Source organism: Hibiscus syriacus, unplaced genomic scaffold, assembly GCF_006381635.1.
Source record: "Hibiscus syriacus cultivar Baekdansim isolate YM2019G1 unplaced genomic scaffold, ASM638163v2 tig00110085_pilon, whole genome shotgun sequence".
Taxonomy (NCBI): Eukaryota; Viridiplantae; Streptophyta; class Magnoliopsida; order Malvales; family Malvaceae; genus Hibiscus; species Hibiscus syriacus.
The window spans coordinates 149,255-213,162 of NW_024062590.1; the positions used below are offsets into that span (position 1 = coordinate 149,255).

The 63,908-nt window shown below is 35.2% G+C and overlaps 2 protein-coding genes and 1 pseudogene across 2 annotated transcripts; 2 read left to right on the plus strand and 1 right to left on the minus strand.

The window, feature by feature from the left end:
* Positions 1-13,622: 13,622 nt before the first annotated feature.
* LOC120214664 (alpha-galactosidase 2-like) lies at positions 13,623-15,078 on the plus strand. Its single transcript, XM_039212500.1, has 8 exons — positions 13,623-13,705; positions 13,774-13,839; positions 13,920-14,003; positions 14,099-14,163; positions 14,274-14,356; positions 14,420-14,560; positions 14,622-14,762; positions 14,872-15,078. The coding sequence occupies exons 5-8, from the start codon at positions 14,282-14,284 to the stop codon at positions 14,956-14,958; spliced, it is 444 nt and encodes a 147-aa protein (XP_039068431.1). The 5' UTR covers positions 13,623-13,705; positions 13,774-13,839; positions 13,920-14,003; positions 14,099-14,163; positions 14,274-14,281; the 3' UTR covers positions 14,959-15,078.
* A 214-nt stretch (positions 15,079-15,292) lies between these two features.
* Positions 15,293-18,139, minus strand: LOC120214665 (serine carboxypeptidase-like 31). The gene is made up of 10 exons (XM_039212501.1): positions 17,857-18,139; positions 17,459-17,566; positions 17,236-17,331; positions 17,053-17,145; positions 16,799-16,881; positions 16,414-16,707; positions 16,187-16,317; positions 15,910-16,005; positions 15,715-15,820; positions 15,293-15,528 (listed from the first exon to the last, which is right to left on the minus strand). The coding sequence occupies exons 1-10, from the start codon at positions 18,137-18,139 to the stop codon at positions 15,382-15,384; spliced, it is 1,437 nt and encodes a 478-aa protein (XP_039068432.1). The 3' UTR covers positions 15,293-15,381.
* A 12,872-nt stretch (positions 18,140-31,011) lies between these two features.
* Positions 31,012-42,057, plus strand: LOC120214683 (annotated as a pseudogene).
* Positions 42,058-63,908: the final 21,851 nt, after the last annotated feature.

The following is a 63,908-nucleotide window of genomic DNA, read 5'->3' on the forward strand; positions in this document are numbered from 1 at the left end:
TCCTCTCCCTCATAGGAGGCTTCTTACTGGCTTCCCCATCCTTAATCTTGCCTTGCTTTATGCCGACTCAATCATTTCTCCGGCCAAACCAAGTCTGAAAAGCTTCCTGATGTGATCGCCACCAGATGCCCGAAGTATGGAGCCTTTAGAGTCTGCACGAAAAGTTTCCGGGTTTCCTTTTCATCTAACGGTGGATGAACTTGCACAGCCAAGTCCCTCCTTTTTGCGTACTGCCTGAAACTCTCGTTATGCTTCTTTTTCAGTTTTGTAGCATAACTCGACCTGGGCCTTATGTCATGTTATGCTTGTATTGTTCCAGAAATGACTTGGCCAGGTCCTTCAAGGTCTTGATATTTGATCGGCTTAGCTGGTTGTACCACCGAAGGTGAGCCCGACAGACTATCCTGAAAGCAGTGGATCAGGAGTTGGTCGTTTCCTCCATATCCTGTCATTCGGCAGAACATGGTGATGTGAGCGGATGGGCAACTATTCCCGTCAAACTTCTCGAACTCCGGGGACTTAAATTCGGGGGAAGAACCAAGTCTGGGACTAGACTAAGTTCCGTTGCATCGATTTCATGGTAGTCATGGTCTCTTGACTATATTTATTGGTCCTCCAATTGTTTGATTTTTTCCTCCATCTTCCTCGCTTTTCCTCTTCGTCCAAATCCGGTACATGGTAATAACCCGGATTGTTCTTAGGGTTAAATACAGAGGACGAGGCTTTGCTTTTGCACAGATGAGTCCCCTCGAAGTTTCTGGTAGGATTTCAGGTGAGATAACCACTTGCGGGGTAGGTTGTATAGTTACCCTTCGGTGAACCTGCCCCGGGCGCACTGGTCTGTTGTAGGCCAACTAACTTGGCAACGATCTGATCAACCAAGGACTTGGTTCTTTGTGATTGTTTCCAGAGTATTTCGACTGTTCTGGTTATCTTGTCTTCTAGTCCTTCTGTAGTTTTAAACATATTCTCCTCGATTTGTAATTCTGGCTTCCATCTCTTCTTCTTCAAACGAGTGTTATGTGGATGGGGTGTTTCCAATGCTTGAGGCGGTGTATCCAGTATGTGTTCCCCTTGATGAGACATGTTTATTAGTTAATGTGAATGCAAAGAAAATAACAAAATGCAAAGAAAATAAGAAATGCAAAAGTCTAAAATATGATGCATGAAATGTCCGAGCATTGATCCAAAAAATGTGCTTGTTATTCTGAATAACCCTTATTGGTGACAAAAGTGTTACGTCTGAAGAGACAAAAAACTCTTTTTGATGGTACAAATCCTGTACAGCTTCTGACAAGTTGATTCGTCTTTTCACTAGTTGAATATCCTGTCGAACCATTCCGGCTCCTTTGGCTAAATGTGCAAATAATGAGATGCTTGCCCCAAAAAAAGATCTCGAATGACTGCATCTCCGACTTTCACTTTCTACGAGCTTGTTTCTAACGAAAGTGTCATTGGAGCCCCCATCGAGAGAAACTATCCGAAGCTTGCTTCTTGAATTCGTCAGTAATGGCATCCAGCTCAGCTAGAGTTTCACCATCTTGTTCTTGTTGTTTTCGAAAGGAGCGACCGGGTCAGTGACATTTTCCTCGTATTGCCCCTACAACTTGCCTTTGAGTATTCTTTGACCACGGTTGGACTTCTGAGTTTTTTTTTTATCTCTTTGTATTATAACCCATTTGTCCATTAATGCAGATTATTCATGTTTAACAAACACATTTTTGGTGGATCAACACATCGTTTTAAATTATGCAAACGATGAACACAAAAAAGAGAACAAAAAATAAAAGGGTTAGTGAGGTAAATCAAAACAATAATAAAAATGAAAAATGCTACCCACATGATATCTACCCACATGCTTATTATTCCTACCGGACATGATCTCTATCCCGCATGCTAATTTCAAACAAACCTAACCACATGTTTGTCTAGTTCGCATGCTTTGAACAGAAAATAAGCAGGAAATAAAACAGCCTAGGGTTGGAATGAGGTTTCGGGGTGGGCTCTAATTCCCTGTACTCTCCCGGTTTAGGTTCTAAAAAATGTACTCGAGTTCCCCTCGTCGGTGCCCCTTGGGCTTGCCAGACCCTTAGTCCTAAGCCCATTACAAGCTTGTGGGACTAAGTTAAACTCGAGAGGAAACATTCCCTTATGCCCGTACGGTGAATAAATCCACACGAGACATAAGGTATATGAATCCGAAGGCTACTTGCTAGGCCCGCACGGTGAATAAATTCACACGAAGGCGTCGCTTTCACCCCACTAAAATAGGGTTTGGAGCTCGGGTATAGAGCTTGAGATGAAAACTTTGAAATCCGAAATCATTAAAAAATGTTAGTACAACTATTTATTTGAAAAAATAATCAAAGGTAAATAATGGAATCGAATAAAATTTAAATTTAAATTTACCATTTTCGCATAAAAAGACAACCGAAAATTAATTTCGGCCTGACTCGCTTACCTGTCCCCAGCGGAGTCGCTAAGCTGTCAGAACGTCTTTCGGTTGGGCCCCGGAATTGGGTTTCGACTTGAGTGATTGGGTTGGGAGTCGCCACCGCCATTTTAAAATGAATTTAGGTGGGTCGGACACCATCTTACCTGATCTGCGTTGTACCAGAAACGTGTCGGGTTCGGGAGTCGATTACGGTCAAGGAAGGGTTAGCACCCTTGAACCGCCCTTTCGGTACCAATTAATTTGTCGGTTGTCTTAGTTGCGAAAATTTAAAATTAAATTTAAATTTAAAAACTCGAGCAAATCACTACCTTTGATCAATTGGAATTTCTGAAACAAATGAGCGAAGAGTTAGAAAAAAAAAACAAATAAGTAATTAATTAGGAAGAATAAAATAAATAAATAATGAATATGAATCAAATGGCAAGAATTTTTAAAAATACTAAAGTCAAAAAATGAAAGAATAAAAAAGATAAAAGGTGAAGAAACGAGATAGGAAAAACAAAAATAAAAAAGAATATAAAAAAATAATTAGAACGAATATTAAAAACGTTACTTTTAAAAGTAAATAAAATAAGAGGAAAAGTGAAAAGTGTAATATGGGAAAGAAAATAATAATAAAAAAATGGGTTAAAGTTGAAATTAGAAAATGTTAGAAAACAAATAAGGTAAATAAATAAAAAGGATCAGAATGAATTAAATTAGACTTTGTGCACTGAAATTGATACTAAACCAAACTGTAAAAAACAAAATTAGAGGGTTAATTCACAAAATATAAAAAGTGTAGAAGGTGACCAATTTGAATGAATGAGAATCCAGAGACGAAATTACAAGTGATGGCCAGATGAAATGCGATTTAAACTACCAGGGACTGCGGAGAGAATTAAAGAATCTTCTATTTGCATAATGGTCCCTGCTATATATTATATACATAACCAAGCTTATTTTCGTTCATTTCTCACTCTCAACAATCTCATCTCTCTCAAACGAGAGAGCTCCCGGTTCCCTCCCCAGTCGAATGCTGGCCACCACAGCCGTCGCCGGAAATCGCTTCGGCGCCCCTAACGGCGGCCGGACAAACTGAAACTTACACAAAACGCTCCTCTCAACGCCCCTAAACCAAAACCGAGCCCTATATCCCCTAGAAGCGCCTCCTCCGACGTAGATCTAGGAAACTAACTCCGGGTTCTTACCTTTTTTGCGAGACGTTCGTTCCCGACGACCGTTCACCTCCCCGATTTGCTCTTTTGTAGGGTTGGCTTTGTTTTTGGCACTGCTTGTTCTTTGTGGCTCGTTGTTTATGTGGGTTTTGTGTTGGTATGGTCGTGTGGTTTGTTTTTTTGGTTCAAGTTTGTATTGTTGTGATATTTCTGTGTTGGTGTGGGTTTTTATGTTGGTACTGAGATGTTTTCTTGTTTTGTCTCTCGATGGGTTCTTCGTTCTAGGCTTCTGGTTTACGGTTCTTTTGATGTGTGTGTCTGTAGATCTCCCCCTGTCGCCTCACCGGGTGCTTTTTATAGCCCGGTGTTGGTTGTTTGGCTCCGAAAATAACGGGATGTGGGTTGTTGCTGTTCCGATCTTCAAGTTCATGGTACCGGCCGCCTCGGGATGGTTCAGTCCGTTGGTGCGGCCGTAATGTGCGCTGGGCGTTGATGCTTGGCTCTATGCTTCTGGAACCTCTATGTGGCGCTGTGACAAGGCTGATGTTAGGGTTGTGAAAACCCTAAACGTAACCTGGATCAGGCCCAATGTGGACCTGGACTTGGACAGATCTTAGACCCCAATCTTTGGACCTGGACCATACAGAATAAATGAAATTAAATGAATAAAGTGAATAAATGAAAAGAAATAATAAAAATACTAATAATAATATAGACTATATAATATATATCTCAAAAAATTTTTAAACTATATATTATATTTAAAAATGTTTTCAAAACTATATACCATATAGTTTTCAAAAATGATTTTAAAAATATTATATGAGTTTTCCAAAATATTTTTAAAACTATATGTTATATAAAATTTTCAAAAAATGTTTTTATTTTAAACTATACATTATATTTTCAAAATGATTTCAAAAATATATGTTATATAATTTTCAAAATGTTTTAAAACTTATATATTGTATATAAGTTTTCAAAAACGTTTTAAAAAAACTATATTATATATATATTTTTGGAAACCGTTTTTTTGAAAACTATATGTTATATTTTTCAAAAACACTTTCAAAAATTATACTATATTATCGTATATATGCCTAAAATAAAATAAAAAACTCAAATTCGGGTGAAAATGAGTGTCTACAGATTGATTATAAAATTTTTATAAAGAGATAAGGATCTTGGATCATACATGCTTATCCATTACTTGTTTTGTCAAGATCCGTCATTCCAATCACTAGGGGTTAATATTCGATCGAGTCAAGTTGAATAAAAAGACTTTAAGTTAGTCGGGTTGACGAATCCTATTTTATAAGTCAAACTTTATTTGAAATTTTTTTGAGTCAAGTTAAATTTTTTAACTTGGTATGGGTGAGCAAAACTTGACTATTTTTTTAATATTTATTTATTTACTACCCACTAAACTCCAGATATCATTCATTTAACCCTGTTTGTGGAATTTTAAACAATACTGACAATGTATAGAATAGTTTTTAAACTCTATTTTTCTTTGTTTTCGACTTTGAATATTCTAACAGTATGTATCCTTAAATCTGCAGTCTTTCGCCGTTCTTTATTTACAGTAAATAGTTTTTGGTTTGATCTTTGAATGCATTCATATTTGTATGGTTGGTGCATTTTGTCTGCACTCAGTTTTCGTTACACTGACTTTGAATTTCAAATCCTTTTCTCAAACTCTCTTTATCATGTGGTTGTTGGGTTTATTTATTTATTGTTTTGAAAAATCTTGTGATTCCTTGCTGTCCATTTGTTAGTTGAAATAGTAAAATTTTTTAATCCTGCATTGTGTTCTGTTCTAATGAATTAAAGAATCCTTGCATGTGTCACAACCCGGCGTGACCTATCGGACTGCATCATGATTCATAATCCGGAATTGTTCTCACAATACGGCCAACTGGACTGGATCGAATCCCACGGAGGGCATTTCATAATTCGGAGGTCTCCTACGGAAGCTGCTCTCAACCTGGCGATGGGAGTAGCCTATTATCCTACCTCCCCTTACCCCATTACATATGAGAATAAGGGTCAGCTAATTTTTTAGGAACTTAGGATTTGAACTAAAAAAAAACCAAACATGTAAATCCTTTAAGAATGTTGATTTTGACAGCGGATGCTATTGTTTCAACCGGTTTAGCAGGACTTGGATACAAGTATGTAAATCTTGGTACGAATACAAAACCAAGTTTTTTCTTTTTTCTTTAATGGTGATTGCATGAGTTTTCACTGTTTTCCTTATGGTTGTCAAATGTAGATGACTGTTGGGCTGAGGGAGAAAGAGACAACAACGGTAACTTGAGGGCCAAAGCATCTACTTTTCCTTCTGGCATTAAAGCTCTTGCAGATTATGTCACTTAGGATCGGCTGCAGGGGAAGATAGGCTACCCTTGGAATATTTGGGACTCCCGTTAGGGGCAACGAGGAATTCTAGAGTGCTCTGGCAACCTTGAGAGAGTGGAGAAGAGACTCGCTGGTTGGAAATCGCAATATTTGTCCTTAGTGGGAAAGATATCACTGATAAAGGCAGTACTATCTAATCTTCCGGTTTATTTTCTTTCCATGTTCAAACTGCCGGCATTGGTTTATGCTGAAAAGTCAACAAGTGTAGGCAACTTTCGGTGGGTTTTTTGACAACAATATTTTCGGTGCAAGTGGTGCAAATGGCAGCTGAAATTGTTGAATATTTTGGATGGTAAAACTATGCAATTAGTCATTGAAATTTAGGGTACTTACAAATTAGTCCTTAAGCTTCAACTATAAATACCCTAGCTCATTTAATTTCAAAATCATCCCAAAACATTCTAGCTTTCTTACAATACTAGAGAGATTTTAGAGAGTTTCTTAAGAGTTGTTTTCTCCTTTTTTATCTAGAGAGAATTATCATTGTTTTCTCCTTGGTAGATCGAGAGAGATTGTAATTCCTATTTTCTCATAGTGAAATTCTTCTACCGTTGCCCGTGGTTTTTACCCTAAATTTTTAGGGGTTTTCCACGTAAATTTTGTGTCTCTTTTATCTTCATTTTTATTTTCTCAAATTATCAGTTGCGATTTTGCTCTATCCGATAGCCGTCTTCCGCAACAATTGGTATCCGAGCTAGATTAGAGTGTGTAATATCTACTTATTGTCTTTGTGGTTGCCACCAAAAGGTGGATCCTCCAACATAAGAAAGTAAGAAGTTATTACCCATTCTTTGAAGGTTCCAGAGAACTATTCACGATAGTGAAATAGTGAGAGCTATCCGTAATTGAAGATATGACAACGAAATTTGATATTGAAAAATTCAATGGGAGAAATTTCTCATTATGGAAATTGAAGATGAAGGCCATCCTGAGGAAAGACAGGTGTCTAGCAGCTATTAGTGAAAGGCCGGTAGATTTCACAGATGACAACAAATGGATCGAAATGGACGGGAATGCTATGGCAAACTTTCATCTAGCATTAGCAGATGAAGTATTGTCAAGTATCGAGGAGAAGAAGACAGCTAAGGAGATATGAGACCATCTCACCAAATTGTACGAGGCCACATCGCTGCACAATAAAATTTTCCTTAAGAGAAAATTGTACACTCTCCGTATGCCAGAATCTACTTCAGTGACGGAGCACTTAAATACACTGAATACTTTATTTTCTCAGCTTACATCCTTAAGCTGTAAAATAGGAGAACAAGAACGTGTCGAACTTCTACTTCAAAGTCTACCGGATTCGTATGATCAACTCATCATCAACTTGACAAACAGTAATGTTACCAGTCTAGTCTTTGATGATGTTGCAGCTGCTGTTCTACAAAAAGAAAATCGGCGCAAGAACAAGGAAGACAGACAAGTAAATCTACAACAAGAAGAAGCGTTGACAACGATGACAACGATGAGAGGGAGATCAACAAAACGTGGCCAAAGCAGCAGTCACAAACATGGTAGATCGAAGTCGAGGAGCAAGAAGAATTTAAAGTGTTACAATTGTGGAAAGAAGGGTCACTTGAAGAAGGATTGTTGGAGTCTAAATAAAAACTCCAATCCACAAGGCAATACCGCAAACACTTCAGATGATGGAGATGCTCTATGTTGTAAAGCATCAACCACCGTGGAAGGAAGAAAACGATTTGTAGATATATGGCTCATTGATTCAGGAGCAACATATCACATGACCTCAAGAAGAGAATGGTTCCATCATTATGAACCTGTCTCAGGAGGATCTGTTTATAGTTGCAATGATCATGCCTTAGAGATCGTTGGCGTGTGAACCATCAAATTGAAGATGTATGACGGAACAATTAAAGTTGTTCGAGATGTGCGGCATGTGAAAGGCCTGAAGAAAAATTTATTATCCTACGGATTGTTGGATAATAATGCAAGCAAGATTGAAACACGAAAAGGAATCATGAAGGTATTCCGTGGAATGCTTGTGGTGCTGAAAGGCGAAAAAATAGCAGCAAACTTGTACATGCTGAAGAGAGAGACTTTGCTAGAAGCAGAAGCCTCTGTTGCCTCATGTAGTTCAGATTCTGCAATGCTATGGCATCAAAAACTTGGACACATGTTAGAACAAGGAATGAAAGTCCTTGTGGAGAAAAAGTTACTTCCAGGCTTAACAAAGGTATCACTTACTTTGTGTGAGCATTGCATAACAAGTAAGCAGCACCGATTGAAATTCAACACATCAAATTCTAGAGGCAAAAGTGTTCTAGAATTGGTTCACTCTGATGTATGGCAAGCACCGGTTACATCCCTAGGCGGAGCAAAATATTTTGTCTCATTTATTGATGACTACTCCAGGAGATGTTGGGTGTATCCTATTAAGAAGAAGTCAGATGTGTTTTCAACTTTCAAAAACTTCAAAGCACGGGTGGAACTTGATTCTGGAAATAAGATCAAGTGTTTCAGAACAGATAATGGAGGAGAATATACAAGTGAAGAATTTGATGACTTTTGCAGGAAAGAAGGCATCAAAAGACAGTTCACAGTGGCGAACACTCCTCAACAAAATGGAGTGGCAGAGCGGATGAACAGAACATTGTTAGAAAGAACAAGAGCAATGTTGAGGGACGCAGGCCTAGAAAAATCATTATGGGCAGAAGCAGTCAATACCGTCTGTTATTTGGTGAATCGAGCTCCATCAACTGCAATAGAGCTGAAGACACCAATTGAGATGTGGACTGGTAAACCAGTTGATTATTCAAACCTCCATGTATTTGGAAGTATTGTGTACGTGATGTACAACGCCCAAGAAATTTCAAAGCTGGATCTAAAATCTAGGAAATGCAAATTCTTGGGGTATGCTGATGGAGTAAAGGGGTATCGCTTGTGGGATCCCACTGCCCGCAAAGTAATCATTAGCAGGGATGTTATATTTATAGAAGATAAATTACAAAGAAAAGAAGACGATGATAGCGCTGAAAAGTCAGAGACTACTCAGATAAATGTGGAAAAAGAGTTTGAAGAAGGAGATTCTTCTGAAGCAGAACCAGCACATGATGAACAAGAACCAGAGAGTTCTGAAGCTCCAACAACTCGTCAATCAGATCGTGTGAGAAGACGTCCCAATTGGCACTCAGATTATGTTATAGAAGGTAATATTGCATACTGCCTTTTAACAGAGGACGGTGAGCCATCAACATACCAGGAGGCAATAAACAGCTCAGATGCTTCACTGTGGATGATGGCGATGCAAGAAGAAATCGAAGCCCTTCATAAAAATAATACATGGGACCTTGTGCCACTACCACAAGGAAGGAAGCCAATTGGTAACAAATGGGTCTTCAAAATCAAGCGAAATGGTGACGATCAAGTTGAGAGGTATCGTGCAAGACTGGTGGTCAAAGGATATGCTCAAAAAGAATGTATTGATTTCAATGAAATATTTTCTCATGTGGTTCGACTAACAACAATTCGAGTAGTTTTGGCAATGTGTGCTACATTGGACTTACATCTAGAGCAGCTAGATGTTAAAACAGCTTTTCTTCATAGAAATCTTGAAGAAGGAATTTATATGCTCCAGCCTGAAGGTTTTGAAGAAAAAGAAAAGAAGAACTTGGTTTGCAGGTTGAACAAATCTCTTTACGGTCTAAAGCAGGCGCCGAGGTGTTGGTACAAGAGATTTGATTCTTTCATTATCTGCCTTGGATATAATAGACTTAATGCAGACCCTTGTGCTTATTTCAAGAGGTCTGGTGATAACGATTTTGTTATTTTGCTGTTGTATGTGGATGACATGTTGGTTGCAGGACCCAACAAAGATCATATTGAAGAATTGAAGGCACAACTGGCTAGGGAATTTGAAATGAAGGACTTGGGATCAACAAACAAGATTCTAGGGATGCAAATTCACCGAGACAGAAGTAATAGGAAGATTTGGCTTTCACAAAAGAATTACTTGAAGAAAATCTTGTCATGATTCAGCATGCAAGATTGTAAGCCAATTTCTACCCCTCTTCCTATTAACTTCAAATTATCCTCCAGTATGAGTCCTAGCAGTGAAGAAGAGAGGATGGAGATGTCTCGAGTACCATATGCATCAGCAGTGGGAAGTTTAATGTTCGCTATGATATGCACAAGACCAGACATTGCACAAGCAGTGAGAGTGGTTAGTCGGTACATGGTGAATCCAGGAAAAGAGCATTGGAATATTGTAAAGAGGATCCTAAGATACATCAAAGGAACCTCAAATGTTGCATTATGTTACGGAGGATCAAACTTACTAATCAATGGGTATGTAGATTCTGACTATGCAGGGGATTTGGATAAAAGTAAATCTACTACAGGATATGTGTTCAAAGTTACTGGTGGAGCTGTAAGCTGGGTTTCAAAATTGCAGTCAGTTGTGGCTACGTCCACAACAGAGGAAGAATATGTAGCAGCTACACAAGCCAGTAAAGAAGCAATTTGGTTGAAGATGCTGTTGGAGGAGTTTGGGCACAATCAAGAGTATGTCTCTCTATTTTGTGACAGTCAAAGCGCCTTGCATCTAGCAAGGAATCCATCATTTCATTCAAGGACAAAGCACATACGAGTTCAGTACCATTTCATTCGTGAAAAGGTGGAAGAAGAGACAGTAGATATGCAGAAGATTCATACTAAAGACAACATAGCAGATTTCATGACAAAGGCGATCAATGCTAATAAATTTACCTGGTGTCGATTCTCCTGTGGCCTGTCAGAAACGTAAGCAGCATGAAGGTACAAGGTAGAAAGAATGGTGTGAAGATATGATTGTTCCAATCAAATCTTCAAGTGGGAGATTGCTGAAAAGTCAACAAGTGTAGGCAACTTTCGGTGGGTTTTTGACAACAATATTTTCGGTGCAAGTGGTGCAAATGGCAGCTGAAATTGTTGAATATTTTGGATGGTAAAACTATGCAATTAGTCATTGAAATTTAGGGTACTTACAAATTAGTCCTTAAGCTTCAACTATAAATACCCTAGCTCATTTAACTTCAAAATCATCCCAAAGCATTCTAGCTTTCTTACAATACTAGAGAGATTTTAGAGAGTTTCTTGAGAGTTGTTTTCTCCTTTTTTATCTAGAGAGAATTATCATTGTTTTCTCCTTGGTAGATCGAGAGAGGTTGTAATTCCTATTTTCTCATAGTGAAATTCTTCTACCGTTGCCCGTGGTTTTTACCCTAAATTTTTAGGGGTTTTCCACGTAAATTTTGTGTCTCTTTTATCTTCATTTTTATTTTCTCAAATTATCAGTTGCGATTTTGCTCTATCCGATAGCCGTCTTCCGCAACAGTTTACACTAAATTGAATAGCATTTTCTCGAGATTTCTTTGGGGTAGCCCGCAAGACAGGAAAGAGATCCATTAGGTAAAATGGTTGGATGTCTGTAAGCCGATTGTTTGGGGAGGTCTCGGTATTAGTGATCTAAGGATTAAGAATTATGGTCTGCTCGGGAAATAGTGCTGGCGTTTTGGTTGGGAAGACTCCTCTCTTTGGAAACGCACTATGGCAGCAAAGTATAACATAGATCCGGCTGATATCTGTCCCCCTAACCCGAGGGATAGAGGTGTGTACTGGATATGGCGTGATATTCTAAAGACTTTCGACTTAAAGATTGGGGAGCAAAGCTTAAGAGATTATTGTATAATTCAAGTAGGCAATGGGAAGAGAGTGAAGTTCTGGCAAGACCTTTGGATTGGTAACCACCCGCTTATGACCGCTTTTCCTAGGATGTTTGCTCTTGCTGTGAATAAGGAAGGGACAGTGGCGGACTTCGGAACCAAAACAGATTCTGGTTGGGTCTGGGATATCCAGTTTAGAAGGAATGCTTTTGGCTGGGAGAGAGAGCCGTTCGAGGAGCTATTTCGTTTGCTGGTGGAGTTTGACAGACCTGGTTCTGGTTTTGACAAGTTTAAGTGGAAGGGGACATCAGATGGGAGCTACACGGCAAAGGTTGCAGAGGCTCTGCAATTTCCATCAAGAAAAGCAGATTTCGACTGGAAGGCGCTGATCTGGCAAGGTTTCGCTCCTTACAAAGTTGAGGCGTTCGTCTGGAGGGTTCTCCTCCGTCGGGTTCCTGTCCGTTCGGAACTTGTGAAAAGTGGAATAGTGTTGGCGGCAGAAAGTTGCTGTCCCATGTGCTCGGACGGTGAGGAATCGGTATCACATTTATTCTTTTCGTGTAATGTTGCATGGAGAGTTTAGGCAGCCTTCATTGGAATCTGGGGAATTTCTACTGCATTGCCGGATGATCCTAAATTATTTTTGTCAATGTGGAAGGAGCTTCTCTTTACTGTTTCTAAGTGCAAAACCGTTTGAGGTATCATCCATCTAGCAATGATTTGGTTGTTATGGCTTCATAGAAATGAGTTGGTATTCAACGGGAAGAAGTTGGATGTGAAACAGGTGTTGTTCTCTGTCAAGGTGAGAGTGGTTTGTTGGTTGGAAGCAAAGTTCCAAAGGTCCACTTTCAGGAAAGAGGATTTGATCGCGGACTTATCGCATGCTTCGGATGAGATTTTTCGAAAGAAGACTGAATTGGTGGCATCTTCTTGGAGCCCATCCTCCTCCGGGTTCCTTAAAATTTAACGTAGACGGGGCTGTGAGATCGGACGGAGGGGTGGGGGGAATCAGGGGTGTCCTCCGAAACAATTCGGGTGAGTTGCTTCTCTTGTTTTCATTAAGTATTGGGAATGTTTCCTCATTGATGGTTGTGGTGATGGCGGTGGAGCAAGCCTTAGCAGGTTTATAGCTTTGAATCGGTCTGTTAATTATAGGCTGGTAATTGAATCGGATTGTGAAGTATTGGTTAATTGGCTTTTGAATGTCTCTATGGTTCCGGGGGAATGGCGATTCTTCCTATTGCTTCCCGTATGGCTCAGGTGAAGGCGGTTATCAATTTCGTTCCTAGAAGATGCAATGCGATGGCGGACTGGTATGCCAAAAAGGCGATAGGGTAGAGGGGTTTTGTCAGGCCGAGTGCAGGTGCCAACGAGATTGGGGTGATGGTGGGTCTTGCTTCTGTTAAGGAGTGGAGCATTCTCGGGTTGAGGGAGAAGATTGCTAGGCCTAAGTGGAGTTAGAGGTTGAGCTGTTCGGTTAGGTCACCTATGTATAGCATTTGTCTGTTCGTTCCCTTTGGTTTTCGTGCGAGCCAGTTTCATTTTAATGTATTTCGTTTAGGGTGCACTCTTTTTCCTTCAATTAGGGTTAGGAAGGTTTTTTAACGAGGTCTTTTCCGAAATGTAACGATAGTTATGCTTCTGAATAAATTTTCTTACCTCTAAAAAAAAGGCTTAAAACTCGGGATATATGTTGATGCGGGGTAACTGAATGTTCCCTCGAGTATTTTAATTATGTGAACAAATTTTAATACAATAAAACATTCGAGAGTTTGAAAACTTTGTTCGATCTCTGCAGTAAACGAACCTGCAGTAACAAAATGTCAGGCTCACTTGGGCATGAATATCAGGATGCAAGAATTTTTGTTGAATGGTTTGGTTTCGTTAAGTTTGCAACTTTTTAATTTGCTTTAATGCATGATTCCGGCTAATAGGGTGCTTTTTTTTTTGAAGGGGATTGACTACTTGAAGTACGACAATTGCTATTATGATGGTTCGAAACCTCAAACGAGGTAGACTCATTCGCCGCTTGAGTTTATTACAAAGTTAAGATGTGACGTATAATTTTGTTTTGTGAAAGATATGCTGCAACGAGTCATGCATTGAGAAATGCCGGTCGGCCGATATTTTAGTCTTTATGTGAATGGTATGTGCATATGAGTTTATGTCAATAGCTTTTTGCAAAAGCTTAAGAATTGTTGCCAAAACAGAATTGTCCTTTTGCAGGGGATAAGAGGATCCTGCAAAATGGGCTAGTTCTTATGGTCATACTTGGAGGACTACTGGGGATATCAATGATACCTGGGCAAGGTTTAGTTCATATATACCTTAAGCTGATTAACAGGTTACGGTTCTCAATTATCCATTGATTAATTTCTAACCAATTTTTTCCGCATTTTTTCTAGTATCACATCGATTGCAGATTCGAATAACCTTTGGGGGAGATATGCTGGACCTGGCAGGTGGAATGGTATCTGCAAATTTCTAACTTGTTGCCTTGTTATGATTATTTCAATCCTTTTACATCTCATGATCGGTATAGTTTCATTAATTTAATCTGTAATTTTGAACTCACATAAGATCCCGACATGCTGGAAGTGGGCAATGGAGGGATGAGCATCGAGGAATACCGATCTCATTTTAGTATTTGGGCTCTTATGAAGGTGTGCCTCTTAATCTTGCACATAATCCCTCGTGATTACATACTAATGATCTTTCATTGCCAGGCTCCTCTCCTGATCGGATGCGATGTTCGAACCTTGAGTAAAAGGACTCTAAGTATCCTCGGGAACAAGGAAGTGATCGATGTTAACCAGGACTCGCTAGGTGTTCAAGGGAGGAAAATACGATCCAACAGGGCCCTAGAGATAATTGAACGCATGCGTACTTTTCATTTCCCACCCATTTTTCTCATCAAATCTTGTACAGGTATGGGCAGGGCCTTTATTAGGGAAAAGGGTGGTGGTAGTGTTATGGAATAGAAGCCAAACTAGAGCACTTATATCTGTCGGATGGAGGGAAATCGGACTCTCCCCTTCAAGTCTGGTCGCAGTTCGAGACTTGTGGAACGTAAGATTTCGTCCTCGTAGTTGGCTTTCCAATGGTTTAAACTTTAAGCTAATGATTGATGGATGATGTTTTTGAATTTGTGACATGATTTTTTATGTTCTTATTGCAGCATTCGTTTGTTTGGATGAGTAAGCGTTACAGAATGACCGCCGCTGAAGCTTGCAAGATGTATATTATGACAGCAGTTAGAGGCTGAAGGAGGATCTTAAGGAACATTTTCACAATATTTATAGCATAGTGATGAGTCATTAAAAGTTGTATCGCTTTATTCTTAACCAATAGTTGTGATTATTCAAATATAATATTTATTTAGGCACTCGTATCTTATTCGAATAAAATTTTATTTGGATAGTCAATAGTTCTGTCCGTATGAATAAATATGAAACAAATTAAGGTTTATTTTTTTTTATGTTCTTCCATCGTTAGTCCATGCGTAGAGTTATATAACCCAAATTTTTGTTTATCGGATTTAAAATAGTTAAAGAAGAATTTCAGTAATGAACAGATAGCTTAAAATAGAGGACCTGTCTATTTATTCAAATAGTACTTCAGGGTTTAACTCATCTCCCATGCAACACTGCTCATACATAGTAGATTATAAGACCAAAATCAAGGAACTTCAACGAGTGGAAGGTGGGGATTCGCCAAGGAGAAAAGCTGAGAAGAAGGCCAGTGAACTGCCTGGTTTGAAGCAAGGCACTGCATGTCCTGCTCCTCTAAATGTTGCAAACGTTAGTCCTTTGTACTCTTGGAACCAGCCGCTTACCTGACAAAAGATAACTGAAGCTGGTGAACAATATATATATATATATATATACACGTATGTTTATATTAGTTAGGGTTTTAGTTAATAAGTACTTTACGACAAGATGGCATGATTTCATGACAAAAACTAGCTAGAACTACCTTAATAGAATCAGAGCAGTTAAACTATGTCTTCTGATTTCAGTACCTGTTTTTGATGGTACCATGGTGTCCATGCCTTGATTATAGGCAATCCCAACGTATCTATGCAGTAACGGGTGGACAAAACAGGAACTCTTCCATCCGTGTCTCCACTGAAAACCAATCAAAAAGCAATCACCATGAGACATAAAAAGGAAAACAATAGCACATGGGAACTGTTTGAAACATGCATGGGGTTTACCTGTAGACCCAAATTCTAATTCCTGCAGCAATAAGTTTTTTGTAAATGGGAAGCACTGATGGTTTTGAATCTGTCCAATTATGAAATAGCTTCATGCTGCATAGGTGACGAGCAATATCAATGTGGTTTATGTCAGATTTAAACTCACATTTAATGCCTAAACTGACACTAAACTAAAGAAAAGTTCTGAATTTTAGGGATCAATTTAGAATCTCGATGATAGAGGATGTCAGGTGCAATTAACTCGAACATTGCTAGATGTGTAAAGCATAATTACTTGCAGATGCTCCAGTTCCTGAGATGGTGTCCATCGCTAACATGGAGAGCCTTTTGAACATCCGGTCTATTGTAGAAAGCTTTTGCATAATCATCAAGGCAAGGATCAAAGCCCCCCAATACCCTTGGGATCTGTTAAAATGCAAAAATCCATGAAATCACCATGTTAAAACTACATATTATGTTACTCGAATTCAAGTGCGAGTGTCGGACACGAGTATGAATCACCATATTAGACGATGTTCGTTTCAACATGACTTGGTACATTGATGAGTCATCTTTAGCAGCAGTGTCTGCAATGCACACCGGTGTGTATAGGCTGTATATATCGATCTCCTTGTACTGTTTAAACACTTCATCCACACTTTGGCTACAAGTTTTATTGCTCCATGTGTCATTGCTCTTGAAATCACAGCTTTCCCTGATGATTTTGTGAGTTTCATCTGATATCACAGCATGACTCCATGCATAATCCACTATGCCTCTCCAGTCCTCAGCATCATTTGTTTCTGGGTTCCCCAGCTGTTTCATAAGTAGAATATTTCAGTTACTTAAGCAAACAACAACAATCCCATAGTCTGGTTTGTGGAAAATAAGACCAGATTGACCATACCAAAATACCCTTGAGATCAATATAAAGTGAAGGATCCTTGTTGTTGTCATAAATGACCTCAGCCAGCTCTGGTACATATTTGCCTGTGAAAAAACAAGTCCATTGAGGATCAATATATTAGCCTAACCTGCACGACTGTGTCGTTAGAGCATAATTCGGAGATTTTTGCCTTCCACATATTTGAACCCAATGTGACTTCGAATCTGTGGAAGGTGACAAAACACGATCCAACGGTTCTAGTTAAAGATTAATACCTGCATAGCTTTCCCCAGCAATATAGAAGGTTCTTGTTCTGTATGAGGGAAACTCGAGGAACCACTTATGGAGGAAAGTGTAAGCGTCATTTGCTGGTGTAAGTAACCCCATGGAAGAAACAAGCACAAATCAGATACAGAAACCTTAACCTAAAAAAAAAACATGTTTTGTGTTAAACTCACCGGTAAACCCATCTCCTATGACATTGTAATCAGTAGAAGTATTTGAGTATGAAAATCCAACTCCAACAGGGGATTCCAGGAATAACATATTTGCTTCTGCATCATAATCGTATTAACAGTTAGACACTTAAGAGGGTATGGCATAAAAAGAGTCATAACTTAATTACATATACACAAGTGACTAGAAAATCGATACGCATTCTCGAGTTTTTTTTTTTCATACCTTGATTCCATGAGAAGTTGTTAAATATGATTCCACGCCCATCAGTGTCCACTAAGAAAGGACCAATCTCTTGAGTTGCACCATATCCCACGGAGGAGCACCCAGGACCTGAAACATAGAGAACTTTTGAATCATGTAAAACAATGACCTCCACTAAACAATAACATGTGAGAGTCATCATATTATTATTATAGCCTAGATATTATAGCAATTATGTTACAGAACAGTTCATTTTATACCCTACGAGTTCATAGGTCGAGGGGTACATCACACGAGTCGAATAATGTCCCAAGGTTCGGGGGTTCGAAGAGTTTGTGCTTGACGGGTTCGATCTCATAACCTATGGGGGTCATGAACGAGAGAGTACGGTACCACTTATATATGTATATTAATCTTACCTCCATTAAGCCACAGAACCAATGGTTTTTCGTCAGGGTGAGACATAGCCTCATAGAACCAATAAAAAAGTGCTCTCCCATTCGTTTCATTCACATTGACATAGCCAGCATAATGCCGGAAATTCACGACCGGTTGGCCTGGCAAGTCGATAACGAGATCATTATCATTTTCCGGGGAACTCAATCCCTTCACACTATACCAATGGCGACCACCTGCGACAGATGACAGTGTTGGAACAAAAGCTAACACAAACAAAACAGCAACTTTCTGTCCAAAATCCATGTTGATGTCGATGATGATTTGCGAGAAGATCAGAATGTCTATTTATACTGCTTTTCGATACAGGAACTATAACAAAAAGTGTATCCTTAGATACATGAACATTGCTTATGAAGATTACATGCAGGTACGGAGTAGGATTTTATGTTAGGAGACGAACTTAAACTTGGGGGAACTAGAATTTCAGAGGGCAAAAACAGATTTTCAATAGAAAATACATTGAAAAAATTTAAAATATATGACAATTTTAAATTTTCAGGAGCGACTGCCCCCACCCGTCCCTCCATCCATCCGTGATCACATGGATTTTAGATGGTTTCTGGAGTGTTCAAAAGGACAGTGGAATGGAATGTCTTTATGGTAATATGTTCATTGGATGATTATCCCCAGTAATTAAGGCTTAAGATCATCTTGCTATTTATCATAGCAATGATCATTTTCTATACCAAGGGGGAAGGTTTGATTATAAAATTAAATAGAGATATACTTGATATCCAATAGTATCTGTGATTACTTACCAAAAATTGAAGATTAATTAAAGATTTCAATGTGAGTTTATCCACTTGCAGTTACTAAAGGTCTTCAACACGAGTAAAGGGAAAAGCACTTATTAATGTAAGGGTAAACTATGCTTTTCATCACTCAACTTTGATATATTTATATTTTGATTACTAAACTTTAATTTTTTTTAATTTCATCGCTCAACTTTTGAGTTGCTTCGTTTTCTGGTTACTCGAACGTTAGATAAAAAATAACAAAGTGATATGGCATGTTTTCTACTGACATGTAAGCCGTCTCGTTTTCTCTCATTTTAACCATTCCATCGTCTTCCCAGTGTCACAACCAACCTCTTCAGGGGAAAATCAGACGAGTTGCAATAATGAAAATTTTGAAATATTTTTGAAATGATTTTAGGAAATGTTAGGAGTCGTCACCAACCATTTTAAGGTGCAGTTGAAACACCATAAAATTCGGGTAATTTTAATAAAAAAAATTTATTTTTATCAAAATACCAAGTTTAAGATATGCGAAAACCAAAAAATAAGTTCGGGAGTCGGTTACGCGTGAGGAAAGGTTAACAACCCCACAACGCCCAGAAATTGGTACATAGTTGATTACCCTATTTTAAGATTTGGAAATTTAAAGTTTGAAGTTTTATTTAATTTGGAAATCACTATGGATGCAAAGTTAAAGAGGGTGTTCGTTTATTAAAGCTGATAATATTCACCCCTAGCATGAATGTGGGAGATCAATTATTGTCCAATAACTGGACATTGCCTCGAGATTTAAAAAAAATAAAGGGTTTTAAAAAGGATATTGACATACTTCGAGAATTACCAGTAGTCGCCCCAGAGCATAATTGCGGGAACTATACCATTAATTCTTTGATAAGCCAACATTACCTTGTGTTTGAAAAAGAAATACAATCAATCAACAAGTTTAAGAACATAATTATACTAGGTGAGTTTATTAAAGGATCTCCTAGCCTACAGTGTCAAATTATGAATATTAAAGAATCTAACGAACTAACAAAGTCTCTAATATTAACTATATAGATTTTAGCCAATTATGGAACGGAAAATTGATTTGAGCAATCGGACATTTTCATGTGAAAATCCAAATCGAATCACCTCCTAATTAAAGGACTAGATTGAAATTAAACCTAGTGTCAAGGCTTTAATTTATCCTAGTTTATTATGTCAATTGAGAAATGTAACACCCCCAACCCGTACTCGACCCGGATATGAATCCGAGGTGTCACATTGACTTTCTCAAAACTTTGACTTGTTAAAACTTGTTGAAAATTTTAAACTTTTATTTGTATTCAAGGGATTTAATCTATTTCCTGTCTTTTCACTCCCTCGATTCTACACCTACTCTTGACTTTTGGAAATCCGTATAGATATGACGTCATTAATCATGTAGATAGTGGTCTTCTAACAACACAACAACCCCAATCATTGCCAACTCAAAATCGTGAGTCAGTTGATTTCTTCCATAATTCTCTAATTGCTTTGTAACATAAATCAAAACCTTTACTCTTGCACAAAACCTCATCCTAATTACAATACGCATAATCCTGTCCAAATTCTACTTAGACTAACCTTGAAGTTAATGTCAATATTCTTATATCGTCTCACAATTTTCTTGGTACTAAATCGTCCAAAAGTAACATGCCTATATTTAACAACTTGATTAGAGGGAATATAATCATTCGACTATATCTCAAGCTTCTTCAATATATATAAATCTTTATCTCATTGACTACATATACATGGCCAAGAAACATAACCTTAAAAAAATCCATGTCACACTTAGTTAACTTAACCTGAAATTTTTCTTCCGATCTTTTAAACCCCATCACACTCACCTTTAACACAACATTTTTTTTAAACCTGAATACTCTGCTTAACTAACTATTTGTCTACGCATGGATAGAAATGCTACAGTTAAATCGAATTCCCGAGACCTTGTTCAAAGATTTCCAAAACTTTGAGATAACCTTAAATCTCCATCAAATATAATTGAGACATATACTTCATGAAATCAAACAATCCTTTTATATAACCACACGTACTTATCTATAGAATATTCACCTCGTTAAAAATAAAAGGTACTAACGTAATCAATCTCTTCATAAACGTCCAAATTTAGTCCCAAAGCAAACCTGATACAAAGTTCATAACAACTCTTTCTCTTTTTCAATGAGAATTTACAATTGCTTACTTCCATACCAAACTTATAATCTACACCTCATTATAACCCTGATCATACTTGATCCTTTAGACTCAATCATTTAAATTTCTTAGCTCTTTATTCCTTCATAAATCGAAAACTCTTTGTAACATAGGTCATGTATTTTTCTTCATGCTCTATAACTCTTCTCATATCGGTATGAGAAGCATCATCATACCACTTATACTCATAATTGATTACTGATTTTTATTGCACCTTCATAACTTTAATAATCAACATTACTTGCATAGAACCTTATTCTTTATCATTTCTTATACTTAATTTTTCTTATCTTGATTCATCAAGGACTAGATTCAAATACTTAACCATTTAAAATGCTTCTTCTACTTCAATTTGCACAATTTCTAACGGATCTTCTAATCCAGTTCACAAAATTTATATTTAAACCTAACTTTTTATCAATTAATCATTCATAGTTTCTTATTGATTTTTCGAAATAAGTTTCTCTTACCTTGAACAAAACTCACTTTATTTATGTATTACTTTGGAATCATTTTCAATTATCCTCTACAACATTGCAATTACTTCTCATACATATTTTTCCCAATTTATTAATTGCCAACTAATCTTATTATTACTTACCTTGTATTTCCTTGTTTATTACTAATCCAAATAACTATGACATTATTTACTAATAACTTACTTAGTGGAAAAGGGTCTTTGAGAGTTTCTTTAGGAATCTTTTGAATAATCAGAGAATTCCCACAAAATTTCGAATTCAAAATAACTTTTTCAAACTTCTCTTCAATCATAACTCGTATATATATTATACTTTCCACCATTTCACCTTTAACTTCTTTCATAAAGTTTAAACCCTTAATCAAGATTCTACTTCATGTCCTTACTTTATCTCAAGCAATCTATTCGGGCTTAACAACGACAATATCTAATCTGCAACCAAAATTATTATAAATCCTTGATAACGACTTATATGGATTTATCATCGCCCTTGTGGCTCTTAACATTTAACCATTAATCTATTTTGATATTCTTATTTTTCCAATTGAGTGAACTATAATCTCGTTTCAATTTACTCTTTATCCGATGTCAGAAAATTCCTTTTTCCAACCTAAAGAAAATTTAACACATCACTAATCCTTTTAACTGATCAAAAGATTATAAATCTCTATAAGAGGATACTTATTCTTCTTTTCTACTTTACTTAATGGACGATAATCCATCCCTAATTTATAACTCATATTTCTTTTCACAATAACACTAATGTTTCCCAGGTGACACACTTAGTCCTGTAAATCCCTGGTCTTATCAACCCTATATCAATATCTTCATAATAATTACTTCCAAAAATCCCAGAAGGAAACATGTTCACCCTTTTTATCACACTTAATCCATTATGCTCATACTTGACCTCTTAGCAGTGAGACTATTCCATCCAACTTTTCTATTTCAAAACAATGGAGACCTCCAATTTTTCAAATTTAATAAAAAATACAGATAAACAGAACCTTCATCAGCTAAATCCTTAAACTCGGGTATTCACAAACCTTTTTAACTCTATAACAACATTTATTCTAATAATCTGGGGAAGTAGACAATTGGAAACACTTTAGAATCGCGTCTATCATCTGAAAATTACTCCCTGAGGCGTCTGTTATTCTCTTTGTCGAGTTACTACTTCTCTTATCAACTTTATTTCTTGTTTCACTTCAGAAAACCTCTTAGTCTTACATCTATCAAACTATAATCATTTCACTATACTAGCAATGACAACATACTCATTACATTATCAAATCAGAGATACTTATTATATCGTTGGCATGTACAAACCAAACACTTTTGCCAGTCGGACGGTCGGTCTATTTCAAAAATTTGACTCAACCTAGGCTCTGATACCAATAAATATAACACCCCCGACTCATACCCAACCCGGATATGACTTTGAGGTGTCACATTGAATTTTAAAACACTTTGACTCATTTAAAATGTAACGAAAATTTTCAAGGAAAACATACATTTATAAAACATAGTTACAAATATATCAGAGCATCTATAACTTATACTTTTTCGTACATGCCAACAATCAAATCACATACTATTTAGTTTACTCTGATTTGATATTCTTCAGAGCTATGTTGTCCTGCCCTTATTTGCTATGTTGATGTCTACAAACCTACGTGTGAAAACAATCACACGTTAAGTCTATGACTTAGTGAGGCATTATGAGCAATATTGAACCGTAAAACATTTATTTAAACATTTCAGATAAAATACTTAATATGAAAATCAATTTATGTTTCATATAAATAGAATAGGCTTTTATTCACTATTCAACGTATACTCAATTTACATTTCATATAACTACATATATACATATACACTTTTCATTCCATATCACTTTGTTTAATTTATATTCATTTATTTAATTAGCCCAGCATATATCGCTGAGAACTCTAGGTATGCAAGTACATTGAGATTGTGCACTAATGCATTCACCATTGCTCACATAATTTGCACCGAAGTGCCACATATTTGTCCCGAATGACCACATAGAACCCTCGACTCTTGACATGCCAATTATACTTCTAATTCTCATACATATACCTTGGGCTTTAACCATATAGTTATTTTTCATTTCATTATTCAAAGTGTCTTTTATTCACATACAAGATTTACTCATAGTAGTTCTTATAACATTTTTAACTTATCCTTTATGTTCCATAGATCATTTTCACTTTGCACATATTTGCATAACCTTTTCACAAAAAAAACATTTATATTTTATTTTACATAGTATTATATTTAAATCCAGCTATCATCTACTCATTGCATTTCAACTAACCTTTAATAACTTATCATTTATTCACATAGATCATATATACATAGCATTTCATATGTCCTTACTCCAATTTATCATTTCTTATATAAAACATGTTCACATAATTCATATACTTATACTTATAGCAATACAGTTTAAACATTACTTTATAAAATATGATTTAACTAAAACCATAAATAACTCAATCATTTATTTTAACCACACTGGAGGTTAGCTCCTCGCAAGCCGTCCACAAACGTATTTAGGATAAGTAAGTAGCACTCACATTTGCCTCACTTAAGCCCTATGCAAATCCTTTTCATTTCCACTATGTCTTTATACGCCAATTCGTTCATCATTGGCTTTCGATCGAATCTACACATTAACATTATCAAAATGAATATTGGAGCTCAATTAACATATAACCAATTAACCTTTAATTGAGAGAAATAAAACACCTAATTAACATTTCTGATTGAATAGTATCGGTACTCTACCCACAATATCGATACTTCTCTTATATGGTACCGATACCCCCTTCAGTACCGATACCATTTTGGCATTCTGTAATTTCATCTTTACTTACACTATCGATAACTTACTATTGGTATCAATACCCTTACCAGTATCGATACTACTACCATACAATATCGATATTGTTCATCCGATTCATATAATTTCATCCCATTTAACCTTATAATATCGATATTGTTCTTCCAGTACTGATACCCTTACCCAGATTTCACTTATATCATTTCAAAATTACCCAACTTCACTTAAATCTCTTACTTTTAACTTCATTCATACCTTTAAACTTGTTTACACTTATTAACACTAACTTATATCCATTAAAATCCCTTTTTCCTGTAAAATCTTCCATAAAACTCTTGAAACTAAAATCATACCAATTCTTCCAGCATGTTCTCAATCCTTTCTAATACTTCTAACATCTTATTAAAACCCTTTACAAGTCAAATATGCTTTTAGAATTCAAATACAAATCAACATTCATCATTTCATTTAAACACTCATTTTACTAATTCATCCTTAAATCACCAACTCTTAGTTTCTATTCACCTTATAGCTTTCCTTAAGCTTTCATATGACTCAAGGATTTAAAACCAACCCAAAAATTAAGGGAATAACCAACTTAAAAGTAACTTACCTTAACCATGGAGCTTCACGTGAAGAGGAAGAAGAGAAGAGCCAGTTTCCAGATTTTTCTCTTATCTCTCTCCAACCCACATGTTTAAAATATCTTTAAAAATGAATATTAAATTCATTCTATGCTAAAAGACCATAATGCCCTTTCATTCTTCAAGCTTTAGCAATAAGTCCGAAATAAAATTTCCAAAAATCAATAATTTAACTTTTCAATTTATTCCAATTCAACCACTAAATAATAAATTCTTACATTTTAGTCACTGACTCGATGTTTGGGGTATTACATTGCTGGTTGTTTTTGTTTAAATGGGCTTAGATTGGATTTGTAGTGTTTTTGTAAAATGGGTCTGAAGGGTTAATTGGGCCTTGTGTTGTAAATAAGTTTTGAAATGGTCTAAAGTCTTGTAATGGTTTGGTATTTGGGTAATTTTATGAACATTTGGGCTTGAGTTTGTATATGGGCATTTAATGTTTCATCAATATTGGGTTTGAGATTTGGACTCGAGTAAAATCATGTTTATTTCTAGTCTCAATTTCCAAAGATGAACTTATGGTATTGTACTCAATCAAACCCAATTAAGTCTCGCGTTCACTATCGCAACTCTTCAACGCTCCTAATGCTCCCAAATAGATGCAAAATTCCATGACCAATTGTTCACCAAATGCCCCTTAATTCCACTGTTCTTCAACGTATTCTCCAATCACTTTAAACATCAATGAACTCGTCTCATCAGTTCAGATTTTTTCTATTTTTTTTAAAATTCATAAAACTTCAACCCAAAATCTAGAGGAAAATGACTCCAATCTACAATCATCGTTGACCGATCATCATGGAGTCATGATATATGACTGGTCTCCCCCTTCTTCACCTCTTCATTGAGATTGAAAAAAGTTTAACATTGAAAAATCAAAAGGAAGCCAAAAAGTTAAGCCCAAATTAATTTTAAAAAAAAACTTGAGAAGGAAGATTTCAAGGATATTTTCATAAATTTTCTTAAAATAAAGATTTAGGGTATTTTCCTTAACTTTAGAAGATAAATAACATGTTATAAAATCGTTAATAATTAAACAGAATGACAAATTATAAAACATTGTTAAAATTGAATGGTGAAATTAAAAATATTAAAATTTAATAATCTAAACAAAAGTATAATCAAAGATTCAAAGTTGAATGATAACATTTATTATTTATCTTTAATGTAAATATTAATTGGCCAATAAATCCAGCAGTCATACCAAATATATATATATATATATATATATATATAATAGAAGCAATTAATTTTATTCAAAATAGAAAATATTTCAAATTTCAACAAAGATTTATAATTACAATCATAAATTAAGCACATAATTAGAAAAAATTCATATAATCATTGAAACAAAATTAGTTAATCAAACTTAAACAACGTGAAAAACTATCCAGAATGCAAAACGGGTATCTTCATCTAATTCTGAGGGTCCAAAGCATGGAAGATTAACAAGATATCAGATAATCATCATCTTTTGTGACGATGTCAAATCAACCCTTAAAAATGATAAATGAAAAAATACGACCAAATGACCGAAAAAAATCCGAAAAGACAGAAGAAAACATGACATAAAAACAAATGAAAACATGTCATATAAGCAGATTTATTAAAAATAAAAAATAAAAGAAACTAAAGATACGATATAAAAAAGAAAAGACAATAAAAAACACTGACAACTAACGTTAAAATTGGTGCTACCTTTTTTGGTAAAAACAAAAATATACATTAAAAATTTGCTAGACGTTTATTTGGTTAATTTAACGCATCAAAGATAACGAGTTTTTTATTCAACCCATTAGGGCAAGTCAAAATTTATTTTTGGATCAACGGCATTTCTACACTATTATTGGAACTCGTCACGTTGATGTGATGAGTTTCAATAAAAAAAATTATTCGAACTCGTCACGCCGATGTGACGAGTTCGAATAAAATATAATTTTTTTTATTAAAATATATCATATCAGGGTAAAAAATTAGAATAAAAAAATATTTTTTATTGAAACTCGTCACGCCTTATCACTGTAAAAAAGACCATAGATCCCAAAATAAATATTGATTTGCCTTAATGGGCTAAATAAAAAACACATATACCTTACTGAACTAATTTTGTCCGTTTATTTTTAATGTTTATGATTCAATGAATAAAATTCGATTGTTAGAATATTTTAAGAAGAGAGAAAGAAAAGGTAATATTTTATTAATGGGTAAAATATATATTTTTACTAAATTTTATTATCTATCATATTTTATTTATTGTAATTTCAATTTTTTAATTGTTCATGTTTTGACCACTCTAAATTATTTTATTGTTATTTTCATATGACGTAGTATTATTTATTATTATTTAATATAAAAATAAATTAAAATATATAATAAAAATATAAGGTGGTTGGACGCCACCGTTAACCGCTGTAGATGGTGGTCGTTCAATCCCAAATTTCATGGGTTAGTTTGTCTCGACTGTTGAGCCCGAATATCGTGGTTGTTTCACCTAAAGGCTAAAAATGTCCCAAAACCCATGAATCTCAACTGAAACATTTTGGCTTTCTCACTTTCGTTCTCCGATTTGTGGACTTCAGAGCAAGTTCCAACAAAATAGAGGGCATATTTGGACTCAGAGTGTCGTGGTTAAACGACCCATGAAATTTGAGACCGAATGACCACCATCTACGGCGGTCAACGATGACATCCGACCACCTTCTATTTTAATTTTATATTTTAAATTATTTTTATATTAAATAAAAACTATCATATCATACAAAAATAATAATAAAATAATTTATAGTTATAAAAAAGCAAATAAAAAATTTGGTAAGTAATTTTAAAAATTAAAAATATAATAATTAAAATAGAAGAGAGAATAAAATTCAATGAAAAATTGTGTAATTTTATCCTTTACTAATTTCTAAAAGTTATTAGATATGCGACATCTTATCAGTCATGATAATGTCAAATCAATTCTTAGAAAAAATAAATGAAAAAAAAGCCAAAGAACCAAACAATATACCAAAAAAGCACAATAAAATGTGTCATAAAGGCAGATGAAAACGTGCAACACATGCAGACTTATTGAAAATAAAAAAAATAAAGATATGATATAAAAAAAAGACAATAACGAATATCGGCGGCCGACAACCAACATTAAAATTAGTGTCGTCACCGATCAACAAAGAAGAAAAAGAAAAGAGATAAGTGACACACCAATGAGAGAAAACTAGGTTTTCAAAAGTGAAATTTAAGCAATCGTATTTAATTATGTATTTAATTTTTTTTAATTTGAGATTAATTGATTATTTTATAATGTTATTTGTTGGCCGCCGATCAATAAAGACAAAAAAGAAAAGAGATGAGCGACACACCAATGAGAGAAAACTAGGTTTTCATTAGTGAAATTTAAGCTGTCGTATTTAATTTTTTATTTTGAAATTGATTGGTTATTTTATAGTGTTGGTTGCTGGGCGTCGATCAACAAAGACGGAAAAAAATAGATAAACAGTACACCAATGAGAGAAAACTAGGTTTTCTATAGTGAAATTTAAGTCGTCATATTTAATTATGTATTTAATTTTTTTAATTTGAGATTGATTGGTTATTTTATAATGTTGGTTGTTAACCCCCGATCAACAAAGACGAAAAAGAAAAGATATACTAAGTAGAGGAAACTAGGTTTTCAATAGTGTAATTTAAGCAGGTAATTTTTTTTAGAGAAAATAACCTTTGTGACCGAAAATGCCTTGTAATATACGATTTTGACCAACTTTTTTTGGATTTGCCAAAATGACCAAGTAAATCGCAATGCGATCGATAATTCGCAACGCGATCTCCGGTATCGCAAATCAGTTTCCAGATTCGTAACGCGATAGTCGAAGTTCACGTTGCGATTCATTCCAAATTCGTTGCGATAGTCGAAGTTCGCGTTGCGATTCATTCCAAATCGTTGCGATAGGCGAAGTTCGCGTTGCGATAGGCAAAGTTCGCATTGCGATTCATTCCAATTCGTTGCGATAGGCGAAGTTTGCGTTGCGATTCATTCCAATTCATTGCGATAGGCGAAGTTCGCATTGCGATTCATTCCAATTCGTTGCGATAGGCGAAGTTCGCGTTGCGATTCATTTCAAATTCGTTGCGATAGTCCAAATATTGCATTTGTTTCTTAAGAATTTTCTCTAAAAAGATAGAATTAGCGCGGACGTGTCGAAGACACGTATTACCACGACCACGACCCGAGACGGGACGGGACGGCGGCGGCGGCAGCGGCGGCGCGCGAGAGTCCCCTTGTTCTCTATCACTCAACAAGGAAGTGGGAAAGCCAAGCCTTAAATACCATTCCCAATAGTGTTTCCAATACTATATGGGATTGAGCATTACCAACACTTGTTTCCAATACCATTACCTTCATTGTTGTAAGAGTTTAATTTTGAAACTAAAAAAATATTTATTCGAATAAATAACTTACCCTTTGAGGACTTTGATCATAAATGAAGTAATTGCTAAAACTAACTCTGATTCGGGTTCTTATAGTGTTCAAATGACTTACTTGCAAAGAGTAGATGATGACCAAACAACTCGATATGTTTCCTGTGTCATTATCAGCTAGTTTTCGTAGCATCCTCAGTTGAAAACTTCCATCATTGTCTCCTTTGCATTTGTTTGGTTAATATTTTTCTTCCATCAAAGGATAAGTTATTTATTCGAATAAATATTTTTTTAGTTTCAAAATTAAACTCTTACAGACAATGAAGGTAATGGTATTGGAAACAAGTGTTGGTAATGGTCAATCCCACATAGTATTGGAAACACTATTGGGAATGGTATTTAAGGCTTGGCTTTCCACTTCCTTGTTGAGTGATAGAGAACAAGGGAGACTCTCGCGCGCCGCCGCCGCCGCCGTCCCGTCCCGGGTCGGGTCGGGTCGGGTCGGGTCGGGTCGTGGTCGTGGTAATAAGTGTCTTCGACACGTCCGCGCGAATTCTGTCTTTTTAGAGAAAATTCTTAAGAAACAAATGCAATATTTGAACTATCGCAACGCGAACTTCGCCTATCGCAACGAATTTGGAATGAATCGCAACGCGAACTTCGCCTATCGCAACGAATTGGAATGAATATCGCAACAAATTGGAATGAATATCGCAACGAATTGGAATAAATCGCAACGCAAACTTCGCCTATCGCAACGAATTGGAATAAATCGCAACGCGAACTTCGCCTATCGCAACGAATTTGGAATAAATCGCAATGCGAACTTCGACTATCGCGTTGCGAATCTGGAAACTGATTTGCGATACCGGAGATCGCGTTGCGAATTATCGATCGTATTGCGATTTACTTGGTCATTTTGGTAAATCTAAAAAAAGTTGGTCAAAATCGTATATTACAAGGCATTTTCGGTCACTGAGGTTATTTTCTTTTTTTTTTAATTTGAGATTAATTGGTTATTATATCCTTTAGAATTCATAATAATAAATTAAGATTATATTATTTAGTGCAAATCATGGATATGGCACGCTCATTTTAACGATCTAAATCTAAATAGAGACTAATTGAGTAAGACTACAGCATCAAATTTGTCTTTATTGGAGTACACTGGGAGTTGATGGAACATGTTCATGGTGATATTCAACATCCTATTGTACCACTGTCTACAATAATGCTAAAAATGATGGGGAATTAAACTGTGTAGCTTCAAACTTTGAACATAAAAGTTTGACCCAGGGAAGGATACCTACACTTTTGTTCCTACTGCCATGTTTTCACATTTAATAAGCTCTGGATTGCATGAACATATAAATAGCTGATGATAATTATATTAATTGTGACTTGGATATAGGGATATAATCTTTAAGAAATGTCTAAGTACATTGAACTATTTAGCTATGTGATGTCCTAAATCTGCCCTTGAATGCTATGGTATTGACTAGCCAATTGTAAGTTAACATGAGAGTGGTAATTAGAAGCAGATGGGTGATTAAATGATTGGAGGCACTGTTACAAAGTCTAAACAATGGTCAAATGGTCCATGTCTATGATTATACACCAAGACTAGAGCATGACAATTGACTAGCTTATTGCCTATGACTCATCTTGTCAAAAAAAGAAAAAGAAAACAGAACTGGAAAAGACATGGTGGCAGCATGCATACATATTCGATGTTAGTGGATCTGATATCTGTTTCTGGGGCATCTCATCATCACGAAGTTGAAAGATGGAGTTTTGTGGCGAACCTTGTGCGTGCGTTTCTGACCCTTGAACCAGGTGGTACTGAACCCAAAATGACCTGGATCCCAACTTTTGAACTCCTCCTTGTACATATCGCCATTAAATTTATACATATATACCCAGAGTTGGCATCATAAAGTTTCCCACAATAGTTTATGCACTATTTCTAAAAGCATTAATGGAACACGAACAAGTAATAGGTAGTTGTGTGATGCTGATCTATCCCACTCTAATATTACAAATACCCCCTTCCCAAAAAAAAAACCTAAATACCTTCCTGCTTCACTTGTTGCAGTGACATTCATCCTCTATCACCAAGAAATGGCGCCCAAATACGAGAATGCCACGTGCACTTTTGATTCATAAACTCCAACTCTTTAAACCCAACTTATATTGCCCAAATATGGATGATCCCTTCACTAAAACTCCTTTTCTCATCCACATTGGATAATTCCTTAAATTCTTATCTTAATTCGGATTTTTTATTTTTGATGTTCATGCCTGACACTTTGATAAAGAGATATATAACCTCCAAGGATACTCCTGTTGGAAATACTATAAGGAACTTTGGAAATAAGATTACAACAATATTACATTACTTACCGACAACGTTTTATTACCTTGTTTGATAAGGATGTAATATTGCAGTGTTTAGTTGAAATAATATAAAATAAAAATATATATGTTTTATCAAACTATCTTTGAGATATATTTTATTTTTTAACTACTTGAATTATCAATATTAAAGTCAAAATATTTAAATGAAAGTTATAGCAAATGTAATTTTTTATTATTTCTAATTTAAATATTTTTAAATAAGATTTTTTGTTTGGTACATAAAAGTTTAGGTCAGGGGTGGCTCCCCAGTCTAGGGCCAGAGCATACCTAAGACACAATATGAATTTACATAGGAATTTACATATTGCCCACCAAGAGCGACGGTGGTAAGATTCGAACTTGGCCTTTATAAGCTCAAATTCTTGAATTTCAATCACTTGTGCCAACACTGGTTGACATATTTTTAAATAAGATTTATACACAAATAACTTAATATATATTCTTTTTATTATTTTTAATTTTTTATTTCTCTTAAAATACAAAAACATACTCACACCAATACAATTGTGTGTTTATTTTTAGGTACCAAGATATTGGGATACACCAGTGTAAGTATGCGTTAATTGGTAAACTATTTTATTTTATTCATGATACATGTATGAGTTGTACAACGAAATATCATATAAAATTATTTAACAAAATTAATAGAAAAAATAAAAATATAATACATAAAATCTTTTATGAAAATTAATCCTAAAAATAAACTTAATAAAACGTGAATCTAACACATACTAAAAATAAAACTTGAATCAAACACATACATAATAAATAGTCAAAATAGAATAAAAATTTGTAATTATTATTTTACTTTTTATTTTATTGTAAGTATTAAAAATCTGAAACCATTAAAAAAAATAAATTAAATTATAGTCACTTGATTATATACAAAAAAATTAGGATCATTTTGAAATAGCTATATTATTTTAGGGGTATCATTGTCCTAAGGGGAGAAAATTGTCTCATACCTTAGAAAAGAGAGAGAATGACATTCTCGGAAAAAAAAACTAAATTTTTTTTTGAATACTTCATGATCCCATAAGGGAATACTCTTAAACCATACGTGATAATGTATACGGAAAATAATTATTCCCCAATAATAATATTTTCGTGAACTAAACATCTATTTATTAAAAGCCCTTCCTTTCCTTGTTGAAATTGGAGTAACAACTTACAATGCCTTTACACACACATGTTTTGCTATTGCATAGCTTTGTTTGTGCTATAACATGTGCCTTTAACAAGTATTGTGCGCATATTATTAGGTTTTCAACATGTTCAAATCATCTCAAAAACTGAACTGATTTTCTCTCTAATTTTAAAAAAAAAATTGTTTCTTTTCGAGTTCTGGGACTCATGTCCATGTAACAACAGACCTCAGTAATAAGCAGCAAATCCGTCTAGAAAGTATTAGAACAACAAACTTGAGAAAGATAATTATTTCTATGTTTTTCGAACTCAAGCACGTATGCCCGACAACTGTGTTCGAAACACAGTAATATAATTGTTCCTTCTTCACATGCCACAAACAATGCAATAGTTTCTCTATCTTGATTCTATTTTGTAGAAAAAGTGCGTAAGCCATTCAATGATCTAGTATCTTTTGACCTAGATTTCAGCGTCTGCAAATGCAAGAGCCTATGGGAGATGGTGGGCGACATGGATAATCGATTGTTTGTCTGACCATGCTGAAGCATGAGAAGACACGATCGGCATGTGGAACATACTATGTAATAATAAAATTCCAACGGACCAGAAATCTGATTCTGATAAGCCTCATCTTGAATCTGTCATGTAACATCTTCAGCACAGGTAGTATTGCGTCAATGATTATATATTTTATTCCCTTGCCACGATCGTCTGACCATAAGATTGATGCAAAATGCACAAATGTCATTCGTTTGTTCTTATCCTAGTGGGGCTGCAGCATTTATCATTTTCATGATAAGAGTACACCATCTTTCAATGGATGGACCGAGGGAAACTTTAAAATATTCTTATATAGCTTAAATATTTTCTTTATATTTTCTATTGATGATATAATTTTACACTCTTAAGATTTAATAACTTCTCATCCCTAAATTTATAATATAAATTTCCTAAACTTACACCCTTGATATAAAATTTTACGTTCATCCATGATCTTGAATAACGTTCCCGGTTGAACTTATCTCATAACTGTGTGTTAATTGAAGGGAATCTGAACTACTTTGTGAATGTTGACTGGTTGAAATGCTTCTCAACAAGGTAAGAGTATGATCATTAGTTGAGTTGAATGAAGCATATCAACACTAATATGGGTAAATTTATCTATAAAATGCTACTAAGGAGCCAATAAGGCCAATACCTATATACCTTTGTACCCTTAAAATATAAATTCCAGTAGTATTCCTCTTTTGTGCTTTTGAAAGTTCTACTTCCACTAACAAAAGTGAGTAAAGCTTTTGCAGCACTTATTTGACCTACCTAACATGGGAAGGGATTAATGGCGAGTAAAGGAAAAAAGATCACAAAATAATAATAAGTATACTTATGCGAAAAAAATTCAGGAAAAAAAAACCGAAATGAAGAGAATTTGAAATGTTTAATCTTAGTGTATTCAATAGGATTGCACCATGTTTTATGCATCCATTGTATTCTTGCAAAATTAGCTTTTGACAATATTCCTTGAGCATCAAGCCAACCATGTGAAAGTATTCTTATGATATTACTTAAATCTTTTGAAGAGTGCAATTTCATCTTAGTATGACCATATTCTTCCTTTCATTTGGATGTATTGTGTGCTAAAACACATGGATACGGGATTATAATCTTCAAAACTCTTTCTATAGGTTATTCTTTTGATCATGCATTTCTAGCAGAATGCTTACCTCCTGATCACAATTTATGCTGCCATGCCACCACTTCATTTGTTTGAGCTATCATTGTCCTCCACGTATTCAAATCAAGGCATGAGGTTTTGCAGATTCAGGATTTTATATCGAGAAGTAGAATTTTAACAAGTCATATCAAAAATTCAAAAGGTCTGAAGTTAAATCATCGATAGAAAAAAAATACAAAAAATACTTAAATTAAATGAAAATTTAAAATTTCCACACCACTCGGTCCTCTTAGACATTGCTTGATTGGTGCATGTGACTAAACTAGCCTAAAAGTGTAAGCAAAAATACTTGGATCTATGTGGGTGCAACACAAAAGAAAGGAAAGACACAACAAAGAGAGCGAGAGAAATTTGAATGAGTGTTTAATTATATTCTTTAAAATTAAATGGATAAATAGGGCTAGAAAAATCTTTATTTACAGTTCAATCTTCTTACGACTAATATTAAATCATATTTTACACGATCCTCGTATTGAAGGAAACCAGATCACATCTGTTAATGCATTCTGTAGATGGAAAATTATTTTAATTTTAGAAAGAAATGGGGGGAATATTGTATAGGCATTAAACCATTGATTTTCTCATCATAACCGATATTTATGGGCTCTTCAGCATTCTCCAATGGAAGGGCCAGCTCGAATGGTTTGCTAAACTCATCCAAAGTGAACTGAACCAGAGACTAGAGTTAAGCCTGATTCTCCTAGCCCAACCGAGCCATCATAGCCCAATAAACAATTCGTCTTCACAAACCCAAATCCGATCAACAACCCGAAGCAATGATAAACCGGCGCTGCAATCAACAAGAAAACATTGCCGCAATAGAATTCTTCCCGAACTCAAACAACCCCCTTTTTTTAAACAATTTATTGTCAACTTTTGTTTTCATATCAATATATAATCCTTGAAATTCTAAGTTATTTCTGAATCTATCTCTCCATGGTATATTCTTTTCCTAATTTCTGCAAGCTTAGGGGTTTGTTTTGTTAACTAAATGTGATAGTTTTGGGTATTTTCTAAGGTTTTGGAAAAATCAAATGGGAGTGAGGGTCGAGCACTGATGTCACTTTTCTGGATTGTGATTCGTCTATTAGCTGAAATCAAAGAAAGAATGGTATTTCTCTTTTTTTATATATGATGAATTTTTTATTAGATAATCAGGGATAATTTGATTGTTTACTTTGTTTAATAATTTGAAGTTTTAATTTGCAACTCAAAAGTCAATTCAAAGCTATCCATACCAATATGCAGAGATTTTCTGTATTAGATTTGGAAGTTACATTTGGATATTGTTTGATCAATGTAATTTTCAATCTTGATTTTAAAAAATCTACTTTAGTTATATTCTTGATTTCTTTGTTTTAAATTATCAATTGTAATCTATGCTGAAGTTTGAATGAATGACATCATTGATTTTAATCGGAAACTTGCTTGAAGGCTTTGAAGTAGTAGTTTATGGGACTGGGAAAGCATTTATGTTTCCAAATTGTTTCACTGATAAGAATCTGAAGTTGTAATTTATAGCCCTAAAGTTTTTTTTTCCGAAGTTGGTGATGCCAACAAGCAAAGATTCTCTTCATTAGTTATGCATTCAGTGTAACACCCCGATTTAAGGGCTAAATTTAAAAAATTATAAAGTGGTGAATTTAATTGGTATTTTTGGAAGGAATTGAGGATTAAATTGTAATATTCCAAAGTTGACAGACCGTTTTAAGAAGTTCATAAATTTCAGTGACTAAACTCATGGTTTACCCATTTTTAATATGAGTTGAATTATAAACCTCCCATTCCCGTATGTTTTGTGCAAAATTTTCCAGATTTTCCCTCTCCGATCAATCAACTTTCAACTCCGATCTACTCGCCGTCCGACCTCTGATCGACAAGCCGAAACCACCATCGTGTTCGTTGTCAACCGAGGAACAAAACCCCTCAAACCTTTCGTCGTGAATCATCGCCGTTCGTCGTGAATTTCAGTCCGAAGTATCGTAGGTAATAACTCGATTTTAGTTAGTTTTTCATCGATTCACGACGATCGGGTCATCCATTTACGACACCTCCCGCACCATCGTGTTCCTTGTGCCGTTCCGAGTCCACTGGTGTCCTCTCTTTTCTCCGGAGGCAGCGGAGCGTGTGGAGGTGAAGCGGTCAAAGTTTCCGATTCGTTGAAATCGAGCTCTCCGCCGTTCAAAAAATTGAATCGAGTTTTGTAAGTATCTCAAAATCGCTTAAAATAATTTTTAGGAAATTTTCCGATATCAGGGCATTGTTCACGCGCCGCCACTGCGCGTGGGGAAGGAAAAACTGACCGGTTTTGGTGCATAGTAGACCGGTTTGACCGGTCATAACCCGACCCGACCCGTTGACCCGACCCGACCTGTTGACCCGACCCGTTGACCGACGTTGACCACTGTTGACCAAAACTTTGACCGGCTTTGACCAGGCATTAAACGACCTTTGACTTCGACCGAATATACATATCCTGACATTTTTTGACGTTCCAAATCCGATTCCGCAGTCCGTTTTTTGAAATTCGAATCCGAAGGCCTCGAAATTTCCAGTCAAACCCGTTGACTTTGATTTTGACCAAAAATTCCAAATTTCCAAAAAGTCATATTTTATGCTTTCGACGTCCTGATTCCGAATCCGAAGTCCGTTTCGCCAAATTCGAATCCGATAAGCTATTTTTCACTGATTTATCACCCGATTCGATCCGTTTATCGCAATTAAGCTCCGTTTCTAATATAATTTATGTTGATATGTATCTGAGGAATTATTGGAAGTTAAATTGAAGATCAAAGACGTTCGAATGGAATTTTTATGGTTGATCAGTATTGTACGGAAATCGAGGTAATACTTTACTACCTCTTTATGCTTTATAGAACATGTTGGTATTGGTAAATGCATGAATAGAAATGTTTGGTCTCGTATGTATAATTAATGAAGATCTACGCTATACACGAATACGGTAGAAAGTAGGTAACTGAATATGGCTAAGATTACTATTATAAGAAATTGGAGGACAGTTGGAATTAAATTACAAGTTCTTGAATTAACTGATAAAAGAATCAACCATAGATATGTAGATTATAATTTATCTCATTAAAGGTACTTGGATGATAAATTATGAGAATATTTCGATTAGGTAAAATTACGAAATTACCCTTGTGTTGGAAAATGACAAGAATTGTCCCTAGAAGTGGATTAATAAATCTGAAAAGAATTATTGATCTGCTAAAACTATTGATGTGCATAAGAAATGTTAGTTTTACTTGGAAATTATGGATAACCGATTTTTAACCCCAAGAAGGTTTATACTAGATACTAGAAGTCTTTTAAGGAATCATTTCAAGATCAAAGAATGTTTGAGGAAGCAATTAATCATAGGATCTCTATATTATATTATTTTCGTTAAGAGCTAATATCGAAATTATCTGGTTAAGAAATTACGAAAATGCCCTTGAGAGGTAAAATAGTCAGAGTTGACCCTGAATGAGAAAAGCACTTTGAGGATTTATACTTAACTCGATTAAGTACAAAGTTAATTATTAATATTCTGTCTTTGTAAAGAAAAATTCATAATATTGCATTTGTAAAATCCGAGAAGGCACTTGACCCGAAAATATCTGAGTTATGAGTAAATACCTGAAGAACAATTTATCGGAGGGTGCTCTTTTATCAGAATTATTCGAACGGACTGAAATAGATGATAAATTGGAATTAAATAATAAGACTGGATGGAGGAAAAAAGATTGAAATATCGTGGATCTGTAAAATAACCAAATTACCCCTGTAATGGAAATGACCCAAGAATATCACCAAGCTCAGGAATGATTGGATATCATCGAGCTCTGAAATAAATGGAATAAAATTGAACACCAAAATTACCAAAATAACCTTATGGCCTAAACTAAGTAAATATCTTGGATTAATTAAGGAATCCAAATAAGCATAGGTATTGGACTACCTTTAAAAGTTATGGAACAAAACTTAAGTGAGCCGATCAACCTTAATAATATGTCAGTACCTGAACGACATAGATATTACTTGAATGCATGTTCGTCTACTCAAGTTTAGCTCAATGATAATTTTGGAAGTATTCAGCTCAGCTCAACTCTAGATTGCTTTCGGTACTAAGAATTGGATATTTGTTCGACAAATCAACCACGAAGACCAAACTGAACTGAATGGAAGTACAATATGTATCTGAAATTCAGAAAGGTACGGAATTACTTTGGAAAATCCCGAAGTAACTGGAATAGACTTGAATGCTAAATGAACTAAGCAACCTCAAGCACTAAGGATTAAGTAAGTGATGTGAATGAGTCTGGAAACATTAATGAACATACACAATGTACTGTTCTTCTGGATCATGAACTACAAATCAAGCACGTCAGTATTTCATGATATATTGGAAGCGTAAAATTAAAATAAAGACATTGGAAGATCTATTCAGTGATGATTCCGAAAATGATCTATGGATAAGAGTTTGTGGTATTAAAGAGTAAATACCCTGGGAGAACAATGAATTGATCAATCGACAAGCATTAATTTTGGGAGTTATTCATTTAAGAGTTGTTTGATAATCCGATCAATCGACATAGATTGTAAATGTCCTGAATCTTCATTTCTTCCTTACAGCTCAAGTCATATTCTGAATAATTGATGATTTTGTCAGTTATTGAACTCTTCCAATAGTGATTCTGAATTCCGATATTCTATCGGCATACTGAATAACTGTGTTTCTCTACCTGATACAGTACCTCTAAATAATACCTGTAAACTCTGGTGTGTTCCCTAATTATATAAATATTTTATCTGATTTCCGAATTGAATTCTGTTCTGATACGTTACCTGAATTCTATTCTGATTCTGATCTAGATTCTGTTCTGATATCTGATATGAATTCTGTTTTGATTTCTGATATCTCCGTTTACCGACGGAGAAATGTTTTATCTGGGGGGTTTATTGTTGGAGGAAGATTACTGCAGGCTCCTCAGCTGTGTGCTCAGGGCCTTACTGTTACTGGTTGTGCGGGGTGTATGGTTCTGGGGAACCTACACAAACAGATTGTGAAAGGATGGGGTGTATATATATATATGCTTTAAAAAAATATGTATCTTTTTACTGGTTTTATGGGAACACACTAGATAACCTATTCTGATCTCCTGAACTTAGTCATCCAAAATATTTGTCTGAACTGAAAACTCATTGTCCGTTGCCATCTGAAATATCAGTAGTATCTCTGCTCAGCATAAAAAACTGTAAATGTTCGAAAATAATAAGGATATGTATGTTTATCTGTATCTGCACGTTCTTCAGCATCATCTGGTAGTTCTGTATTACTGAGCGGGAGTTCTTCCGGCATTGTTGCAGAGTATGGTACATGTGATTAGGGGGCATGCAATTGTATTTTGATTTATATAAGAGTATGAAAATTTGTTTTATTTTTAAATAGTGATAACTTTTATTTTGTAGTGGCAAATGATTTTATGAATTTACATGTTCTGATAAAAGGTTTTAAATTTTTCGCTATTTTTACAGTGGGTCGCTCCGGTGGTCCTAATGTGACTTCCCGGATCGGATCAGGTTACCCGCATTGGTCTGTGGGGTTACATTCAGACATCGGTGAAGCAATGAAATCTTTAACCTTGATAAAGAGAATATTTTCTTCAGTCTGTTATTGTTATTCATGTTTTAGATTGTCATTGTTTTCACAAAGTGATTACAAGGGAAGAGTGGGAGAAGAGATTGAATGATGTTAAGATCAGGAAAGAAGACATGAATAAATTGGTGATGAATTTCCTTGTTACCGAGGGTTATGCTGAAGCTGCCGAAAAATTCCGGATGGAATCTGGAACTGAGTGTATCCTACGAAGAAAGCCAATTTTTGTGTTCTGTATTATTTATCCTTGAAAGTATAATTTTTTCCCTTATTGAGGAACAGCAGATATTGATCTTGCTACAATCTCGGATTGCATGGCTGTTAAAAAGGCTGTACAATGCGGAAACGTTGAGGATGCTATTGAGAAAGTTAACGATTTGAATCCTGAGGTCGGATCTTGGATACAATGTGATGATGTCAAACTATTCATTTACGTCCTCGGATCTGTTATATATCATTGGTGCGTCAATACTATAATTATTTCCTTCCACTAGTGTATGAAAATCTAAATTGCTCTTATCGATGGAATGGAAGAAGTAATAATGTGTAATGGGAAAGGGAGTTTGTACTTTGTAATATTAAGAATGAGCTAGATAATCTCATGTCCATGATATCTTGTTTTAGCCATAGCTAGATCAACTATCATGAAATCCATTATTAGGATCTTGTTGTACTTCTAAATGGAGCTTTTTATCTTAATTTTCCGTCACTAACTATTTTGATTTGATGATTAATCCTGTATTTGATAGTGGTTAAACAATTTTGGGTGATCCTTCATGGGGATAGAGGATTCGTTTCAGATATGAATATTATTCTGATACTTTCTGTATAAGAAAAATAGTGTGCATACTATTTTTCGAAACTATCTTCACTTGAAATTCATTTCTTTGCAGATATTGGATACAAACCCGCAACTCTTTTTCCATCTCCAACAGCAGAGATTGATAGAATTGATTCGGAACGGACAAATAGAAGAAGCCTTGGGATTTGCTCAGTAGGAGCTTGCACCTAGGGGAGAACTTTCCTTATGCATGCCTATTTTGCTAATACTTGGTCTAATGTGAACGTTTTTTCTTCTGCAGCAAAGCTTTTTAGAAGAGTTGGAGAGGACCGTTTCCCTGCTGGCTTTTGAAGATGTTTCCAACTGCCCGGTTGGAGAGCTCTTGGACATATCACAGCGCCTTAAGACAGCAAGCGAGTTAAATGCAGCCATCCTTACCAGCCAGAGTCACGAAAAAGGTCTGTCTGCTATCTTCCGTATGCTTTATCTATTTACTTTGTGGAACCGATTGCTGATTCTTTGTAAACTAGTATACTTGTCGTTGAAGAGGTTTGCCCCCTTCATGCACCGATTTCGTGATATTGTTTTAGCAAGTTACTTGGTACCAATTTTTCTAGGCTACTTGGTTAGAGAATTTATTTATTTGGATGATAAGTTAAATTATGCGTCAAATGTCTGTGGGTTTTGGTTGTCAATATAGTTTTCTCAATTTTTATCAGAATTAATAAAATCTGTTTAACCTGCTTGATCATTTACAGACCCGAAGCTTCCAAGCTTGCTAAAGATGCTGTTATGGGCTCAACTGGATGAGAAAGCTGCTTATCCCTGCATAAATGATTTATCGAACGCTGCGCTCGAAGATCCTGCAGTTTGAAAAGTTCGAATGATCCAAGATAGAGCCGGAAGGAATCAAGTTATATGTGCTTGTAACCTCGTACTCTAGCTAGGAATTTGTTGGATAGCCATTTGTTATCATGTATTGATGTTTTATTTCCACTTTGGAATAATTTAAGTTGCCTTTGGTTGGTCTTTACTTTTCGTTGAAGTCGAAATTGATTCCTTTGTACTATCCCTTGATCCGGGATCATGTTTACCGGTATTCAACAAGTTTGAAGTTCGAATTGCAGTTATGGTATCGAATTTGAAGAAAAAAATCCGTCTCAGAGACTGCAAAAGAACTTGAAAGACAAAATGCAGGTCATTGAAAACCACAGCTAAAAGGTGTCTACCTTTTAGTTTTCTATAGAAACAGGATGAACAAAGAAAGAACCTAAAAAACAGAAGATTGGCTTACTATTTAACCCAAAGAACATAAACCCAGATGGTATTCTTGCACTCTGAACAACCTGGAAATCGGGCAGCCTCGACCGGGTCCATTCCAACACTCGAATGGTCGCAACAGCCATCGTCGAAATTTAGAGCGTAGCTTGAAGGATCATACCGGAACTTGAACTGCTGTTTGCTTCTTCTCTTCCAAGCTGCTTTCATTCTCCAGAAAATACTTCTGCAACGCTTCTTCCCATAACTATTCGCCCATTGAAACCTCCCCATGAACTCAATAAATGCAACCATTGTCACTCAATGAGCCTTGTATTTCGCAGAAGAATAAAAGAACAATAAAGGAGTGAAAATGGTGGTGGCTATGGACTCTGTAGAGACTGCAACGAAGTGATCTCTTTTGGTCTTTCAAAGAATCTGCAGCACAGCAGCAGGTTCATTTGCAGACGCTCGACAGTAACACTTGCTTTTTTACTGTTAGAATTACGTTGGGATACTAAAATTCCATCCCAAAGTAAGAGAAAAAAAAAGAAGGGAAAAGTACTATTTAGGTCCTTATGTTATACTATGGATTGCATTTGGGCCTTATACCTTGAAAATGAGCAAAAGGAACACATTAGGAAAAACAAACAAAAAGACATCTTTGGAACCCTAATACAAGGTACTATGAGATGAATCAGTAAATGAGGGATAACGTAATAAGAATTTCCACATTTTTAAAGTAAAATCTTGAATTCTAATCTTATAGATGAAAAATACGTCAGAAAAGTTTTGTCATCTATTTAAGAGTTTAAATGAACTTTATTTTAATAGAGTCGGAAAAAATATAATGAGATAAGATCCTAGAATCATTGCCATTGATGTGTAAAAGGAATTTTTTTTTTGTTAATCTAATTAAGGTAAGCATAAGGTAGTAGGTAATATTTGTTCGAAGATATTTCTTAACCATTTGATATTGAAAGCTCATACATATGATATTTCTAATGTTCAAATCCAAAACCTTAATAAATAATAATAATTCTTTTACTACTGAAATTATTATATATAAAATGAATTTTTTTTTATATTACTTTATTGGCATGGAAGTAAAGGATATTTCTTCAGAAGCAAACCTAATGCCTAGAACAGAGTTTTATGTTGGCTTAATGAGAGCAAAAGTGTGAGATTCCATATGTATATATCATGCAGCAGTATCTTATATGGATTTGCTCCCTTTTTCCTTTTACTGTTTTAAGTGTGAGTTCCAATGCTGGCAATGCATATGTTTGCTTTTTACCTGTATTTTTTTAATCCTCGATATATAATATATTAATCAATTAATCTAGATTAAATATTACAGAGATAAAAACGTCCATCTCAACTCAATTTATTCTATTCACATTCATCATAATCCGAACCCTAAATTTTACTTAATAAATCTAGTGTATCATCCTACTATATCAACTAATTGTTGGTTGCTTTTCACCTGTATTGATTATACTATGTATTCATATTTATGGATAAGTATGATCGCATGAGACTCAAACTCGATAGGTTATAACTCGATTCCAATCCTATACGATTATACTTTTTTTAAAAAAAAATGAGTTCATATCAAGTTTTTATAAGGTAAATTCTAATTTAGAGTGAAAATATTTTTATCTTACTATAGATAATAATATAATTTTTTTTTATATATTTAAGAATAATTAAAATAATACTCATCTATTTAATGAATTTTTTTATTAAATAAGAATAAAAAATTTTGTATATATTTATATGAGCCGGATAAGAATTTTTGTATATATTTATATGAGTCGGATAAATTTTTTTTATCTTAATCCAACTTTTGATGGTTGTAGCAAAAACAAAGCTATAATCATCCTATGAACAATATCAAATATATTCAAAGTCGATGCTAAATTCCTATATTTGAATATACGTGAGACAGACAACAACATGCCAAAAAAGAACAATTCGATCAAATGTGGGGTGGGGGGGGGGGGGGGAAGCATAATCACAAGAAAAAGCCTAGATTTGATCTCCCGATTGTTGTATTATTAGTCCTGTAAACGAACCGAACACACACGAACGGAGGTATGTTCATGTTCGTTCATTTAATAAATAAACGAACAAAATTTTTTTTTGATGTTCGTTCATTTAAATGATAAACGAACGTAAAAGAACACAAACACAAAAAATAAACTTATTCGAACAAAACAAATGAATGTAATATATAAACATAAAATTCATTAATATAACCTGCAACTTTAGAGTTAATTTGTTCGAATACGATAAAAACATACATATATCATAAATAAGCTATATGAACATAATAAATTCTTAAAGTTAATTTGTTCAACAGTCTTCTTGAAATCCAAACAACTTCAATAATCTTCGTAACATATTTAATTTACCCTTTTGTTCGAACATAAATGAATAACAAATGAATGTAAAAAAAAAAGTAAACAACAAGAATAAAATCTTAAAATTCATTAATATAACCTACAACTTTAGAGTTAATTTGTTCAAATACGATAAAAACATACATAAATCATAAATAAGTTATATGAACATAATAAATTCTTAAAGTTAATTTGTTCAACAAAATAGTGTTCTTGAAATCCAAACAACTTCAATAATCTTCGTAACATATTTAATTTGCCCTTTGCTCGAACATAAATGAACGGACATAAATGAACGAACATATAATCGAACATTCACGAACGTAAATGAACGAACATGCTCTTTGTTCGTGTTCGTTCATTTAATTAAATGAACGTAAAATCCTGTTCATGTTTATTCATTTAATAAATAAACGAAAATAACCGCACGGTTCATGAACGGTTTACTGAACGTTCAGTTCATTTACAGGCCTATGTATCATACGTATCTTCCATGCTGAATTCCTAGTCGATGCTTATTTACTCGACAATTTTGGTTGTGTTATCTGCCAATGCCATGTATATTTACCTCTAATGCTTACATTAATCTTCCATGCTGAATTCCTAGTCGATGCTTAATACTAATGGTTTTAATTGTATACAGCGTTATAATCCGTCTAACTATACGTGGAATTATGTCAGCTTCATTCCGGTCCTACTTGAAAATCATGTATTGAAATGTTTTGCCTTGGTTTCACTAGGGGAATCAGTTTATATCGTCGGTGGGAGGTAATGGAACAAAGGGAGACTCGAGATTCGAGTGATTCCGATGAGTTTCTAGATGTCTATTTCGAAGTGTCGAATTTAGTGTTACGTTACAATGTTCGGTTGGACCGATGGTCGAAATGTTCACCGTTGGGGATGCCACGATACGACTCCGCTTGTTGTGTTTGCGACGATAAAATATATGTCGCCGGAGGAAAGTCCGGTTTGCATAGTCCTAAAGGAATGTCGTCGGCCGAGGTAAACGATCCGACGCATGGACAATGGACTCCATTGCCATGCATGAGCCCTTTAAGATGCAAATGCATCGGCGTGACATGGCGAGGGAAAATCTACGTCGGCAGCGGCTTCGCCAAACAAAGCGGTTCCGATCCAAACATGCTGACGTTCTCGCCACAACGTTGCTCCGCCGAGGTTTCGACACACGGACACAGAAATGGGACCTCGAGTTGGGATGTGGCAATTGGACGTGCCGCCGAACCAAATCGTGGTCGTGGACGGCAAACTGTTCAGCTCTGGCGATTGCATCATCCTTTGGAAAGACCACATCGAGGCCTACGAAGGGATACTCAACCTGTGGGACGAAGTCGACGGATCTCGGTTTAATCCACCGATCTCCACGACGGAGCGACTTAACTTAACAACGGCACCGATCGGGTCACAGTTGTATTTCTTTGCAGGGTATAAAAAGGCCGAGTAACCATCAAAAACACTTTCAATTGTTTATATATTTGACACATCGGCCGCCATTGATGCATGGAAAAGCTTAGAACCGAGGGAGGAAGATGGTGAGAAAGAGCTTTGCAGCCATTGTTGCGTCCTTTAACTCTGCTAAACGCAACTGTCAATTAGTATCTGACTTGTAATGTATAAAAACAAGCTATTTTTCTAACTTACAACAAGAATACCGACCTTACTTATGTATCACTACTATATACCATAAACTAATAAGCAAAAAAAATGCATTTACACAACCAATAGGGAAATGATTCAATTGCTAAGCATCTTGATATTGTTTAAAAAATGTCTCGAGTTCGAGTCTTTGTATATGTAGAAAATCTCTACTGGAAGACTCACCCATCAAAGTCAGATGTACTACACGGGTCTATCCAGATTAATCAAGACGAAATCTTGAAACCGAGAGGACAACCCAAAAAAATCATGTACACAATATGTTGTTATTCATCACCTATCCAAATTCATAGAAGTTTTAATTATATTCTTGTTTCTTTTTATATTAAACCACTACATCAAATTTTATTTTTATACCTTTATAATAATATATTCAAATCGTTAGGCTCGATGAAGCTCGATCGATCAACCGAAAAAGAGCCAATAGGGGGTGAATTGACTTTTTGAAGTTTAGGGAGTAAGGAGTAAAAAGATAGGAAAATTTGCACAATGATTTATAGTGGTTCAACTCTCTCAATTAAGTCTACATCCACTACCCAAGCTTCTCACTTAAGATTTTCCAACAAATCCACTAATTTGTTCTTTCTTTTTCAAGGATAAAGAGGTAACTTTTACAAACTCTCTAGCTTTTCAAAGGCTTAGCTAGAACCAAAACCCCTTTACAAAGGAAAAGAATTGTAAATAAGAAAACCTCTAAAAAGTAACGTGTTTACAAATTAAAGCTCACAAAAACACAAATATTTACAAGAGAAAAAGAAATAAAGAATAAAAGTTTTTTTCTTGTATTTAATTGCTTGGATAGGTGTTGGTCTGTTCCTTCAAGTGTCCTCAACTTGTTTTTATATGTTGGAATGAGTTACTAGTCGTTTTTAGCCGTTTGGGAAGGTTTGGAGCCATTGAAGACTTTCTACACACAAAATTTTACAAGAGAAAAAGAAATAAAGAATAAAAGTTTTTTTCTTGTATTTAATTGCTTGGATAGGTGTTGGTCTGTTTCTTCAAGTGTCCTCAACTTGTTTTTATATGTTGGAATGAGTTACTAGTCGTTTTTAGCCGTTTGGGAAGGTTTGGAGCCATTGAAGACTTTCTGCACACAAAATTTCAAAATTCTAGGAAAGTTTCGAAATTATTCGAAAAAGCCGTTTGAAAAATATAATCGTTGGACCCAAAATATCAAAATTTTAATGAAAGTTTCAAAACTCTTGAAATAGTTTTAAAACTATTGGAAAATATTAAAACTTTTCGAGAAACTGTCTTGGAAAGTTTCGAAACTCTGGTCAAAATTGACATTTTAAGGTTTTGATTGGACTTTGAATTATTTTGATGAAAATTTTGAATAAATTCAATTTAGTCCAAAAATATTTTACCCTTATTTATTATATCAAAATATTAGTTCTACACAAATTTATAACACATTAGTTGCAATTACAAAATTGATTGTTAAATTTGAGAGAAAACAAATCTATATTGGAAGAATCATTTCATTCATATTCTCAAGGTTATAAGATTAATACATATATATTCACATTTACAAAATAAACACATGACTTCCTAACAAATTAACCAACCTAGCAAATCCTTGACCGTCTATCAGAAAGCTTAACACCCAGCACCCCCTCAAATTGGTGGGTAAAAAATGTATTTTACCCCCAATTTGATTTTTACCCACCAATTTGGACAACAAATAGTGGTGCTGCTGTACACTTAGACCCTTGGTAAAGATATTGGATTACTGTTCTGGAACTATACGCCCTTCCAGGATTTTTTTCTCTAATAAAGTAGCAGTCGATTTCAATGTGTTTCGTACGTTCATGAAACACAGGGTTGCCAGCAATCTGCAAAGCTGATTTACTATCACTGTGTAACCTTGCTGGTCCTAACTCCTCGACACCAAGTTCTTCAAAGAGCCTTTGTAGCCATACTATTTCTGCAGTAACAGCAGTCATACTTCTGTATTCTGCCTCTGCTGTTGATGTAGCAATTGTTGTTTGTTCTTTTGTTTTTTTTCCAAGAGAATAGAGAATCTCCAAGTTTAACACAAAAACCACTTACAGATCTTCTACTTATAGGACAAGACGCTCAATCTGCATCACAATACTTCTGTATACGAATTTGACGGGTCAGTCTGTATCCCAATTCCACGGGTCAGATTTTTTTTTTAAAAATCGATTCAGATCAGGTCGGGTCTGATATTTTTAAAGGTGAGGTCGGGTAGGGTTGGAGTCAGATAGGGGTAAAAAACTTCGATCCGACCCGACCTGAGGATAATAATATAATTTTCTTAAAAAATTTATTATTTTTTATCGGGTCGACTTAGCTCAATTTATACTTTAAAAAATCGAGTTGAATCAGAGTCGAGTGGAGAATATATCTTTTTTATATTGGATTGGATATAGTTCAAATGTATGATACATCTTTTCAGGTTGGGTCGGGTTGAAAAAATCTGACCCTAACCCAACCTATTATCATCCCTATTAAAGATAGTGTTTTAATAATAGTATTTAAATATAAATCATAAAATTAACATGGGGGCCACTTTTATCTGACCTGTCCTTCTCAATATTCAAGGAAAAGAAGTGGAAAATAATATACTTTGCTTTTTCACTTTTGTTTTCATGATTTTATTACATCAGTTCCCATGTTGTAATATGTTGTCGTTTTCTCACTCTAAACCCTTATTTTCACTCTAATTCTTGTTTTCGATTATATATAAATAACTGATTTAATTCTATCTTCAGTCCGTGTATTCCTCAATTCTTTAGAATTTTGTTCTATGCTTTATTATTTTAGTCAATCTTATTGTCCGGTTTTATAATCAAAATAGTAATTTCAACACCATTAATAGGTTTCATAGTTAAATGTTTGATTGAGAACATATATTCATAATTAATGGAAATTAGTTAGAATCTTTGTTAGAATTGAGTGATTTAAATTTTGTTTGATTTATCTAAAAAATTTAAGATGTAATTTACTTGATAAAAAAATAAAATAAAAGATAAAATTGAGATATATGGGGATGAAGGTGTGAGGGTCTAAATCCGAATAAAATTATATATTTTTTGTGTTAAATACGGAGAAGCAAAAGGCTGGTGGTAGAGTCTAATCAGGCTCGACAACTTTTGTTAGCCCCTCAGACGAATCAGGTGGGGAGTAGGCAACAAGCTAGATGGAGTCCTCCTCCACGTGGTTGGGTGAAATTGAACACGGATGATGCGCACCGGATGGATTCGGGTTTGTCAGCTTGTGGCGGAGTGATTCGGGATGATAAAGTAAGTTGGCTCGATGGTTTTTCGAAAGCGGTCGGCAAGTCGCTATGGGGAATTATCGAAGGGCTTGAAGTGTCTTGGGATATAGGCGTTCCACGGGTTATCCTTGAAATTGATAATAAGGAAATTTATTTGATGCTTAAAAAGGGCTGTAGGATGGACATGAATTCTCATTTAGTTCCTCACCTTGTTGAATTGTTGAGCAGAGATTCAAATCTGGAGGTGCTTCATGTGTATCGGCGGATGGCATGGCGAAATTAGGTTGGAGCTTACCTTTTGGTGTTCATAAGTTTTAGCATGCCCCATCAGAGGTTCAAGGTGTTTACTAGATGGAAGAAGTTCCTTTGTTCTCGCAGACTTAGTTTAGTTTTGTTTGGCACTCTCTCTTGCATTCTAAAATATATATATTCTCTATGTATTTTCTGTATAAACTTCTAATCTTAAATATTAAAATAATTTAAACAATTATAATATAACATCTATTCAAAAAATTTAATATATTTGTCGTAACCGGTTTTCGTCCGGGCACAAATTTATTTGTTTGGCGGGAAAAGTGATGTGAATAAATGGTTTTGAAAATAATTTGGGAGTCGCCATCGGCCTTTTGGGTCAGGTAGGTCGAATACCTAAAAATTATTTTTTTAAAAGAGTTTTAATAAAACACCAATTAAAAAAATAAACTGATCTGCGTTTATAACCAAAAATTCATTCTTTTAATAATAAAAAGGGATTCGTTGTCGGTTACGTTTAGGGAAGGATTAGCACCCTACAACGCCCAAATTGGTACTTTTTAATTATAAATTGTCTCTATATTAAAATTTTAAAAATTCAAAATATATTTAATTTATAATTCTATTATTTCAAAATTATAAAAAAATATTTATTTATTTAAAAATATCCGAAAAGAACTTCTAGGTGCCTTAAGACAGCTCTTTCTTTGATATTGATAAATATTAATTTAAATATATTGTTTATTTTTAATTTTAAATATCAGAATAGGACATCCAGTTGTATTAAGACTGTCCTTTTCTTCGATATTAAAAATAAATATTTAAAAATTACTATTTATTATATATTTATGAATATAAAAATATTTAACAATATAATAAAATAAAATACAAATACTACTAAAACAATATATTTAAAAACAATAAAATAAATGAAACATATAAAATAAACTGACTAAATTATAATAAAAAAAAAATTAAAATCTAATTCATAATTAATCAAAATTATAGGGATTTAATATGTTATTTCCTTATTTATTTTTGGTGACTAAAATAAAATTATCTAAAATTCGGATATTAGAATCAAATAAATTAAAAATATAAACTAGGGATTAAATATATTTATTAAAATTAAGGGATTAAATCTATAATTATCCTAAATATATTATTTTAATATGAAGGACTAAAATAAAAGAAATTAAAATTCGAAGACTGAATTAAAAATATTATAAATTTAATTTAGTGACTAAAATGTAAAGTTTCAAGTTCGGAGGACTGCGGACGGGTTTTAACTATTTTATAATTACGCACATAGTCCTTCCCGAAACGACGTCGTTCGGGAAGGATATATGGTCCAAACCGGCTGGCCGAAGGGCCAGCCATTTCATTTCCTTTTTTTTTTCTCTCTCAAGCAGAGAGAGCCAGAATGCTCTCTGGCCTCTCTCTAGATTCCCTCACCGGAGGGAATCCGGCAGCCGTCTGCCGCCGTGAATTCTGCCGCCGACCACCGCCTCCGGTGGTCGGAAATTCTCCAAATTCATCTAAAACGTAGATCTAAACACCCTAAGACCGAATCCGACCTTTGTTTCCTCAAAAAGACTCCTAATCGGAGTAAATCTATGAAAATACCTTCGGTATTTTCGGTTCTCCGGCGATGTTTAGTGCTTCCGGCGATGGTCAAGGCTTCTTTGTAAGCTTCTCTTTCTCTTTTTCCTTCTGTTTTGTTTTTGCTGTGTTGTTGTAGACTGGGATCGTTGGTAGTTTTTGTATCTCTCTCTGTTTCTGTTGTTTCTTTTTCTTTCCTTTTTTTTTCTGTCTCTGTCTCTCTGTCTCTTTTTTTTTTCAGGGGTGGTGGCTTTTATAGCCACCACCGGTGTGGCCGTCGGACCGGTCCGAAGATGGGGTCTCGGTGAGTCACCGGACTACCAGTGGTGACTCACCGAGTAGCCATAGCGTGGACGGCTGGTATTCTATCTTCTGGAGTCTTCGGTTGGGACGTGGCAACGGCGGAGGCGGCGAGATAGCAACGGCGGCCGCGTGTCCCTAGGGTATCAGACCCTAGGGTTTCCATCTGGGGCAATCTGGACCGTTGGATCTTGCCAGATCCAACGGCTGTGAGCTGAGGCGGCTGGTTAAATTAGGGTTAGGAAACCCTAACTGGAAACCTAAATATTTAGGGTTTCTGGTTGGATCTGGACCGGTTCTGGTTGGTTTGTAACTGGGCCGGTCCAGTTGTAATTGGTCTGTAATTATTATTATGTATTTAATATTTAATAATAATAATATAATGATAATAATAATAATAATAATAATAATGTAATAATAGTAATAATAATAATAATAATAATAATAATATTAATAATAATAATATGGATAAAAAAATTAGTATCTTCAGCTGCCCTCTTTGCACATCTTGTGTTAACAAGAATAGGGCAAAGATGAAAAGATAATAAAATTTTTTATCCATTTGACTTTACTTTGATCATAATGGAGATATTGAATAAATTCTTCTCTCTCTCCAGATAAGTTCTTCTTATTATGAACTTTCTGCTGGGGATGATGACCTCCTTTCTGTGATAGAATCATTCAAAAGGTTGAATAAGCTCTTGATGTTCTTCTCATTATGAACTTTCTCTAGAAAGGTTGATGCTAATCTATCTCCTTCTGTGATAGAATTATGCAAAAAGTTGAACAAGTTTTCTTATTATGAACTTCTTCTTTCTTCTTCAGATGAGTCTTCTCATTATGAACTTTCTCTGGAAAGGCTGATCCATCAATGATGGACTCAGGTAAAAGGTTGAACAAATTCTTCTCATTATGAATTTCTTCTTCCTTCAGATGAGTTCTTCTCATTATGAACTTTCTCTGGAAAAGATAATCCATCAATTGATGAATTCAGGTAAAAGGTTGAACAAATTCTTCTCATTATGAACTTCTTCTTCTTCAGATGAGTTTTCTCATTATGAACTTTCTCTGGAAAGGCTGATCCATCAAATGATGGACTCAGGTAAAGGTTGAACAAATTCTTCTCTTCTTCTTCCTTCTTCAGATAGTTCTCATTATGAACCTTCTCTGGAAAAGTTAATCCATCAAGTGATGAATTCAACAAAAGGTTGAACAAATTCTTCTCATTATGAATTTCTTCTTCCTTCTTCAGATGAGTTCTCTCATTATGAACTTTCTCTGGAAAAGATAATCCAAGTGATAGATTTAAAAAAGGTTGAACAAATTCTTCTCATTATGAACTTCTTCTTCTTCAGATGAGTTCTTCTCATTATGAACTCGAACTGGAAAAATTGATCCATTGAATAATGGATTTAAATCTTCGCTAAAATCTTTGAATTCCTGTCAGAATTCAACCATGGATGAGAATGAATGAAAATGCACCTATTTTTGCAAATGCCTAATATGATGAATGATTGTTAAGTTATTTGATTTCAGATTGGTGAACTGAATATTTCTTCAGTTGTAGAAACCCAATAAATCTTTCTTCTTCAAATCAGAGAATCTATTCTCTTGACAAATGTAGAGGTAGATATAATGTCACAAAACCTCTTGAGAATAAAACTCAATGGTATCGGCTCTTGAAAAGCTTGCCTTCATGTGATATGTTGATTCTGATAACAACTCATCTGATTATGAAATGACCTTTCAAGATGATTTACAGATATCGATAGTTCTTCTAATACAGAGAAATCTTGAATTCTGATTCTGATGAGGAGAATAAACTGTTATACTTGACAAAAATGGGATTCTCAGATGCTGAAACTTCAAATAGCCCTGGGTTATGAGTTTTGGGAAAGGAATAAGCAAAAGAAGCTTGAAAAGAAACTTCTTAATGAAGACGATCATGCAGTTCATTTAATTCCAATGATCGGTTCTGTAATTTTTACCAAACCAGATCAAATAACTCAAAGAATACTTCCAGAAGATGTTATTGAGCACATTCATCTTCTAAATTCAATGATTGGTTTTACCAAACCAAATCAGATAATTCAAAGAACACTTCCAGAAGATGCTATTGAGCACATTCATCTTCTAAATTCAATGATTGGTTCCGTCCAACCAGATCAGATAACTCAAAGAATACTTCCAGAAGATGCTATTGAGCACATTCATCTTCTAAATTCAATGATTGGTTCCGCCAAATCAGATCAGATAACTCAAAGAACACTTCCAAAAGATGCTATTGAGCAAATTCATCTTCCAAATTCAATGATTGGTTCTGCCAAATCAGATCAGATAACTCAAAGAATACTTCCAGAAGATGCTATTGAGCACATTCATCTTCTAAATTCAATGATTGGTTCTGCTAAATCAGAACACTTATTTGATGTAGAGCCAGAATTTGTAGATTCGAAGTATTTCCATGCTACTACACTGAAAAGGGCTATATTCATAATTCTGCCAATTAAGAATAGATTTTCTCTTATTCTGCTTTCTCCATGTGCTGATGCTTTTCCATTGACAAAGAAATGATGGCTTTCATGGGATCCAAGAACAAAGTTGAACTGTTTATAATCATGTACATGAAGTGCCAAATTGACAGAAAGGATCTGTAAGGCTTTGAAGCTATGACAATGAGCCACCTTCGAGTGTCCAGAAGTATGTTCTTGATGAGTGTGAAAATGGAATCTAGTATGGGTTGGAAGGAATAAAGTTACTCCACTTGAACCTGGTGAGGTGGAAATGCTTCTAGGTTTCCTTAAAAAAACCATACACAAGGATCTGTATAGAGACATATTTCCCAGTGATATCAATGTCTTGTTTCCTTTTGTTGGAATCAATGCTACAAAGATCGCCTTCTACTGTCTTAGTATATCTTTGAAAACAGATGTGCAAGAACTGAATGGTGATCGGTTGAAGCAATTGATGAGTAGATTTGTCGAATTCGACCTTGTTGTCGGTTATATCTAGCATAACAACCTTATTGTTAAGATGGTGATGATTTGCTTACTTTGTATTCCATGTATTAAAAGTATTAACATAAAGTGATATTCAGAAATCTTAACTTATTTCAAAATTATGTTAATTCAAATAGAAAGAATAAATTGAATTTTCAAAAATAAATTGACTCTCAAATAAATTGAACTTGAAATAAATAGAATTGTATTCAAAATTTTGGCAAGCATAAGAATAAAAATTCAAATGTCTCAACAAATTATAAGCATAAGTATTTCTAAATTAATCAAGTTGACACAATTTAGAGTAATGATGTAAGCTTTTGTCTGGAAGATCTCAAACGTTGTCAAAATGCTTGTGGATGTGAAGTTTCTCCAAAACTGTCAAAATCTTAAGAAAGTTCAATTGCCAGATGCCTAATATCAACCTGCATTTAGGCCGCCTTTCAGGTTTTCAACTCAAATCCTCCCTTTGGTTACAAGATGCCCTTTGCGGGTTTTCACCTTGACCCTCTTTTTCTTTTTTTTTTTTTTTTTCAAGCATAATATCTTGACAGAATCCGAGTTTATTGGATTTCTCAGAATTTTCCATCTATTTCTGCCAAGATCAATGCTCCTCCGGAAAAGGCCTTTTTCACAATGTATGGCCCTTCCCAATTAGGCATCCATTTCCCACGGAAATCTTTATGTATAGGCAAGATCTTTTTAGTATTAGATCACCCTCTTGGAATTCTCTTGGATGTACTTTTTTATCATGAGACTTCATCATCCGTTTTGATACATCTGTCCATGGCAAATAGCTTTCAATCTTTTCTCCTCAATAAGGTTCAATTGATCAAATCTAGCTTGAATCCATTCAGATTCATCCAATTTTGTTTCTCTCAATATTCGAGCGATGGAATCTCAACTTCAATTGGTAAGACTGCTTCCATCCCGTAGACTAAAGAAAACGGTGTTGCCCCAGTAGATGTTCGAACAGTAGTTCGGTATGCGTATAGAGCAAAATGTAACTTCTCGTGCCAATCTTTGTAAGTTTCAGTAGTCTTTGTAATGATTCTCTTGATGTTCTTATTTGCTGCTTCAACTGCCCCATTCATCTTTGGACGATATGCCACTGAATTTGAATGTTTGATCTTAAAACTGTGCACAAAGTTCGGTCATCATTTTGTTGTTCAGGTTCAGAGCATTATCTGTAATGATCTTTTCTGGTAGACCATATCGGCAAACTATCTCTTTCTTTATGAATTTGCAGACTGTGAACCTCTTATTGGTGTATGAAGCAGCTTCAACCCATTTGGTAAAATAATCAATTGCACAAGGATGAAACAATGTCCATTCGATGCTTTTGGTGTGATTGCTCCAATGACATCTATTCCCCACATAGAAAATGGCCAGGGTGCTGTCATTACATGTAAAGGAGATGGGGGTACATGAATCTTGTCTGCATATATCTGGCATTTATGACATTTCCTTGCATAATCAATGCAATCTGTGTACATGGTAGCCCAATAGTATCCATATCTCATTATTTTTTGGCCATGGAAAGACCATTTGCATGTGTTCCATATTCCGCTGTGTACTTCTTCAATGACATTTCGAGCTTCGCTAGTATTTAAACATCTCAATAGCATTTGATCACTGCTTCTTCTATACATAATCTCTCCATCAAGAAAATATCCAGCAGCCATTCTTCTCAAAGTTCTTTTATCAATTTCCGATGCATTGGTGGATAACTTTGATTTTTGATATATTGCAGAATATCATGATACCATGGTTTACCATCTACTCTTCTTCCACACTATAACAAGTGCAGGAATTTCATATACTTGCATTTTGATTGGCATCATATCAACTTTCTTAGTTGCATGAAACATAGCAGCTAATGTAGCCAAAGCATCTGCCATTTGATTTTCTTCTCGAGGGAGATAATTGAAGGTAACTTCTCAAATTCTTTCACTAATTCGAATGTAAAATTTCGGTATTCCAACAATTTGGGATCTTTTGTTTCCCATTCTCCTCGCAATTGATACACCACTAATGATGAATCCCATATATCTTGAGAAATTTGATTTTTCTTTCTATAGCTGCTTTCAACCCCATGATACAAGCCTCATATTCCGCCATGTTTGGTGCAAAAGAACTCCAGTCTACTTGTAAAGGGATAATAAAAACATTCTGGAGAAATTAACACTGCCCCAATTCCTCGTCCCAAAGCATTAGATGCTCCGTCAAAATAAAGCTTCCAAGTTGCAAATTCATTATTGTTCTGACTTCTTCATTCATGGATATGCACAACAGATCTTCATCGGGAAATTAAAGTTCAAAGGCTGATAATCATTTGATACACGACTGGCCAGAAAATCAGCTATGACTTCCTTTATCGCTTTTTGGTTGACATATACAATATCAAACTCAGATAATAACATCTGCCATCTAGCCATTCTCCTGTCAAAGCTGGTGATTCCATTAAGAATTTCAAAGGATCAAGTTTTGATATCAACCAAGTAGTATGGTATAACATATATTGTCTGAGTTTTCGAGTAGTCCACACCAAAGCACAACATAATTTTTGTATTGGTGGATATCGAATTTCACAATCAGTAAATTTCTTACTCAGATAATAATAGCTTTTTTTCTCCTTCCCGATTCATCATGCTGTCCTAGTACACATCCCATCGAATTTTCGAAGACCGTCAGTAGAGAATTAATGGTCTATCAGGCATTGGTGATACTAAAATTGGGGCATGGATAATATTTCTTAATAATATCCAAAGTTTCTTGACATCTTCATTCCAGACTTCAGGATTGTTCTTCGAAGTAATTTGAACACTGGATCACATTTGTCAGTTAATTTAGAAATGAACCGAGATATATAATTTAATCTCCAAAAGCCTCGAACTTCTTTTTTGTATTTGTGGTGGAAGATCTGAATTGCTTGACTTTATCTGGATCAATCTCGATTCCTTTTTTGCTGACTACAAAACCCAAAAGTTTCCCAGAAGTTACTCCAAAAGTGCATTTTGCGGGGTTGAGCTTTAATTGATATCTCCTCAATCTCTGGAAAAGCTTTCTCAGATTTTGAATATGTTCTTCTTCAGTTCGGGATTTGGCAATCATGTCATCTACATATACTTCAATCTCTTTGTGCATCATGTCATAAACAAAGTTACCATGGCTCTTTGATTGCCCCTGCATTTTTCAATCCAAATGGCATCACTTTATAACAGAATGTGCCCCACATGGTTATGAATGTGTTTTTTTTCCATGTCTTCAGGATTCATTTTTATCTGATTATATCCTGAAAATCCATCCATAAATGAACCCATGCATGCCCTGCAGTATTGTCCACCAATGTGTCTTGTGGGGTAAGGGAAAAGCTATCTTTCGGACTAGCTTGTTGAGATCTCTGTAATCCACCACTTCGAACTTTCCCATTTTCTTTGGTACGGGAAACAATGTTGGCTACCCATTCTGGGTATTTAGATGCCTGTAGGAAACCTGCGTTGATCTGTTTCATCACTTCTTCTTGATTTGCAACAACATTTCTGGCCTCATTCTTCTGAGCTTTTGTTGGACCGGTTTATATTCTGGATTGATTGGAAGCTTGTGTATCACTATATCTGTGCTTAAACCGGACATATCTTGATAAGACCATGCAAAGATATCTTTGAACTCTTGAAGGAGATTTATAATTCTTGTTTTATCTGGACTGTCAGAGTGGTACCAATTTTCACCTCTTTTATTTCTTCATCTGTTCCCAATTCACACAGTCTCAACCTTCTTTTGTGGGGTAGAATTTGTTGTCTTCTTTTTCTACCAATCTAATAGTTCAGTAGGAATATCACATTCCAGTTCATCCTCACAACCATTGATTTCTTCCAGATATAGGATGCTCTAAATTTATCACTGGATTAAATTTAGGAATACCATGCTATAACACGGTGACACCTGCAAATTTAAGTCGGACATATTTCCGAAAGAATATAGTAAATTTATGAAATAAATAAATGTAAAAATGTAAGAAAATGTAAAGAATGATTGCCATCTGAAAATTTAAAGAAAATTTCTTATATTTAACATAATTTCTTTTACAATATAACAAAAAGTTTTCATTTTTGAGCTAAACATAAAGATTAGTTCTGAATATTACTCTGCATTAATATTAAAACTATAGGAAGATCTTCAGTGGTCCAATTGGTGAGTGTTTCTCCAGGAAGACATGGGCGAATCCTATTCAAGTACTTGCCAGTCTTGTTGTCATTTGTGATCATGTTGATAAATAATCCATTCATAGCTTTCAACTATGTCTGATCTTTCGTCAACTTTTTTCTTTAAAGGCTTCAACAAGCTGCTGTTCCACATTAATTGTTCCCCCTGATCTGAAGGTTGTCTTCAACTGTGGGAAAGACATGTGTTTCCAAAGGATTTTCCTCCTTTCAATTTTGCCTTTCTGTCTTCACATCTTCTTTTTTCTCTTTGTTCTTTTGCTGAAAATTGGGCTTAAACCCTAGCCCAAAACGGTCTTTTTTCATCTTTATACTGATAGGAACTGAAATCCCTTGAAGATTCTTTCTAGACCTCTCCCAGCTTTAGCCGATGCCTAAAGTTTGTTGTACCGTCATCTTGGTGCAATCAGACAATCTGGATATGGAATTTTGCTTCCTTCTGCAATAAAGGTTGCATTTACAAATTCAAGAGCTCGAAAAGAGCATTCAAGAGCATCATCATTGGTGTCGATATATGGAACATCTTGTTACAGACGCAATGATTTCTTCTTCAGCACTGACGCATATAGTTGTGTCCATCAACAACAATTCAATTTCTGATGTAATGAAGAAGGAACGGCTCCTGCTGAATGAATCCATGGCCTCCCTAATAGACAATTATATGTGGGGTGGATGTCCATCACCACAAAGTCAATATTGTACACGACTGGGCCGATTAACAACGGTATTTCCATTTTCCCCTGTACTTCTTTTTGAGTACCATCAAATGCTCGCACTACATTCTGATAACTCTTCATGTGATTCCAGAGGCATTCTTTGAAGTGTGACTAAAGGCATCAAGTTGAGAGCAGACCCATTGTCAATCAATACTCCTGGTAACACATGACCATGACAATGTGTTGTGATGTTCAAAGCTTTTACTGACCCCATTCCGCCTTCTGGTATTTCATCATCCGTGAACGTTATGTAATTGTCAGCGGCTATATGTCCCACAATTCTGTCAAGTTTATTGAGGGATATATCTCGGGGATAATGTTTGATTGAGGATTTTCATCAAAGCATTTCTATGTGCTTCTGAATTCATCAAGAGATCAAGAATAGAATTCTCGCTTGTTGTTTGTGTAGTTGTTCAACCACACTATACTCACTATGTTTCAAAAATTTCAAAAATTTCTTGAGCTTGTTTTTCTGTCACAGGCTCATTAAATGCTGGAAGTGATTCATCCTCAAATACCTTCTGAGGTATTGCCATGGCTTTTCCTTTTGCTTTCACTTGTCTGAAGCATTGGATGTTTCGGGAGAGTAACATCTCCCACTTCTTGTAAAGAAACCGACCCGCTCACTGCTTCAGACGTCGATGTGGTACTCAGACTTTGTATTTTTTCTTCTGTTTTTTCTAGAGAACAGATCCTCCTACCATTGAAACATTGGTAGTATAATTCCAAGGTACCCTGCGGGTATCTTTATATGGAAATGGTTAGAGGAGTGGTGATAACTACTTTTGGCCTTATTGGTGCAGGAATCACTGTAGATGATTTCACATTAATGATCACAGGATCACTTATTCTTTGATTTGGTTTAGAATCCTCTGATGAGCAAACATATCTTCTTTTTTCCCGGGTTCTTCTTCAAAAATTCTATTTCTCTGTTGTTCATCAATTTTTGCACCAAATCCCTAAACTCAGGACATAGTTGAATTTTATGCCCTTTCTCCTGATGATATTCACAATAATTCTTGCCTTCATTCTGCTTGGCATGAATTGTTGTGGAATTATACCGGCTAAAGAAAGTTGTTGGAATATCCCACAAACGGAGATTTAATTTCAGAAATGTCAGTCTTTGCTTTCTTTTTGTTCTCTTCCTGAATTGCATTTACGTTTTTATCTCCATGATTTGGCAATGGATGATTTGATGCAGATGGTGTATTGAATTCCAACTTCCCAGTGTTGATCAAATTTGAACCACCCTTTTGAATGCTAAACAGTTTTCAATGGAATGACCCGTAATCCTTCATGGTAAAACAGTGTGCCTTTGTATCATACCAATGAGGGAATGGTGGTTGCATGGGAACCAAGGGATAAGGCCGTATAACATCTGCTTTTAACAGCGAATCATAGATCTCTGCATACGGTACTGGTAAAGGTGTAAAGACAACCTTTCATTTCCTTTCGAGATCCTCTGGACTCTGTTCGATTAATGTTTATTTCCCTCTTTCTTAACCTTGGCTGGGTTATTGTAACACTTTTCGATGAATCTTTGCTGTAAGAATTTGCATTGTTGACTTCATTCTCCTTTTTCCGGTACGTAGTCTTTTGGAATTAGACCATCATTTGATTCAATCTTGCCACTTTTCAAGACATTTTCAATGAGTTCTCCAAAAATGACCAAATCTGCAAAATTTCTGGTTGCATTCCCATTAGATGGTTTAAATAAGGAGCTTTCAATGTATGGACAAACATTACTGTGGCCTCTTTTTCTAACAAAGGTGGTTGAACTTGGGCCGCTATGTCACGCCATCTCTGGGCATACTGTCTGAATGTTTCATTATTCTTTTTCTCCAAGTTTTGGAGAGTCCATCTATCAGGAACCATGTCTGTTACATGGGATACTATTCTAAGAATGCTTTAGCCAGATCTTTCCAGGATCTAATGTTGGCTTTAGTCAATTGAGTATACCATTTTAAAGTCGGTCCTGTCAACTATCCTGAAAGCAGTGAATTAACAATTTCTCGTCCTTCACATATCCTGCCATTCTTCGACAAAACATAGTAATGGGGATGAAGGGCATGTAGTACCGTCATATTTATCAAATTCGGGAGCCTTGAACTTGATGGAAGGATTAGGTCTGGAACCAAACTCAACTCACTAGCATCAACCCATAGAATGATTCAGTTATTTCCACGGATTTCATTCGTTCTTCTAAGCTCTTGATCTGTCTGGTCAGTTCTTCATTTACTTTTTGTTTCTCATTCAGCTCATTCAAATCTGGGATCAAATGCTCAGTATTCATATCTCCTATTTTCACATCTGATATAAGCGAATTTTGCTTGAAGAGGCAGGATCCACTTGTGATCTTCATGTGGTTTGGCTTCTTGTAATGCAGATGTCGCATTGTTTTGTATAGGTATAGTACCAGAGTGATAAATTGGTTTCTGGTGGAAACCTAGAGGATATATGGGTTCTTGGTCAAAAGATACATGATTTTCATGCATTTTCCACTGATAGCCTGCCTTTTAACATGTCATCTATCTCTTCATCATACTGTCTTGTGAATTTGCAATACTGGCTTCAATTTTTCCAGCTTCATTCTCATTTCTTCTTGTTCTTTATGATGTTGTTCATCAATAGCGTATTTTATCCTCCATAATTCTATTTGTAGCTTGTCTAGTACCCGTATGTAGTATTTCTCTTTTGGCCAGAGTAACTGCGATTGAAAAATCTTTTAATATTATTTTTTCAAATTTTATTAATGAATTTTAACTTAATGAATAAATAATTCATAGCGAAAATTATGAAATGAATGATGAATGTATGCAAAATGCATGTATGTAAAAAACATTGATCCCAAAAAGTTAACTGTCATAGAACAACTTTCATCGGCATACAAAAGTTTCTTTATAATATTTCATAACTACAGATAAGGCATAGCTTTCCTATTAAGCTCTATAATTTCTTTCATTAACCATGACACCTTCTTTCCGCACTTAGAAACTGGATCAACTTGATGCTTAATTATTTCGGCTTCAACAGCTAGTTCCCCAACATATCTGACAACTTCGCTCATTTGAACCATGGCCTCGAACACCATATTACTTCTTTCTTCACTTCTTTCCACATAGAACTCAGTTGACTTTTGCCACTGTTCATTCATTCTCCAAGAGTTTGCTCTAACTCATGATTCTGACTTGACAATGTGCAGAATTTTTTCAAGATCTAATGCGTCTTCGCAATGAAGCATTTTCCTCATTACTTTCTTTGAGGTCATTAGGCCCTAGACGAACCTTTTCTTGAAACAACGATTCCTCAAGTTGCAAAATGTAAGCATTAAACTCTGGTTTTTGTTCTAGACTGATCCAGATCCTCTTCAAGTTTTGTTGCTTCTTGCGTTCTTGATTAAGCTTCTGGATTTGAACATCTTTGTTTCTGCATCTTTGCATCCAATTGCTAGCCACTCCTGCTCTACCTCAAGTCTGGTGTTGAAATTTTTTCTTTCTAATTCCCATTTTTCCTTTTCATATTGGATTCTTCCATCTTTTGGCCTCTGACTTCAAGTTCAGCAATCAACTGGTTCATTTCAGATTCAAATCCCTTGAACATGTATTTTTCTCACCTTCAAACTTATTAAAGATGTCATTCTTCATCTCTTCTAATCTTGGCTCGATCCCTTTCTCTATGCATTTCATTCATGATCTCGCGGTGTTCAGCCTTGTTTTATAATTCGCTCTCTTCTGTCGACCTCATAATCTTCCATTTTTTGCTTTCCTTTCTCAAGGCTTTTGAGTAGACGGCAATTCTTTCCTTTCAGATCTTCAACTCGTCTTTTCTCGATGTTCAATTCTCTGGTCATCTGTATTGTTGCTTGGCTGGGTCCTGATGCTTTTCGGGATTTATAATTCCTGGTAATTTTTTGTAAGGCTCTGTACTCATCACCTTTTTCTTTATCTTTTCTCAACATTGTACATTGTGATGAATGAAAGTCAATGTCAACCCCCAACATAGCTTTATCTTGTCTCATTTGCTCTAATTCTTTCGACCAGCCTTCTCTTTCTGCTTCAACTCAGCTCAGGATTTCAATCTCTGATGGAACCACCTTAATGCGATCTTCCATAGAAATATCCTCATTTTGATCTGGTAGAGGATTATTTTCGTTTTTCCTGATAGATCTCCATTCTTCATAATCAGGAGTTAGCATTTCTTTTGCTGCTTTAGCTCGGAT

Excerpts from the sequence above, each read along its gene's own strand:
- LOC120214664 (XM_039212500.1), top strand. The coding sequence starts at position 14,282 with ATGCTGGAAGTGGGCAATGGAGGGATGAGCATCGAGGAATACCGATCT. Across the intron at positions 14,357-14,419 it reads GTATTTGGGCTCTTATGAAG|GCTCCTCTCCTGATCGGATG; the intron begins GTGTGCCTCTTA and ends TTTCATTGCCAG. Across the intron at positions 14,763-14,871 it reads CAGTTCGAGACTTGTGGAAC|CATTCGTTTGTTTGGATGAG; the intron begins GTAAGATTTCGT and ends TTCTTATTGCAG.
- LOC120214665 (XM_039212501.1), bottom strand. The coding sequence starts at position 18,139 with ATGGATTTTGGACAGAAAGTTGCTGTTTTGTTTGTGTTAGCTTTTGTT. Across the intron at positions 17,332-17,458 it reads CAACTTCTCATGGAATCAAG|AAGCAAATATGTTATTCCTG; the intron begins GTATGAAAAAAA and ends ATTATGATGCAG. Across the intron at positions 16,882-17,052 it reads TGCTGGGGAAAGCTATGCAG|GCAAATATGTACCAGAGCTG; the intron begins GTATTAATCTTT and ends GTTTTTTCACAG.